This window comes from Dendrobates tinctorius, unplaced genomic scaffold (assembly GCF_039654945.1).
Source record: "Dendrobates tinctorius isolate UK_male_01 unplaced genomic scaffold, ASM3965494v1 ptg000232l, whole genome shotgun sequence".
NCBI lineage: Eukaryota > Metazoa > Chordata > Amphibia > Anura > Dendrobatidae > Dendrobates > Dendrobates tinctorius.
Genome location: NW_027361899.1, coordinates 5,326,211 through 5,398,299, shown reverse-complemented (window position 1 = coordinate 5,398,299; position 72,089 = coordinate 5,326,211).

Below are 72,089 nucleotides of genomic sequence, written 5' to 3'. Positions count from 1 at the left end.
GATCACAGCCTCTCCCTGACCTGACTGCTTCCCTCTGATCACAGCCTCTCCCTGACCTGACTGCTTCCCTCTGATCACAGCCTCTCCCTGACCTGACTGCTGCCCTCTGATCACAGCCTCTACCTGACCTGACTGCTGCCCTCTGATCACAGCCTCTCCCTGACCTGACTGCTGCCCTCTGATCACAGCCTCTCCCTGACCTGACTGCTGCCCTCTGATCACAGCCTCTCCCTGACCTGACTGCTGCCCTCTGATCACAGCCTCTCCCTGACCTGACTGCTGCCCTCTGATCACAGCCTCTCCCTGACCTGACTGCTGCCTCTGATCACAGCCTCTACCTGACCTGACTGCTGCCCTCTGATCACAGCCTCTCCCTGACCTGACTGCTGCCCTCTGATCACAGCCTCTCCCTGACCTGACTGCTGCCTCTGATCACAGCCTCTACCTGACCTGACTGCTGCCCTCTGATCACAGCCTCTCCCTGACCTGACTGCTGCCCTCTGATCACAGCCTCTCCCTGACCTGACTGCTTCCCTCTGATCACAGCCTCTCCCTGACCTGACTGCTGCCCTCTGATCACAGCCTCTACCTGACCTGACTGCTGCCCTCTGATCACAGATTCTCCCTGACCTGACTGCTGCCCTCTAATCACAGCCTCTCCCTGACCTGACTGCTTCCCTCTGATCACAGCCTCTCCCTGACCTGACTGCTGCCCTCTGATCACAGCCTCTCCCTGACCTGACTGCTGCCCTCTGATCACAGCCTCTCCCTGACCTGACTGCTGCCCTCTGATCACAGCCTCTACCTGACCTGACTGCTGCCCTCTGATCACAGCCTCTCCCTGACCTGACTGCTTCCCTCTGATCACAGCCTCTCCCTGACCTGACTGCTGCCCTCTGATCACAGCCTCTCCCTGACCTGACTGCTGCCCTCTGATCACAGCCTCTCCCTGACCTGACTGCTGCCCTCTGATCACAGCCTCTCCCTGACCTGACTGCTGCCTCTGATCACAGCCTCTACCTGACCTGACTGCTGCCCTCTGATCACAGCCTCTCCCTGACCTGACTGCTGCCTCTGATCACAGCCTCTACCTGACCTGACTGCTGCCTCTGATCACAGCCTCTCCCTGACCTGACTGCTGCCCTCTGATCACAGCCTCTCCCTGACCTGACTGCTACCCTCTGATCACAGCCTCTACCTGACCTGACTGCTGCCCTCTGATCACAGCCTCTACCTGACCTGACTGCTGCCCTCTGATCACAGCCTCTCCCTGACCTGACTGCTGCCTCTGATCACAGCCTCTACCTGACCTGACTGCTGCCTCTGATCACAGCCTCTCCCTGACCTGACTGCTGCCCTCTGATCACAGCCTCTCCCTGACCTGACTGCTACCCTCTGATCACAGCCTCTCCCTGACCTGACTGCTACCCTCTGATCACAGCCTCTCCCTGACCTGACTGCTACCCTCTGATCACAGCCTCTCCCTGACCTGACTGCTACCCTCTGATCACAGCCTCTCCCTGACCTGACTGCTGCCCTCTGATCACAGCCTCTACCTGACCTGACTGCTGCCCTCTGATCACAGCCTCTCCCTGACCTGACTGTTACCCTCTGATCACAGCCTCTCCCTGACCTGACTGCTGCCCTCTGATCACAGCCTCTCCCTGACCTGACTGCTGCCTCTGATCACAGCCTCTACCTGACCTGACTGCTGCCCTCTGATCACAGCCTCTCCCTGACCTGACTGCTGCCCTCTGATCACAGCCTCTACCTGACCTGACTGCTGCCCTCTGATCACAGCCTCTACCTGACCTGACTGCTTCCCTCTGATCACAGCCTCTACCTGACCTGACTGCTTCCCTCTGATCACAGCCTCTACCTGACCTGACTGCTTCCCTCTGATCACAGCCTCTCCCTGACCTGACTGCTTCCCTCTGATCACAGCCTCTCCCTGACCTGACTGCTTCCTTCTGATCACAGCCTCTCCCTGACCTGACTGCTGCCCTCTGATCACAGCCTCTACCTGACCTGACTGCTTCCCTCTGATCACAGCCTCTCCCTGACCTGACTGCTTCCTTCTGATCACAGCCTCTCCCTGACCTGACTGCTGCCCTCTGATCACAGCCTCTACCTGACCTGACTGCTTCCTTCTGATCACAGCCTCTCCCTGACCTGACTGCTTCCCTCTGATCACAGCCTCTACCTGACCTGACTGCTTCCCTCTGATCACAGCCTCTCCCTGACCTGACTGCTTCCTTCTGATCACAGCCTCTCCCTGACCTGACTGCTGCCCTCTGATCACAGCCTCTACCTGACCTGACTGCTGCCTCTGATCACAGCCTCTCCCTGACCTGACTGCTGCCCTCTGATCACAGCCTCTACCTGACCTGACTGCTGCCCTCTGATCACAGCCTCTACCTGACCTGACTGCTGCCCTCTGATCACAGTCTCTCCTTGACCTGACTGCTGCCCTCTGATCACAGCCTCTACCTGACCTGACTGCTGCCTCTGATCACAGCCTCTCCCTGACCTGACTGCTGCCCTCTGATCACAGCCTCTACCTGACCTGACTGCTTCCCTCTGATCACAGCCTCTCCCTGACCTGACTGCTGCCCTCTGATCACAGCCTCTCCCTGACCTGACTGCTGCCCTCTGATCACAGCCTCTACCTGACCTGACTGCTTCCCTCTGATCACAGCCTCTACCTGACCTGACTGCTTCCCTCTGATCACAGCCTCTCCCTGACCTGACTGCTGCCCTCTGATCACAGCCTCTACCTGACCTGACTGCTGCCCTCTGATCACAGCCTCTACCTGACCTGACTGCTGCCCTCTGATCACAGTCTCTCCTTGACCTGACTGCTGCCCTCTGATCACAGCCTCTACCTGACCTGACTGCTGCCTCTGATCACAGCCTCTCCCTGACCTGACTGCTGCCCTCTGATCACAGCCTCTACCTGACCTGACTGCTGCCCTCTGATCACAGCCTCTACCTGACCTGACTGCTGCCCTCTGATCACAGCCTCTACCTGACCTGACTGCTGCCCTCTGATCACAGCCTCTCCCTGACCTGACTGCTGCCCTCTGATCACAGCCTCTCCCTGACCTGACTGCTGCCCTCTGATCACAGCCTCTCCCTGACCTGACTGCTTCCCTCTGATCACAGTCTCTCCCTGACCTGACTGCTGCCCTCTGATCACAGCCTCTCCCTGACCTGACTGCTGCCCTCTGATCACAGCCTCTCCCTGACCTGACTGCTGCCCTCTGATCACAGCCTCTCCCTGACCTGACTGCTGCCCTCTGATCACAGCCTCTACCTGACCTGACTGCTGCCCTCTGATCACAGCCTCTCCCTGACCTGACTGCTGCCCTCTGATCACAGCCTCTCCCTGACCTGACTGCTTCCCTCTGATCACAGCCTCTCCCTGACCTGACTGCTGCCCTCTGATCACAGCCTCTCCCTGACCTGACTGCTGCCCTCTGATCACAGCCTCTCCCTGACCTGACTGCTGCCCTCTGATCACAGCCTCTCCCTGACCTGACTGCTGCCCTCTGATCACAGCCTCTCCCTGACCTGACTGCTGCCCTCTGATCACAGCCTCTCCCTGACCTGACTGCTGCCCTCTGATCACAGCCTCTCCCTGACCTGACTGCTGCCCTCTGATCACAGCCTCTCCCTGACCTGACTGCTGCCTCTGATCACAGCCTCTCCCTGACCTGACTGCTGCCCTCTGATCACAGCCTCTCCCTGACCTGACTGCTGCCCTCTGATCACAGCCTCTCCCTGACCTGACTGCTGCCCTCTGATCACAGCCTCTCCCTGACCTGACTGCTGCCCTCTGATCACAGCCTCTCCCTGACCTGACTGCTGCCCTCTGATCACAGCCTCTCCCTGACCTGACTGCTGCCCTCTGATCACAGCCTCTCCCTGACCTGACTGCTGCCTCTGATCACAGCCTCTCCCTGACCTGACTGCTGCCCTCTGATCACAGCCTCTCCCTGACCTGACTGCTGCCCTCTGATCACAGCCTCTACCTGACCTGACTGCTTCCCTCTGATCACAGCCTCTCCCTGACCTGACTGCTTCCCTCTGATCACAGCCTCTCCCTGACCTGACTGCTGCCCTCTGATCACAGCCTCTCCCTGACCTGACTGCTGCTCTCTGATCACAGCCTCTCCCTGACCTGACTGCTGCCTCTGATCACAGCCTCTCCCTGACCTGACTGCTGCCCTCTGATCACAACCTCTACCTGACCTGACTGCTGCCCTCTGATCACAGCCTCTCCCTGACCTGACTGCTTCCCTCTGATCACAGCCTCTCCCTGACCTGACTGCTGCCCTATGATCACAGCCTCTCCCTGACCTGACTGCTGCCCTCTGATCACAGCCTCTCCCTGACCTGACTGCTGCCCTATGATCACAGCCTCTCCCTGACCTGACTGCTGCCCTATGATCACAGCCTCTCCCTGACCTGACTGCTGCCTCTGATCACAACCTCTCCCTGACCTGACTGCTGCCCTCTGATCACAACCTCTACCTGACCTGACTGCTGCCCTCTGATCACAGCCTCTCCCTGACCTGACTGATTCCCTCTGATCACAGCCTCTCCCTGACCTGACTGCTGCCCTATGATCACAGCCTCTCCCTGACCTGACTGCTGCCCTCTGATCACAGCCTCTCCCTGACCTGACTGCTGCCTCTGATCACAGCCTCTCCCTGACCTGACTGCTGCTCTCTGATCACAGCCTCTCCCTGACCTGACTGCTGCCTCTGATCACAACCTCTCCCTGACCTGACTGCTGCCCTCTGATCACAGCCTCTACCTGACCTGACTGCTTCCCTCTGATCACATCCTCTCCCTGACCTGACTGCTGCCTCTGATCACAGCCTCTCCCTGACCTGACTGCTGCCCTCTGATCACAGCCTCTCCCTGACCTGACTGCTGCCCTCTGATCACAGCCTCTCCCTGACCTGACTGCTGCCTCTGATCACAACCTCTCCCTGACCTGACTGCTGCCCTCTGATCACAACCTCTCCCTGACCTGACTGCTTCCCTCTGATCACAGCCTCTTCCTGACCTGACTGCTGCCTCTGATCACAGCCTCTCCCTGACCTGACTGCTGCCCTCTGATCACAGCCTCTCCCTGACCTGACTGCTGCCCTCTGATCACAGCCTCTCCCTGACCTGACTGCTTCCCTCTGATCACAGCCTCTCCCTGACCTGACTGCTGCCCTCTGATCACAGCCTCTCCCTGACCTGACTGCTGCCCTCTGATCACAGCCTCTCCCTGACCTGACTGCTGCCCTCTGATCACAGCCTCTCCCTGACCTGACTGCTGCCCTCTGATCACAGCCTCTCCCTGACCTGACTGCTGCCCTCTGATCACAGCCTCTCCCTGACCTGACTGCTGCCCTCTGATCACAGCCTCTCCCTGACCTGACTGCTGCCCTCTGATCACAGCCTCTCCCTGACCTGACTGCTTCCCTCTGATCACAGCCTCTCCCTGACCTGACTGCTGCCCTCTGATCACAGCCTCTCCCTGACCTGACTGCTGCCCTCTGATCACAGCCTCTCCCTGACCTGACTGCTGCCCTCTGATCACAGCCTCTCCCTGACCTGACTGCTGCCCTCTGATCACAGCCTCTCCCTGACCTGACTGCTTCCCTCTGATCACAGCCTCTCCCTGACGTGACTGCTGCCCTCTGATCACAGCCTCTCCCTGACCTGACTGCTGCCCTCTGATCACAGCCTCTCCCTGACCTGACTGCTTCCCTCTGATCACAGCCTCTCCCTGACCTGAATGCTGCCCTCTGATCACAGCCTCTCCCTGACCTGACTGCTGCCCTCTGATCACAGCCTCTCCCTGACCTGAATGCTGCCCTCTGATCACAGCCTCTCCCTGACCTGACTGCTTCCCTCTGATCACAGCCTCTCCCTGACCTGACTGCTGCCCTCTGATCACAGCCTCTCCCTGACCTGAATGCTGCCCTCTGATCACAGCCTCTCCCTGACCTGACTGCTTCCCTCTGATCACAGCCTCTCCCTGACCTGACTGCTGCCCTCTGATCACAGCCTCTCCCTGACCTGACTGCTGCCCTCTGATCACAGCCTCTCCCTGACCTGACTGCTGCCCTCTGATCACAGCCTCTCCCTGACCTGACTGCTGCCCTCTGATCACAGCCTCTCCCTGACCTGACTGCTGCCCTCTGATCACAGCCTCTCCCTGACCTGACTGCTTCCCTCTGATCACAACCTCTCCCTGACCTGACTGCTGCCCTCTGATCACAGCCTCTACCTGACCTGACTGCTTCCCTCTGATCACAGCCTCTCCCTGACCTGACTGCTGCCTCTGATCCCAGCCTCTCCCTGACCTGACTGCTGCCCTCTGATCACAGCCTCTCCCTGACCTGACTGCTGCCTCTGATCACAGCCTCTCCCTGACCTGACTGCTGCCCTCTGATCACAGCCTCTCCCTGACCTGAATGCTGCCCTCTGATCACAGCCTCTCCCTGACCTGACTGCTGCCCTCTGATCACAGCCTCTCCCTGACCTGAATGCTGCCCTCTGATCACAGCCTCTCCCTGACCTGACTGCTTCCCTCTGATCACAGCCTCTCCCTGACCTGACTGCTGCCCTCTGATCACAGCCTCTACCTGACCTGACTGCTTCCCTCTGATCACAGCCTCTCCCTGACCTGACTGCTGCCTCTGATCCCAGCCTCTCCCTGACCTGACTGCTGCCCTCTGATCACAGCCTCTACCTGACCTGACTGCTGCCCTCTGATCACAGCCTCTCCCTGACCTGACTGCTGCCCTCTGATCACAGCCTCTCCCTGACCTGACTGCTGCCCTCTGATCACAGCCTCTCCCTGACCTGACTGCTTCCCTCTGATCACAGCCTCTCCCTGACCTGACTGCTGCCCTCTGATCCCAGCCTCTCCCTGACCTGACTGCTGCCCTCTGATCACAGCCTCTACCTGACCTGACTGCTGCCCTCTGATCACAGCCTCTCCCTGACCTGACTGCTGCCCTCTGATCACAGCCTCTCCCTGACCTGACTGCTTCCCTCTGATCACAGCCTCTCCCTGACCTGACTGCTGCCCTCTGATCACAGCCTCTCCATGACCTGACTGCTGCCCTCTGATCACAGCCTCTCCCTGACCTGACTGCTGCCCTCTGATCACAGTCTCTCCATGACCTGACTGCTGCCCTCTGATCACAGCCTCTCCCTGACCTGACTGCTTCCCTCTGATCACAGCCTCTCCCTGACCTGACTGCTGCCTCTGATCACAGCCTCTCCCTGACCTGACTGCTTCCCTCTGATCACAGCCTCTCCCTGACCTGACTGCTGCCTCTGATCACAGCCTCTCCCTGACCTGACTGCTGCCCTCTGATCACAGCCTCTCCCTGACCTGACTGCTGCCCTCTGATCACAGCCTCTCCCTGACCTGACTGCTGCCCTCTGATCACAGCCTCTCCATGACCTGACTGCTGCCCTCTGATCACAGCCTCTCCCTGACCTGACTGCTACCCTCTGATCACAGCCTCTCCCTGACCTGACTGCTGCCCTCTGATCACAGCCTCTCCCTGACCTGACTGCTTCCCTCTGATCACAGCCTCTCCCTGACCTGACTGCGTCCCTCTGATCACAGCCTCTCCCTGACCTGACTGCTGCCCTCTGATCACAGCCTCTCCCTGACCTGACTGCTGCCTCTGATCACAGCCTCTCCCTGACCTGACTGCTGCCCTCTGATCACAGCCTCTCCCTGACCTGACTGCTTCCCTCTGATCACAGCCTCTCCCTGACCTGACTGCTGCCTCTGATCACAGCCTCTTCCTGACCTGACTGCTTCCCTCTGATCACAGCCTCTTCCTGACCTGACTGCTGCCCTCTGATCACAGCCTCTCCCTGACCTGACTGCTGCCCTCTGATCACAGCCTCTCCCTGACCTGACTGCTTCCCTCTGATCACAGCCTCTCCCTGACCTGACTGCTGCCCTCTGATCCCAGCCTCTCCCTGACCTGACTGCTTCCCTCTGATCACAGCCTCTCCCTGACCTGACTGCTGCCCTCTGATCCCAGCCTCTACCTGACCTGACTGCTTCCCTCTGATCACAGCCTCTCCCTGACCTGACTGCTGCCCTCTGATCACAGCCTCTCCCTGACCTGACTTCTGCCTTCTGATCACAGCCTCTCCCTCACCTGACTGCTTCCCTCTGATCACAGCCTCTCCCTGACCTGACTGCTGCCCTCTGATCACAGCCTCTCCCTGACCTGACTGCTTCCCTCTGATCACAGCCTCTCCCTGACCTGACTGCTGCCCTCTGATCACAGCCTCTCCCTCACCTGACTGCTGCCCTCTGATCACAGCCTCTCCCTGACCTGACTGCTGCCCTCGGATCCCAGCCTCTCCCTGACCTGACTGCTGCCCTCTGATCCCAGCCTCTCCCTGACCTGACTGCTTCCCTCTGATCACAGCCTCTCCCTGACCTGACTGCTGCCCTCTGATCCCAGCCTCTACCTGACCTGACTGCTTCCCTCTGATCACAGCCTCTCCCTGACCTGACTGCTGCCTTCTGATCACAGCCTCTCCCTCACCTGACTGCTTCCCTCTGATCACAGCCTCTCCCTGACCTGACTGCTGCCCTCTGATCACAGCCTCTCCCTGACCTGACTGCTTCCCTCTGATCACAGCCTCTCCCTGACCTGACTGCTGCCTTCTGATCACATCCTCTCCCTGACCTGACTGCTGCCCTCTGATCACAGCCTCTCCCTGACCTGACTGCTGCCTTCTGATCACAGCCTCTCCCTGACCTGACTGCTGCCTTCTGATCACAGCCTCTCCCTGACCTGACTGCTGCCTTCTGATCACAGCCTCTCCCTGACCTGACTGCTGCCCTCTGATCACAGCCTCTCCCTGACCTGACTGCTGCCCTCTGATCACAGCCTCTCCGTGACCTGACTGCTGCCTTCTGATCACAGCCTCTCCCTGACCTGACTGCTGCCTTCTGATCACAGCCTCTCCCTGTCCTGACTGCTGCCCTCTGATCACAGCCTCTCCCTGACCTGACTGCTGCCTTCTGATCACAGCCTCTCCCTGACCTGACTGCTGCCCTCTGATCACAGCCTCTCCCTGACCTGACTGCTGCCTTCTGATCACAGCCTCTCCCTGACCTGACTGCTGCCCTCTGATCACAGCCTCTCCCTGACCTGACTGCTTCCCTCTGATCACAGCCTCTTCCTGACCTGACTGCTGCCCTCTGATCACAGCCTCTCCCTGACCTGACTGCTTCCCTCTGATCACAGCCTCTTCCTGACCTGACTGCTGCCCTCTGATCACAGCCTCTCCCTGACCTGACTGCTGCCCTCTGATCCCAGCCTCTCCCTGACCTGACTGCTTCCCTCTGATCACAGCCTCTCCCTGACCTGACTGCTGCCCTCTGATCCCAGCCTCTACCTGACCTGACTGCTTCCCTCTGATCACAGCCTCTCCCTGACCTGACTGCTGCCCTCTGATCACAGCCTCTCCCTGACCTGACTGCTGCCTTCTGATCACAGCCTCTCCCTCACCTGACTGCTTCCCTCTGATCACAGCCTCTCCCTCACCTGACTGCTTCCCTCTGATCACAGCCTCTCCCTGACCTGACTGCTTCCCTCTGATCACAGCCTCTTCCTGACCTGACTGCTGCCCTCTGATCACAGCCTCTCCCTCACCTGACTGCTGCCCTCTGATCACAGCCTCTCCCTGACCTGACTGCTGCCCTCTGATCCCAGCCTCTCCCTGACCTGACTGCTTCCCTCTGATCACAGCCTCTCCCTGACCTGACTGCTGCCCTCTGATCCCAGCCTCTACCTGACCTGACTGCTTCCCTCTGATCACAGCCTCTCCCTGACCTGACTGCTTCCCTCTGATCACAGCCTCTCCCTGACCTGACTGCTGCCTTCTGATCACAGCCTCTCCCTCACCTGACTGCTTCCCTCTGATCACAGCCTCTCCCTGACCTGACTGCTGCCCTCTGATCACAGCCTCTCCCTGACCTGACTGCTTCCCTCTGATCACAGCCTCTCCCTGACCTGACTGCTGCCTTCTGATCACATCCTCTCCCTGACTTGACTGCTGCCCTCTGATCACAGCCTCTCCCTGACCTGACTGCTGCCTTCTGATCACAGCCTCTCCCTAACCTGACTGCTGCCTTCTGATCACAGCCTCTCCCTGACCTGACTGCTGCCCTCTGATCACAGCCTCTCCCTGACCTGACTGCTTCCCTCTGATCACAGCCTCTCCCTGACCTGACTGCTTCCCTCTGATCACAGCCTCTCCCTGACCTGACTGCTGCCCTCTGATCACAGCCTCTCCCTGACCTGACTGCTGCCCTCTGATCACAGCCTCTCCCTGACCTGACTGCTGCCCTCTGATCACAGCCTCTCCCTGACCTGACTGCTTCCCTCTGATCACAGCCTCTCCCTGACCTGACTGCTTCCCTCTGATCACAGCCTCTCCCTGACCTGACTGCTTCCCTCTGATCACAGCCTCTCCCTGACCTGACTGCTGCCCTCTGATCACAGCCTCTACCTGACCTGACTGCTGCCCTCTGATCACAGCCTCTCCCTGACCTGACTGCTGCCTTCTGATCACAGCCTCTCCCTGACCTGACTGCTGCCCTCTGATCACAGCCTCTCCCTGACCTGACTGCTGCCCTCTGATCACAGCCTCTCCCTGACCTGACTGCTTCCCTCTGATCACAGCCTCTCCCTGACCTGACTGCTGCCCTCTGATCACAGCCTCTCTCTGACCTGACTGCTGCCCTCTGATCACAGCCTCTCCCTGACCTGACTGCTGCCCTCTGATCACAGCCTCTCCCTGACCTGACTGCTGCCCTCTGATCACAGCCTCTCCCTGACCTGACTGCTGCCTCTGATCACAACCTCTCCCTGACCTGACTGCTGCCCTCTGATCACAGCCTCTACCTGACCTGACTGCTTCCCTCTGATCACAGCCTCTCCCTGACCTGACTGCTGCCTCTGATCACAGCCTCTCCCTGACCTGACTGCTGCCCTCTGATCACAACCTCTCCCTGACCTGACTGCTGCCTCTGATCACAGCCTCTACCTGTCCTGACTGCTGCCCTCTGATCACAGCCTCTACCTGACCTGACTGCTGCCCTCTGATCACAGCCTCTACCTGACCTGACAGCTACCCTCTGATCACAGCCTCTCCCTGACCTGACTGCTGCCCTCTGATCACAGCCTTTCCCTGACCTGACTGCTGCCCTATGATCACAGCCTCTCCCTGACCTGACTGCTGCTCTATGATCACAGCCTCTCCCTGACCTGACTGCTGCCTCTGATCACAGCCTCTCCCTGACCTGACTGCTACCCTCTGATCACAGCCTCTCCCTGACCTGACTGCTGCCCTCTGATCACAGCCTCTCCCTGACCTGACTGCTGCCCTCTGATCACAGCCTCTCCCTGACCTGACTGCTGCCCTCTGATCACAGCCTCTCCCTGACCTGACTGCTGCCCTCTGATCACAGCCTCTCCCTGACCTGACTGCTGCCCTCTGATCACAGCCTCTCCCTGACCTGACTTATTCCCTCTGATCACAGCCTCTCCCTGACCTGACTGCTGCCCTCTGATCACAGCCTCTCCCTGACCTGACTGCTTCCCTCTGATCACAGCCTCTCCCTGACCTGACTGCTGCTCTCTGATCACAGCCTCTCCCTGACCTGACTGCTGCCTCTGATCACAGCCTCTCCCTGACCTGACTGCTGCCCTCTGATCACAGCCTCTCCCTGACCTGACTGCTGCCCTCTGATCACAGCCTCTCCCTGACCTGACTGCTGCCCTCTGATCACAGCCTCTCCCTGACCTGACTGCTGCCCTCTGATCACAGCCTCTCCCTGACCTGACTGCTGCCCTCTGATCACAGCCTCTCCCTGACCTGACTGCTGCCCTCTGATCACAGCCTCTCCCTGACCTGACTGCGTCCCTCTGATCACAGCCTCTCCCTGACCTGACTGCTGCCTCTGATCACAGCCTCTCCCTGACCTGACTGCTTCCCTCTGATCACAGCCTCTCCCTGACCTGACTGCTGCCTCTGATCACAGCCTCTTCCTGACCTGACTGCTTCCCTCTGATCACAGCCTCTCCCTGACCTGACTGCTGCCCTCTGATCACAGCCTCTCCCTGACCTGACTGCTGCCCTCTGATCACAGCCTCTCCCTGACCTGACTGCTTCCCTCTGATCACAGCCTCTCCCTGACCTGACTGCTACCCTCTGATCACAGCCTTTCCCTGACCTGACTGCTGCCCTCTGATCACAGCCTCTCCCTGACCTGACTGCTGCCCTCTGATCACAGCCTCTCCCTGACCTGACTGCTTCCCTCTGATCACAGCCTCTCCCTGACCTGACTGCTGCCCTCTGATCACAGCCTCTCCCTGACCTGACTGCTGCCCTCTGATCACAGCCTCTCCCTGACCTGACTGCTGCCCTCTGATCACAGCCTCTCCCTGACCTGACTGCTGCCCTCTGATCACAGCCTCTCCCTGACCTGACTGCTGCCCTCTGATCACAGCCTCTCCCTGACCTGACTGCTGCCCTCTGATCACAGCCTCTCCCTGACCTGACTGCTGCCCTCTGATCACAGCCTCTACCTGACCTGACTGCTTCCCTCTGATCACAGCCTCTACCTGACCTGACTGCTTCCCTCTGATCACAGCCTCTACCTGACCTGACTGCTGCCCTCTGATCACAGCCTCTACCTGACCTGACTGCTGCCCTCTGATCACAGCCTCTCCCTGACCTGACTGCTTCCCTCTGATCACAGCCTCTGTGATGTACAATGTCTGTGAGGTATGGGGTTTTGTCCACAAAATATGATGTTTTCTGTTGTAACTTTCCCGAAAGATCCGGCAGATATGACAATCCAGGCTGCTAGCTCTGCAGCTTCATCCCTCCTCCCTTCACTCACACACAGAGCAGTGCCACCCCCCCTCCTCTACAACCTGTGTTCGCACTAGTAATAGGAGACCCCCCTGCTGTTACAACCATTTGTTTCCTTCTCTCATCTTCAGAGCGGGAAAAACTTCTTTGTTTGAAACGAATAAAACTATGAGAGACTATACCATAATAACCAAATACCCTAGAGATATGAAAATCACATTTTTGTAATCCGGGCGGTCACAGCGTCGCTGCCGTGGTTCTGGCGAAGCGTAATCCTTTCAGAACCTGAGATATGTGTTCCAGCTAAACGGTGTATCAGAACTACTGCATATTTGGTCTTGAATTATTGTACTCAACAAATCACAACCAATGATGCCCTATATGTGTCTGTGCGGGCTGCCCCCACGGAGTTATGATTAGTATAAGTTTTCTAGTGTAATTCTACATCCAAAGGAGAGAGGTGGGATTAACCCAGCATGCATCTCTCCGTGATGTCACATAGCAAGTCTATAAAGCATTTCCTGGACAAAACCAGAGCAGAACAGCTCAAGTCGTCGTGCTAGAAAGACCCAGATGAGCGGAGAAGTGCAGCTCCGCCTCCACCCACCTTAGCCGCATGGTCTGCCTAAGGAACAATATGGAACTGTGAGTGTAATCTCTTTGTTTTCTCCACTTTTATTTTATACCTGTACTGTACATATTTTATGTCTCAATTTTATAGCAACTTTTATCTGTAATCACTGTCCTCTTTCGGAAAATAAATGAAATAATTATTTAGATCTGTCTCTATGCTCTAAGACTCGAACTATACGCCTTTGATAGATAATCGCTACTAATTCAAGGGGTTTGCCACGGACCCTCTTAATTTAACACTGTGAATTAAGTAACCGTGACTGGTGGCAGCGCGTTGTGCACGGCTATCGTGGCTTGCTGGCAGTCTAGAAGGGTCTTATATAGCTGAATGAGGGGCTGCGGCCACAGCATTAATAATTCCCTTACTGCAGAAGCCTGATTGCCGGTTCACAACAGGCAGCCCGTCCGGCGACCAATTATCCTAGGTGCAGTTCCCTGACTGACCTGAGGGTAAGGGGGGCGCTGGAGAGCTGCAAGTTCCAAAGTGGAACTGAGAAAGTGGGATATACATAAATCCCCGCAGTACTTGGAAGATTGATAGCAGTGGTGGGGCATCCAAATTAAACTCCCCCTGCGGCAAATTGTAGAGCGAGATTAGCTTGCTGGATATTTTTGGTCACATGGTGCCAGTGTTGGGATAACTAAGATAAGCCCCACTGCGCCTGTGATAGCCGTGTGCCGGCATTGTGTCACGCCCCTCCGTCCGCTGATACACTGGTGTCAGTGGTGGGATTGTGACATAGTGGTGACACAGGGTCCGCTGTCCGTCGCGTTTTGGTGGCAGCGGGACCCCCGTTAGTGTCGCCCGTAAGTGGACGAACGGCGGTGGGCTGTTCGTCACATATTGGTGGCAGCGCGGTGGGATAATCCTAGAGCATTAGTGATTTGGTTTGAGCAATCATTCCTCTCACTAAAAACCTGCAAGGTTCCTGCGGGAATCCTGCTTCATAGGTTTTGGAGAACAGACTCAGTGGTTACTAGTTCTGAGACATTTGTGTGTACGTACAAGTATTCCCTCCCATTTCTTCGTTTTTCTTTTTCTATCTTTTATTTGGCAACCATGGTGGCAAAAGGAGAACCTTGGTACAACCGGCAGACAAAGGAAGTTCTTGCTGGGTTATGCACGTACCAAGGCCTTGACGCCACGAACAAAAACAGAGCTCAAATGATCGCAGCTCTAGTGCAGCTGGACAACGACCAGAATCCAGCGAGCGCAGAAGTTGGCCCAAGTGACAATGGGGCTTCAGCAGAGGCTCCACTCATGAGCGCGGGGCCCACATTCAATCAGAGCACGCTGGACCCCTACCTGCAAGCGGCCTTGGACGCACTCCCTGCCGAAGACCGTGACGGACGTCTGCAGCTGATCCAGCAAGCTCGAGAGAGAGCAGAGCAGCGAGCCGAGCGGGAGGCGGAGAGACGCGAGCGCCAAGCTGAGGCTGAGAGAGCAGAGCAGCGAGCCGAGCGGGAGGCGCAGAGGGCCCATGAACTGGAGGTACTCCAGCTGGGTGGGAATGCCCCCACAGCCCGAAGCCGTGAGCCCAGCAGCGTCCAGACTCCTAAACCCCGGCCAGAGCATTTTCCCGTGATGGAAAAGGACGGGGACTTGGACACGTTCCTGCGAGCCTTTGAGAAAGCCTGCAGACAGTACCAGCTGCCTAGAGACCAATGGGCCAGGTACTTGACCCCAGGGCTAAAAGGCAAAGCTCTGGAGGCGTTTGCTTCTCTTCCGCAAGCGCATGATGATGACTATCGCGCCATAAAAGAGGCGCTGATCGCCAAATACCGGCTGACACCTGAGGTATACCGAAAGAAGTTCCGGCACCTCCAACGTGGCCCACATAATAGCTACAGTGATGTGGTGCAAGGACTCAGGACCCACTTTGACCAGTGGATCCATGGACTGTCCGTTGAAACCTTTGAGCAGCTACGGGACCTGATGATCAAAGACCAGTTTCTGCATCTCTGCCCAGCTGAGGTCCGACAGTTCATCCTGGACCGCGAACCAACGAACGCGGACAAAGCGGCGCAGATCGCCGACAACCACGAGGCCAACCGGAAGCCCGAGACGCGGAGGCCAGTCGCCACCAGCTGGAAAGGGGGTAAGCCAGCAACCAACCCCAATGCCCCAGCTAGCCGTCCCTCCGGAGGCCCTGTCCCTGTTGCCAACAACAGGCCGGCTACTGACAGTCGCCTGTGTCACCACTGCCAGCGGCCTGGTCACTTCTTTTACGCCTGTCCGAACAGGCCGAAGAACCCCCCAGCCAAGGCCCCCGGGCCCAACGCCTCTGTTCTTTTGGTGGGAGGTGTGGTTGGGAGGGCTGACGACAACGTTCAACCTGTTCAGGTGGGGCCCGTCTTGCTACAGGCCTCAAGGACACCGGGGCTGAACGAACCCTCATCCGTCCTGGACTGGCGGCCCCTGAAGAGTTTGTTGAGGGGAAAACCCTGACTGTCACCGGGATTGGAGGCACCCATTGTCCCTTGCCAGTGGCACGAGTTTTTCTTGACTGGGGTGCCGGGAGCGGGTTGAGGGAGGTGGGAGTGTCTGAAAACCTGCCCACTGATGTTTTATTGGGGACTGACTTGGGGCGGATGGTTGCATACTACGTCCCTGACACCCTTCCCCAAACTGATAATAAGGGTAACGTTAACCCTGATGATGATGATGATGACGGGAAACTGAATGTGTTACCTGCTAATGCCTTGATGAGTAATGATGCAACTAACAACCATTCTTTCCCCAGGTATGATGCTGATGTGAATGTGCCAAAGCAAACTGATAACCATTCTTCCCCTAGGAAGGATGATGATGAGGTTGATGTATCTGTGCCGACTGAACCCGTTAACCCTTTCTTTGAAGCGGTAGATGTGTCCACAGGTACCGAAGTGCTCAGCCCCGTCACTCTGCGGAGTGAGACGGCTGAGGAACCCCTGGCAGGAGTAAGCAACGGTGCTCAAGAGAATGGGGAGGTGCATGGGGACCATGAGGAAGGTAATGCCATGCAGCTGACCAGTGCCACCGAGGAAGGTAACTGGCCCATAAGTAGCCCTGCTCCTGAAGTGTTGGGGGTGGATGGGGAGGTAGAGCCCAAGCCAGCACCGGCTGGTGGGTCTGTAGAAATCCCCAGGGAGACAGCATACATAGCAGCTGTCACACGCAGTCAGAGTGCCCAGATCGCAGGTGGACCCTCTGCTGCTACAGGAGAGACTGAACCAGAGGTGAACCCAGAGCCGGTTCCAGAGGGTCCCAGTAAAGAGGGGACCCTGACGTCACTTCTGGCAGCCTCCAGCATGGAGTTCCAGGCTGCTCTGCACACAGATGCCAGCCTGGAGAAATTGAGAGGTCTCGCCGAGACGCCCACCTCCAAGTCTGATAAGGAGAGGGTGTTCTGGGAACGAGGAAGGTTGTACCGGGAGACAGTACCCGGAGATCCTAAAAAGGAGTGGTTGAGGGAAAGACAGCTGGTCGTCCCCTATCAGTTCAGAACTGAGTTGTTGCGGATTGCCCATGAGATTCCACTCGCTGGACACTTGGGGATCAGCAAAACAAAGGCACGGCTGTCTCAACACTTCTATTGGCCCAAGATGGGGACAGATGTAACACACTACTGCCGCTCCTGCGCCACCTGTCAAAAAGTGGGTAAGGCGGGGCCTGCTCTTAAGGCTCCCCTTATTCCTTTGCCGGTGATAGAGGAGCCTTTCCAGAGAATCGCGGTGGACATTGTAGGACCGCTGTCCGTCCCCAGCAGCTCCGGAAAGCGATACATTCTCACCGTGGTAGACTACGCAACCCGGTACCCAGAGGCAGTAGCTCTGTCTTCAACCAGGGCAGATAAGGTGGCGGACGCACTGGTGACCATCTTTTCAAGAGTAGGATTTCCCAGGGAGATGCTTACCGATCAAGGGCCCCAATTCATGTCTCGCCTAAAGGAGGCTCTCTGTGAGAAAATGCAGGTGACGCAGCTGGTATCGAGTCCGTATCACCCACAGAATAATGGTTTGTGTGAACGTTTCAACGGTACCCTCAAACAGATGCTCCGCATACTGGTTGAGACCCAAGGGCGCGACTGGGAGCGGTACCTCCCACACCTGCTGTTCGCTTACAGAGAAGTTCCGCAGGCCTCGACCGGGTTCTCCCCCTTCGAGCTCCTGTATGGCAGGCGAGTCCGGGGACCCCTTGGGTTGATAAGAGAATCCTGGGAAGATGAGCCAAACCCCACAGAAGTGTCCATCGTGGATTATGTCATGCGCTTCCGTGACAAGATGCAGACCTTGACGCAGTTGGTGCATGACAACATGACGCAGGCTCAGGCTGACCAGAAGCGCTGGTACGACCAGAACGCCCAGGAGCGGACCTACCAGGTGGGTCAAAAGGTCTGGGTGCTGGTCCCCGTACCAAAGGATAAGCTTCAGGCAGCCTGGGAAGGCCCATACGTCGTCCACCAACAGCTCAACCCGGTCACCTACGTGGTCACGCTTGACCATGCTCGGGGTAGGCGCAAGGCCTTTCACGTCAACATGCTGAAGGCGCACTACGAATGTGAAGCTTGCGTCCTACCGGTCTGCAATCTGCCAGAGGATGGGGAGGAAGATCCCCTCCTGGACATGCTGGCCCAGGCCAAGGCCAATGGGTCCATTGAGGACATGGAGATAAGTGGTTCGCTCACCGTGTCCCAGCGGTTGCAGTTGATGGCCACCCTGAAACTCTTCCGGCCCGTGTTCACCAAACAACCGGGGAGGACGGAGTTAGCGGTTCATGAGGTGGACACCGGGAATCACGCCCCATTACGGCGAACACCCTATCGTATCTCTGAAGCGGTGCAACAAGTCATGCGCCAAGAGATCGATGAGATGTTAAGGCTGGGGGTGATTCGACGGTCAAAAAGCGTGTGGGCTTCACCTGTAGTCCTCGTGCCTAAAAAGGATCGAACCACCAGGTTCTGCGTGGACTACAGGGGGCTCAACGCCATCACAACCTCTGATGCCCACCCAATGCCGCGCATCGAGGATCTGCTCGAGCGGTTGACAAACGCCAACTACATATCCATCATGGATTTGAGTCGGGGATACTGGCGGATTCCCCTGAGCCCTGAGGCGCAGGAGAAATCCGCCTTTATCACCCCCTTTGGACTGTACGAGTCCACGGTCATGCCCTTCGGCATGAAGAATACCCCTGCCACTTTCCAGCGGATGGTCAACCACCTGCTTCGGGGACTGGAGGAGTACGCGGTGGCGTACTTAGACGATATTGCCGTCTTCAGTTCCACCTGGGAGGAACACCTTCAGCACCTCCAGGAGGTGCTCAAGCGTCTTCACCAGGCAGGCCTGACCATCAAGCCGGGGAAGTGCCAGATAGGCATGCGTAAGGTCCACTACCTGGGGCACCGGGTAGGCGGGGGTTCCATGAGTCCGGAGCCAGAAAAAGTGGACGCAATCGTGTCCTGGCCCACCCCCAGGACCAAGAAACAGGTGAAGTCCTTCTTGGGCACTGCAGGGTACTATAGGCGGTTCGTACAGGACTATAGCGCCCTTGCCAAACCCTTGACTGACCTCACCAAGCAGAGGCTACCCCAAACAGTCAACTGGACAGATGACTGTGAGGCGGCTTTCCAAGCTTTGAAAGCAGCCCTGTGCAACTCTCCAGTGTTGAGAGCAGTCGACAGCAGTCGCCCGTTTCTGGTACAGACCGACGCCAGCGAGTTTGGCCTCGGTGCTGTGCTTAGCCAGGTCGACTCGGGGGACCAAGAGCGCCCCGTGTTGTACCTGAGCCGGAAACTTTTGCCGAGGGAAGTGGCATACTCGACCATCGAGAAGGAGTGTCTGGCCATGGTGTGGGCACTGCAGCGTTTGCAGCCCTACCTGTACGGGCGTGTCTTCAAGGTGGTAACTGACCACAACCCTCTGAGCTGGTTGCACACAGTGTCCGGAACCAATGGAAGGTTGCTCCGCTGGAGCCTTGCCCTTCAACAGTACGACTTCACTGTAAAACACAGGAAGGGCAGTGAAAATGGCAATGCCGATGGGTTGTCCCGCCGGGGCGAACCCGCTGAGGTGCGCATGGCCGATTACCGAGAGGTAATGCCTCCTTAGCGCCCTCTTAAGGGGGGAGGTGTGATGTACAATGTCTGTGAGGTATGGGGTTTTGTCCACAAAATATGATGTTTTCTGTTGTAACTTTCCAGAAAGATCCGGCAGATATGACAATCCAGGCTGCTAGCTCTGCAGCTTCATCCCTCCTCCCTTCACACACACACAGAGCAGTGCCACCCCCCCTCTACAGCCTGTGTTCGCACTAGTAATAGGAGACCCCCCTGCTGCTACAACCATTTGTTTCCTTCTCTCCTCTTCAGAGCGGGAAAAACTTCTTTGTTTGAAACGAATAAAACTATGAGAGACTATACCATAAGAACCAAATACCCTAGAGATATGAAAATCACATTTTTGTAATCCGGGCGGTCACAGCGTCTCTGCCGTGGTTCTGGCGACGCGTAATCCTTTCAGAACCTGAGATATGTGTTCCAGCTAAACGGTGTATCAGAACTACTACATATTTGGTCTTGAATTATTGTACTCAACAAATCACAACCAATGATGCCCTATATGTGTCTGTGCAGGCTGCCCCCACGGAGTTATGATTAGTATAAGTTTTCTAGTGTAATTCTACATCCAAAGGAGAGAGGTGGGATTAACCCAGCATGCATCTCTCCGTGATGTCACATAGCAAGTCTATAAAGCATTTCCTGGACAAAACCAGAGCAGAACAGCTCAAGTCGTCATGCTAGAAAGATCCCCAGATGAGCGGAGAAGTGCAGCTCCGCCTCCACCCACCTTAGCCGCATGGTCTGCCTAAGGAACAATATGGAACTGTGAGTGTACTCTCTTTGTTTTCTCCACTTTTATTTTATACCTGTACTGTACATATTTTATGTCTCAATTTTATAGCAACTTTTATCTGTAATCACTGTCCTCTTTCTGAAAATAAATGAAATAATTATTTAGATCTGTCTCTATGCTCTAAGACTCGAACTATACGCCTTTGATAGATAATCGCTACTAATTCAAGGGGTTTGCCACGGACCCTCTTAATTTAACACTGTGAATTAAGTAACCGTGACTGGTGGCAGCGCGTTGTGCACGGCTATCGCGGCTTGCTGGCAGTCTAGAAGGGTCTTATATAGCTGAATGAGGGGCTGCGGCCACAGCATTAATAATTCCCTTACTGCAGAAGCCTGATTGCCGGTTCACAACAGGCAGCCCGTCCGGCGACCAATTATCCTAGGTGCAGTTCCCTGACTGACCTGAGGGTAAGGGGGGCGCCGGAGAGCTGCGAGTTCCAAAGTGGAACTGAGAAAGTGGGATATACATAAATCCCCGCAGTACTTGGAAGATTGATAGCAGTGGTGGGGCATCCAAATTAAACTCCCCCTGCGGCAAATTGTAGAGCGAGATTAGCTTGCTGGATATTTTTGGTCACATGGTGCCAGTGTTGGGATAACTAAGATAAGCCCCACTGCGCCTGTGATAGCCGTGTGCCGGCATTGTGTCACGCCCCTCCGTCCGCTGATACACCGGTGTCAGTGGTGGGATTGTGACATAGTGGTGACACAGGGTCCGCTGTCGGTCACGTTTTGGTGGCAGCGGGACCCCCGTTAGTGTCGCACGTAAGTGGACGAACGGCGGTGGGCTGTTCGTCACAGCCTCTACCTGACCTGACTGCTGCCCTCTGATAACAGCCTCTACCTGACCTGACTGCTGCCCTCTGATCACAGCCTCTCCCTGACCTGACTGCTACCCTCTGATCACAGCCTCTACCTGACCTGACTGCTTCCCTCTGATCACAGCCTCTCCCTGACCTGACTGCTACCCTCTGATCACCGCCTCTACCTGACCTGACTGCTGCCCTCTGATCACAGCCTCTCCCTGACCTGACTGCTGCCCTCTGATCACAGCCTCTCCCTGACCTGACTGCTGCCCTCTGATCACAGTCTCTCCCTGACCTGACTGCTGCCCTCTGATAACAGCCGCTCCCTGACCTGACTGCTACCCTCTGATCCCAGCCTCTCCCTGACCTGACTGCTGCCCTCTGATCACAGCCTCTCCCTGACCTGACTGCTGCCCTCTGATCACAGCCTCTACCTGACCTGACTGCTACCCTCTGATCACAGCATCTCCCTGACCTGACTGCTTCCCTCTGATCACAGCCTCTCCCTGACCTGACTGCTGCCCTCTGATCACAGCCTCTCCCTGACCTGACTGCTGCCCTCTGATCACAGCCTCTCCCTGACCTGACTGCTGCCCTCTGATCACAGCCTCTCCCTGACCTGACTGCTGCCCTCTGATCACAGCCTCTCCCTGTCCTGACTGCTGCCCTCTGATCACAGCCTCTCCCTGACCTGACTGCTGCCCTCTGATCACAGCCTCTCCCTGACCTGACTGCTTCCCTCTGATCACAGCCGCTCCCTGACCTGACTGCTGCCCTCTGATCACAGCCTCTCCCTGACCTGACTGCTGCCCTCTGATCACAGCCTCTCCCTGTCCTGACTGCTGCCCTCTGATCACAGCCTCTCCCTGACCTGACTGCTGCCCTCTGATCACAGCCTCTCCCTGACCTGACTGCTTCCCTCTGATCACAGCCGCTCCCTGACCTGACTGCTGCCCTCTGATCACAGCCTCTCCCTGACCTGACTGCTGCCCTCTGATCACAGCCTCTCCCTGTCCTGACTGCTGCCCTCTGATCACAGCCTCTCCCTGACCTGACTGCTTCCCTCTGATCACAGCCTCTCCCTGACCTGACTGCTGCCCTCTGATCACAGCATCTCCCTGACCTGACTGCTGCCTCTGATCACAGCCTCTCCCTGACCTGACTGCTTCCCTCTGATCACAGCCGCTCCCTGACCTGACTGCTGCCCTCTGATCACAGCCTCTCCCTGACCTGACTGCTTCCCTCTGATCCCAGCCTCTCCCTGACCTGACTGCTTCCCTCTGATCCCAGCCTCTCCCTGACCTGACTGCTTCCCTCTGATCACAGCCTCTCCCTGACCTGACTGCTGCCCTCTGATCACAGCCTCTCCCTGACCTGACTGCTGCCTCTGATCCCAGCCTCTCCCTGACCTGACTGCTGCCCTCTGATCACAGCCTCTACCTGACCTGACTGCTTCCCTCTGATCACAGCCTCTCCCTGACCTGACAGCTTCCCTCTGATCACAGCCTCTCCCTGACCTGACTGCTGCCCTCTGATCACAGCCTCTCCCTGACCTGACTGCTGCCCTCTGATCACAGCCTCTCCCTGACCTGACTGCTGCCCTCTGATCACAGCATCTCCCTGACCTGACTGCTGCCTCTGATCACAGCCTCTCCCTGACCTGACTGCTTCCCTCTGATCACAGCCGCTCCCTGACCTGACTGCTGCCCTCTGATCACAGCCTCTCCCTGACCTGACTGCTGCCCTCTGATCACAGCCTCTCCCTGTCCTGACTGCTGCCCTCTGATCACAGCCTCTACCTGACCTGACTGCTGCCCTCTGATCACAGCCTCTCCCTGACCTGACTGCTGCCCTCTGATCACAGCCTCTCCCTGACCTGAGTGCTGCCCTCTGATCACAGCCTCTACCTGACCTGACTGCTGCCCTCTGATCACAGCCTCTCCCTGACCTGACTGCTGCCCTCTGATCACAGCCTCTCCCTGACCTGACTGCTTCCCTCTGATCACAGCCGCTCCCTGACCTGACTGCTGCCCTCTGATCACAGCCTCTCCCTGACCTGACTGCTGCCCTCTGATCACAGCCTCTCCCTGTCCTGACTGCTGCCCTCTGATCACAGCCTCTACCTGACCTGACTGCTACCCTCTGATCACAGCATCTCCCTGACCTGACTGCTGCCCTCTGATCACAGCCTCTCCCTGACCTGACTGCTGCCCTCTGATCACAGCCTCTCCCTGACCTGACTGCTTCCCTCTGATCACAGCCGCTCCCTGACCTGACTGCTGCCCTCTGATCACAGCCTCTCCCTGACCTGACTGCTGCCCTCTGATCACAGCCTCTCCCTGTCCTGACTGCTGCCCTCTGATCACAGCCTCTACCTGACCTGACTGCTGCCTCTGATCACAGCCTCTCCCTGACCTGACTGCTGCCCTCTGATCACAGCCTCTCCCTGACCTGACTGCTTCCCTCTGATCACAGCCTCTACCTGACCTGACTGCTTCCCTCTGATCACAGCATCTCCCTGACCTGACTGCTGCCCTCTGATCACAGCCTCTACCTGACCTGACTGCTGCCTCTGATCACAGCCTCTCCCTGACCTGACTGCTGCCCTCTGATCACAGCCTCTCCCTGACCTGACTGCTTCCCTCTGATCACAGCCTCTACCTGACCTGACTGCTTCCCTCTGATCACAGCCTCTCCCTGACCTGACTGCTGCCCTCTGATCACAGCCTCTACCTGACCTGACTGCTTCCCTCTGATCACAGCATCTCCCTGACCTGACTGCTGCCCTCTGATCACAGCCTCTCCCTGACCTGACTGCTGCCTCTGATCACAGCCTCTCCCTGACCTGACTGCTACCCTCTGATCACAGCCTCTCCCTGACCTGACTGCTGCCCTCTGATCACAGCCTCTCCCTGACCTGACTGCTTCCCTCTGATCCCAGCCTCTCCCTGACCTGACTGCTTCCCTCTGATCACAGCCTCTCCCTGACCTGACTGCTGCCTCTGATCACAGCCTCTCCCTGACCTGACTGCTACCCTCTGATCACAGCCTCTCCCTGACCTGACTGCTGCCCTCTGATCACAGCCTCTCCCTGACCTGACTGCTTCCCTCTGATCCCAGCCTCTCCCTGACCTGACTGCTTCCCTCTGATCCCAGCCTCTCCCTGACCTGACTGCTTCCCTCTGATCACAGCCTCTCCCTGACCTGACTGCTGCCCTCTGATCACAGCCTCTCCCTGACCTGACTGCTGCCTCTGATCCCAGCCTCTCCCTGACCTGACTGCTGCCCTCTGATCACAGCCTCTACCTGACCTGACTGCTTCCCTCTGATCACAGCCTCTCCCTGACCTGACTGCTTCCCTCTGATCACAGCCTCTCCCTGACCTGACTGCTGCCCTCTGATCACAGCCTCTCCCTGACCTGACTGCTGCCCTCTGATCACAGCCTCTCCCTGACCTGACTGCTGCCCTCTGATCACAGCATCTCCCTGACCTGACTGCTGCCTCTGATCACAGCCTCTCCCTGACCTGACTGCTTCCCTCTGATCACAGCCTCTCCCTGACCTGACTGCTGCCCTCTGATCACAGCCTCTCCCTGACCTGACTGCTGCCCTCTGATCACAGCCTCTCCCTGACCTGACTGCTGCCCTCTGATCACAGCCTCTCCCTGACCTGACTGCTGCCCTCTGATCACAGCCTCTCCCTGACCTGACTGCTGCCCTCTGATCACAGCCTCTACCTGACCTGACTGCTGCCCTCTGATCACAGCCTCTCCCTGACCTGACTGCTGCCCTCTGATCACAGCCTCTCCCTGACCTGACTGCAGCCTCTGATCACAGCCTCTCCCTGACCTGACTGCTGCCCTCTGATCACAGCCTCTCCCTGACCTGACTGCTTCCCTCTGATCACAGCCTCTCCCTGACCTGACTGCTGCCCTCTGATCACAGCCTCTACCTGTCCTGACTGCCGCTCTCTGATCACAGCCTCTACCTGACCTGACTGCCGCTCTCTGATCACAGCCTCTCCCTGACCTGACTGCTGCCCTCTGATCAAAGCCTCTCCCTGACCTGACTGCTGCCCTCTGATCACAGCCTCTACCTGTCCTGACTGCCGCTCTCTGATCACAGCCTCTACCTGACCTGACTGCCGCTCTCTGATCACAGCCTCTCCCTGACCTGACTGCTGCCCTCTGATCACAGCCTCTCCCTGACCTGACTGCTGCCCTCTGATCACAGCCTCTTCCTGACCTGACTGCTGCCCTCTGATCACAGCCTCTCCCTGACCTGACTGCGGCTCTCTGATCACAGCCTCTCCCTGACCTGACTGCTGCCCTCTGATCACAGCCTCTACCTGACCTGACTGCTACCCTCTGATCACAGCCTCTACCTGACCTGATTGCTGCCCTCTGATCACAGCCTCTACCTGACCTGACTGCTGCTCTCTGATCACAGCCTCTCCCTGACCTGACTGCTGCGCTCTGATCACAGCCTCTCCCTGACCTGACTGCTGCCTCTGATCCCAGCCTCTCCCTGACCTGACTGCTGCCCTCTGATCACAGCCTCTCCCTGACCTGACTGCTGCTCTCTGATCACAGCCTCTCCCTGACCTGACTGCTTCCCTCTGATCACAGCCTCTCCCTGACCTGACTGCTGCTCTCTGATCCCAGCCTCTACCTGACCTGACTGCTTCTCTCTGATCACAGCCTCTCCCTGACCTGACTGCTGCCCTCTGATCACAGCCTCTCCCTGACCTGACTGCTGCTCTCTGATCACAGCCTCTCCCTGACCTGACTGCTTCCCTCTGATCACAGCCTCTCCCTGACCTGACTGCTACCCTCTGATCACAGCCTCTACCTGACCTGACTGCTGCTCTCTGATCACAGCCTCTCCCTGACCTGACTGCTTCCCTCTGATCACAGCCTCTCCCTGACCTGACTGCTGCCCTCTGATCACAGCCTCTCCCTGACCTGACTGCTGCTCTCTGATCACAGCCTCTCCCTGACCTGACTGCTTCCCTCTGATCACAGCCTCTCCCTGACCTGACTGCTGCCCTCTGATCACAGCCTCTCCCTGACCTGACTGCTGCTCTCTGATCACAGCCTCTCCCTGACCTGACTGCTTCCCTCTGATCACAGCCTCTCCCTGACCTGACTGCTGACCTCTGATCACAGCCTCTCCCTGACCTGACTGCTGCTCTCTGATCACAGCCTCTCCCTGACCTGACTGCTGCCCTCTGATCACAGCCTCTCCCTGACCTGACTGCTTCCCTCTGATCACAGCCTCTCCCTGACCTGACTGCTGCCCTCTGATCACAGCCTCTCCATGACCTGACTGCTTCCCTCTGATCACAGCCTCTCCCTGACCTGACTGCTGCCCTCTGATCACAGCCTCTCCCTGACCTGACTGCTGCCCTCTGATCACAGCCTCTCCCTGACCTGACTGCTGCACTCTGATCACATCCTCTCCCTGACCTGACTGCTGCCCTCTGATCACAGCCTCTCCCTGACCTGACTGCTGCCCTCTGATCACAGCCTCTACCTGACCTGACTGCTGCCCTCTGATCACAGCCTCTACCTGACCTGACTGCTACCCTCTGATCACAGCCTCTCCCTGACCTGACTGCTGCCCTCTGATCACAGCCTCTCCCTGACCTGACTGCTGCCCTCTGATCACAGCCTCTCCCTGACCTGACTGCTGCCGTCTGATCTCAGCCTCTCCCTGACCTGACTGCTGCCTCTGATCACAGCCTCTACTTGACCTGACTGCTGCCTCTGATCACAGCCTCTACCTGACCTGACTGCTTCCCTCTGATCACAGCCTCTACTTGACCTGACTGCTGCCTCTGATCACAGCCTCTACCTGACCTGACTGCTGCCTCTGATCACAGCCTCTACTTGACCTGACTGCTGCCTCTGATCACAGCCTCTACCTGACCTGACTGCTTCCCTCTGATCACAGCCTCTACCTGACCTGACTGCTGCCCTCTGATCACAGCCTCTACCTGACCTGACTGCTTCCCTCTGATCACAGCCTCTACCTGACCTGACTGCTTCCCTCTGATCACAGCCTCTCCCTGACCTGACTGCTGCCCTCTGATCACAGCCTCTACCTGACCTGACTGCTTCCCTCTGATCACAGCCTCTACCTGACCTGACTGCTTCCCTCTGATCACAGCCTCTACCTGACCTGACTGCTTCCCTCTGATCACAGCCTCTCCCTGACCTGACTGCTTCCCTCTGATCACAGCCTCTACCTGACCTGACTGCTGCCCTCTGATCACAGCCTCTCCCTGACCTGACTGCTTCCCTCTGATCACAGCCTCTCCCTGACCTGACTGCTGCCCTATGATCACAGCCTCTCCCTGACCTGACTGCTGCCCTATGATCACAGCCTCTACCTGACCTGACTGCTGCCTCTGATCACAGCCTCTCCCTGACCTGACTGCTGCCCTCTGATCACAGCCTCTCCCTGACCTGACTGCTGCCCTCTGATCACAGCCTCTACCTGACCTGACTGCTGCCCTCTGATCACAGCCTCTCCCTGACCTGACTGCTGCCCTCTGATCACAGCCTCTCCCTGACCTGACTGCTGCCCTCTGATCACAGCCTCTCCCTGACCTGACTGCTGCCCTCTGATCACAGCCTCTCCCTGACCTGACTGCTTCCCTCTGATCACAGCCTCTCCCTGACCTGACTGCTTCCCTCTGATCACAGCCTCTCCCTGACCTGACTGCTTCCCTCTGATCACAGCCTCTCCCTGACCTGACTGCTGCCCTCTGATCACAGCCTTTCCCTGACCTGACTGCTGCCCTCTGATCACAGCCTCTCCCTGACCTGACTGCTTCCTTCTGATCACAGCCTCTCCCTGACCTGACTGCTTCCCTCTGATCACAGCCTCTCCCTGACCTGACTGCTGCCCTCTGATCACAGCCTCTCCCTGACCTGACTGCTGCCCTCTGATCACAGCCTCTCCCTGACCTGACTGCTGCCCTCTGATCACAGCCTCTCACTGACCTGACTGCTTCCCTCTGATCACAGCCTCTCCCTGACCTGACTGCTGCCCTCTGATCACAGCCTCTCCCTGACCTGACTGCTGCCCTCTGATCACAGCCTCTCCCTGACCTGACTGCTTCCCTCTGATCACAGCCTTTCCCTGACCTGACTGCTGCCCTCTGATCACAGCCTCTCCCTGACCTGACTGCTGCCCTCTGATCACAGCCTCTCCCTGACCTGACTGCTTCCCTCTGATCACAGCCTCTACCTGACCTGACTGCTGCCCTCTGATCACAGCCTCTCCCTGACCTGACTGCTTCCCTCTGATCACAGCCTCTACCTGACCTGACTGCTGCCCTCTGATCACAGCCTCTCCCTGACCTGACTGCTTCCCTCTGATCACAGCCTCTCCCTGACCTGACTGCTTCCCTCTGATCACAGCCTCTCCCTGACCTGACTGCTGCCCTCTGATCACAGCCTCTCCCTGACCTGACTGCTTCCCTCTGATCACAGCCTCTACCTGACCTGACTGCTTCCCTCTGATCACAGCCTCTACCTGACCTGACTGCTTCCCTCTGATCACAGCCTCTCCCTGACCTGACTGCTGCCCTCTGATCACAGCCTCTCCCTGACCTGACTGCTGCCCTCTGATCACAGCCTCTCCCTGACCTGACTGCTGCCCTCTGATCACAGCCTCTACCTGACCTGACTGCTGCCCTCTGATCACAGCCTCTCCCTGACCTGACTGCTGCCCTCTGATCACAGCCTCTCCCTGACCTGACTGCTGCCCTCTGATCACAGCCTCTCCCTGACCTGACTGCTTCCCTCTGATCACAGCCTTTCCCTGACCTGACTGCTTCCCTCTGATCACAGCCTCTCCCTGACCTGACTGCTGCCCTCTGATCACAGCCTCTCCCTGACCTGACTGCTTCCTTCTGATCACAGCCTCTCCCTGACCTGACTGCTTCCCTCTGATCACAGCCTCTCCCTGACCTGACTGCTTCCCTCTGATCACAGCCTCTACCTGACCTGACTGCTGCCCTCTGATCACAGCCTTTCCCTGACCTGACTGCTTCCCTCTGATCACAGCCTCTCCCTGACCTGACTGCTGCCCTCTGATCACAGCCTCTCCCTGACCTGACTTCTTCCCTCTGATCACAGCCTCTCCCTGACCTGACTGCTTCCCTCTGATCACAGCCTTTCCCTGACCTGACTGCTTCCCTCTGATCACAGCCTCTCCCTGACCTGACTGCTTCCCTCTGATCCCAGCCTCTCCCTGACCTGACTGCTTCCCTCTGATCCCAGCCTCTCCCTGACCTGACTTCTTCCCTCTGATCACAGCCTCTCCCTGACCTGACTGCTTCCCTCTGATCCCAGCCTCTCCCTGACCTGACTGCTTCCCTCTGATCCCAGCCTCTCCCTGACCTGACTTCTTCCCTCTGATCACAGCCTCTCCCTGACCTGACTGCTTCCTTCTGATCACAGCCTCTCCCTGACCTGACTGCTTCCCTCTGATCACAGCCTCTCCCTGACCTGACTGCTTCCCTCTGATCACAGCCTCTACCTGACCTGACTGCTTCCTTCTGATCACAGCCTCTCCCTGACCTGACTGCTTCCCTCTGATCACAGCCTTTCCCTGACCTGACTGCTTCCCTCTGATCACAGCCTCTCCCTGACCTGACTGCTTCCCTCTGATCCCAGCCTCTCCCTGACCTGACTGCTTCCCTCTGATCCCAGCCTCTCCCTGACCTGACTTCTTCCCTCTGATCACAGCCTCTCCCTGACCTGATTTCTTCCCTCTGATCACAGCCTCTCCCTGACCTGACTGCTTCCCACTGATCACAGCCTCTCCCTGACCTGACTGCTGCCTCTGATCACAGCCTCTCCCTGACCTGACTGCTGCCCTCTGATCACAGCCTCTCCCTGACCTGACTGCTGCCCTCTGATCACAGCCTCTCCCTGACCTGACTGCTGCCCTCTGATCACAGCCTCCACCTGACCTGACTGCTGCCTCTGATCACAGCCTCTCCCTGACCTGACTGCTGCCCTCTGATCACAGCCTCTCCCTGACCTGACTGCTGCCCTCTTATCACAGCCTCTCCCTGACCTGACTGCTGCCCTCTGATCACAGCCTCTACCTGACCTGACTGCTGCCTCTGATCACAGCCTCTCCCTGACCTGACTGCTGCCCTCTGATCACAGCCTCTCCCTGACCTGACTGCTGCCCTCTGATCACAGCCTCTCCCTGACCTGACTGCTTCCCTCTGATCACAGCCTCTCCCTGACCTGACTGCTGCCCTCTGATCACAGCCTCTCCCTGACCTGACTGCTTCCCTCTGATCACAGCCTCTCCCTGACCTGACTGCTTCCCTCTGATCACAGCCTCTCCCTGACCTGACTGCTGCCCTCTGATCACAGCCTCTCCCTGACCTGACTGCTGCCCTCTGATCACAGCCTCTCCCTGACCTGACTGCTGCCCTCTGATCACAGCCTCTACCTGACCGGACTGCTGCCCTCTGATCACAGCCTCTACCCGACCTGACTGCTTCCCTCTGATCACAGCCTCTACCTGACCTGACTGCTGCCCTCTGATCACAGCCTCTACCTGACCTGACTGCTGCCCTCTGATCACAGCCTCTCCCTGACCTGGCTGCTACCCTCTGATCACAGCCTCTCCCTGACCTGACTGCTACCCTCTGATCACGGCCTCTACCTGACCTGACTGCTGCCCTCTGATCACAGCCTCTACCTGACCTGACTGCTGCTCTCTGATCACAGCCTCTCCCTGACCTGACTGCTGCCCTCTGATCACAGCCTCTACCTGACCTGACTGCTGCCCTCTGATCACAGCCTCTCCCTGACCTGACTCTCTCTTCCATCCTCCCAGTGGATGGCCATGGAACAAGGAGGTGGAATAAGGTTCTGCAGGTGAACAACTGGCTACGTTGATGGAGCCATCAGCAACGATTTGGATTTCTGGATCACGGAGTGAATTACCTTTACGATGGACTACTTGCTAGAGATGGGGTGCACCTTACGAAGACTGGAAAACATGTATTTGGAAGTCGCCTTCCTACACTTATAAGCAGAGCTTTAAACTAGAACAACATGGGAAGGGAAGCAAAAGGCCAGAAAAAGCCATACACCTGACTTATGCTATTGAGAACTCTGCTATTAGAAGTGGAAAAGAAGAACAAAGACAAAAGAATCTAATTAATAAAAATATTGGAGAAAGAGAAACCAATCACAAACTAAAATGTTTCTATACTAATGCACAAAGCATGGGCAACAAACAAGGAGAATTGGAACTACTAACACAGGACAAGAAATATGATGTCATTGGAATCACTGAAACTTGGTGGGACAATACACATGATTGGAATACAAGACTAGAAGGATGCAACTTATTTCCTAGAAACAGACTTGATAAGCGAGGAGGGGGTGTCGCATTGTATGTTAGAAACGCGTATATCTGCACAGAGATCCAAGCTTCAGAGACTGGGAGTTCTGTGGAAACTGTTTGGGTAAGAATACAAGGACAGAACAATGGAAAGGACACCATTGTAGGCATTTACTACAGGCCGCCTGTGCAAGCTGAAGATATGGATGAACTCTTTATGCATCAAATGGCCAAGTTCTCCAAAAAATATGACATAGTTGTCATGGGAGATTTCAACTATCCAGACATTTGTTGGGAATCTCTCTCAGGCAAACTAACAGGTCAAGGAAATTCTTATCCTCTCTTGCTGACAACTTTATCTTCCAAAAGGTAGGGGAGAAAACAAGGGGAACTGCTACCTTGGATCTAATCCTTATAAACAGGGAGGAAATGGTTGAGGAGGTAAAAGTGGCTGGGACCCTAGGAGGTAGCGACCATGCTATTTTAGAATTTTGGATAACTAGAGGAGGAAGACCTGTGAAGACGCAGACGTCAAGGTTAGATTTCAGAAAGGCAGATTTTAAACGATTAAGAAAGAGAATTGGAGGGATCCCATGGCTGGATATCCTTAAAGACAAAAATGTCCAGGAAGGATGGGAAATCTTGAAAAATGAAATTCTCAAAGCACAATTGTTAACAATTCCGAAAAGAGGGAAGAATAGGAAGCATTTAAGGAAACCAGGATGGATGAACACAGAACTTAAGCACATGCTAAAAAGGAAGAAAAAAATGTTTGTAAAATGGAAAGAGGGAGGCATATCTAAAGAAGAATATAATGCTGTCTGCAGAACCTGCAGGGCACAAATCAGATTAGTAAAGCTGACAATGAATTGAGGCTTGCAAGAGATGTCAAAAGCAATAATAAAGGATTTTGGGGATATGTCAAAAGTAAAAGAAAAGTCAAAGATGCTATAGGATTTTTACAGGATGAAAATGATGAAATAGTAAGACAGGATGTTGAGAAGGCCGAACTTTTAAATTCCTATTTTGCATCTGTTTTCTCTCAGAAAGGAAATGTAACATCAACTGTTCTACACTGTCCTATTAAGGGAATAGAAGAATCCAGAATATCTATAAACAGAAAGATAGTGAGGAAACACTTAGCTAACCTAAATGAATTCAAGTCTCCAGGTCCAGATGAATTACACCCCAGAGTACTGAAGGAGATAGCAGAAGAAATTTTTGAACCCCTCTCCATAATCTTTGAAAATTCTTGGAGAACAGGAGAAGTCCCAGAAGACTGGACAAGAGCAAATGTTGTTCCTATCTTCAAAAAGGGGAAGAAGGTGGACCCAGGCAACTATAGGCCGGTGAGTCTGACTTCTATACCAGGAAAGATCTTTGAACAAATTATTAAACAACATGTATGTCGGTACCTGGATAAGAATGAAGTGATTAAACAGAGTCAGCATGGGTTTGTAACTAATAAGTCATGTCAGACTAACTTAATTTGCTTCTATGACGGAATCACTGATTGGGTGGATCAAGGAAATGCTGTAGATATAGTATATCTTGACTTCAGCAAAGCATTTGACAAAGTATCTCATACAATCCTTATTGAAAAAATGACTAGGTATGGAATGGACAAGGCATCTGTTAGGTGGATTCATAACTGGCTTAGTGATCGGACCCAAAGAGTGGTCGTAAATGGCTGCACATCCAGGTGGAAGAATGTCTCAAGTGGGGTACTACAGGGCTCTGTCCTGGGCCCTATATCGTTCAACATCTTTATCAACAATTTAGATGAAAGAATTGAGGGTAAACTGATTAAATTTGCTGATGACACAAAGCTAGGAGGGATAGCTAATACTAGAGAAGAGAGAGAGAGGATTCAAAAAGATATAAATAAACTGGAGAAGTGGGCAGCAACTAACAGAATGGTTTTTAACAGGGAAAAATGCAAAGTACTATATCTGGGCAATAAAAATGAAAAAAGCATATACAGAATGGGAGGAATAGGGCTAAGCAACAGCACATGTGAAAAAGACTTGGGTATACTAATAGATCACAGACTGAATATGAGTCAACGGTGTGATGCAGCAGCAAAAAAGGCAAATGCAATTCTAGGATGTATTAACAGAAGCATACAGTCTAGATCACGTGAAGTCATTATTTCCCTCTACTCCTCTTTGGTCAGACCTCATTTGGAATATTGTGTCCAGTTTTGGGCACCACATTTTAAAAAAGACATCCACAAACTGGAGCAAGTTCAGAAAAGAGCGACCAGAATGGTGACCGGTCTGCAAACCCTGTCTTATGAGGAAAGGTTGCAGGATTTGGGATTGTATAGTTTGCAAAAGAGAAGACTGAGAGGAGACTTAATAGCTGTCTACAAATATCTAAAGGGCTGTCACATTGTAGAAGGATCAACTTTATTCTCATTTGCACAAGGAAAGACTAGAAGCAATGGGATGAAACTGAATGGGAGGAGACACAGATTAGATATTAGAAAAAACTTTTTGACAGTTAGAGTGACCAATGAGTGGAACAAGCTGCCACGAGAAGTGGTGAGTTCTCCTTCAATGGAAGTCTTAAAACAGAGGCTGGACAGACATCTGACTGGGATGATTTAATGAATCCTGCTTTGGCCGAGGAGGTCGCTTCCAACTCTACGATTCTATGATTCTATGGTTCTATGACTGCTACCCTCTGATCACAGCCTCTCCCTGACCTGACTGCTACCCTCTGATCACAGCCTCTCCCTGACCTGACTGCTGCCCTCTGATCACAGCCTCTCCCTGACCTGACTTCTTCCCTCTGATCACAGCCTCTCCCTGACCTGACTGCTTCCCTCTGATCACAGCCTCTACCTGACCTGACTGCTGCCCTCTGATCACAGACTCTCCCTGACCGGACTGCTGCCCTCTGATCACAGCTTCTCCCTGACCTGACTGCTGCCCTCTGATCACAGCATCTCCCTGACCTGACTGCTGGCTCTGATTACAGCCTCTCCCTGACCTGACTGCTGCCTCTGATCATGGCCTCTCCCTGACCTGACCACTATGAGCTTCCTCCTACCTACTATCATCCGTGGTGCCTCTTGGAAAACAATGTCATGCAGGTGTCACACCGTTGATATCACTTAACCTACTAATCAGAAGAGGCGCCCCCGATGACAGTAGGTAACGTTAAGGAGAGCTGAGTGTGGTGGATCCCTGGCGCTGCCACTGACAAAGGTTAATCCAAGCGGTAAATGTAACAAACATCCAATTTATTGCAATGCGTTTCGGAGTAGAGCCTCCTCCTTCCTCAACATCCTAAGCATGCCTCTCTTGAGCTATAAGCCTACAATTTACATGAGCAAACATGCCTCTCTCGGGTTAGAGAGGCATGTTTAGGATGTTAGGATCCATCAGAGGGAGGTCAACTTGCCGTGGTTGATGGGCACACATGAATTGGCCAATTCATGCGCTAAGAGCCTTCGTTTTTTGTAAGTACTTTTTTTTCTTAGTACATGTTATTCAGCAACAATGTAGTTTAGGTCTTGTGTTTGCATATATCTTGGTCCTTACAGACTGCTGCTGTGTCCGCTTTTGTTGTATGCTGTGCAGTCATTGCAGCTTGCAACTGTTCACACTATATGGAGGTGCTGGTCAGGTTTTTTGCATTTTGCCATTGGAGGTTGTGACTGCCTCCTTTCTAACTCTGCACTCCTCCCATCAGCCCAAGCCAGCTTTTAACTAGTGCTGGTTCCTACCTGCCCATTTAATTTGTAAGGCTTATAGCCCGAGAGGCATGTTTAGATGATAGGACCCAGCAGAGGGAGGTCTACTTGTCATGGTTGATGGGCACACATGAATTGGCCAATTTCTGCGCTATGAACCTTCATTTTTTGTAACTACTTTGTTTTTCTTAGTACATTTTATTCAGCAGCAGTGTAGTTTAGATCTCATGTTTGCCCATTCTCCTGATGTCCGAGGACTCCTGAGATCTGTACACAAGAAACCAGGGGAAGAGTCTTGAGGAGATCATTTGCATATTCCCAGTGCCTTCTGGGATAAGTGAAGAGTCTCCGCGAGCTCAACGATCACTGGGTTTTGGCCGTTGCAGCTGAAAAGAGGAAATCGGAGAAACCGCGCGCCTGTCGGCGCGCAAATTTTGGCTCATCTTTCATCTTTTTAAGAAATCTCAAGATGGAAGAGGCCAGGAACCATTTGGTGAGCTGCATTTCTTGCTACATGTTCACAGATTTACCAGTGGAAAAGCCAAACTTCACATGCCACAAATGCAAGCTTGTGACCCTGTTGGAGGAAAAGTTGCAAAATCTCGAAGAGAGGTTAGCTACGTTGAAGACCATTAAGGAAGGTGAAGAGTTCTTGGACAGAGCAGAATTATCTCTTCATGTTACAGAAAGAGAAGAAATTCGAAGTGCACCTGAAGAAACAGAGGATTGGAGACATGTGACCCAGAGAAGCAGGAGGATCAGGAGGCAGTCAGCACCCATACTGCTCAGAAACCAGTACCAGGCTCTCACGCAGGAAAACGATGAAGAAATACATCAGGATAAGACTTTGCCAACAAACAGCAACCTTGTACGCCTTCAGAGTCCTCCTGGATGGAGAAAGAAAAATGTTGTGAAGAAGAAACGGAGAGTGGTGGTCATGGGGGATTCCCTGTTGAGAGGAACAGAGGCCGCTATCTGCAGACCGGATATAACTTCAAGAGAAATGTGCTGTCTTCCAGGTGCAAAAATTAAAGATGTGTCTGACAGGATATCAGGACTCTTCAGACCTACAGATGACTACCCATTCCTGCTACTACATGTGGGGACAAATGACACCGCAAGAAACGACCTGGAAACCATCTGCAGAGACTTTGAAGACTTAGGCAAGAAAGTGAAAGAACTGGGAGCGCAGGTGGTCTTCTCTTCCAACCTCCCAGTGGATGGCCATGGAACAAGGAGGTGGAATAAGATTCTGCAGGTGAACAACTGGCTACGTCGATGGTGCCGTCAGCAACGATTTGGATTTCTGGATCACGGAGTGAACTACTTATACGATGGACTACTTGCTAGAGATGGGGTGCACCTTACGAAGACTGGAAAGCAGGTATTTGGAAGTCGCCTTGCTACACTTGTAAGGAGAGCTTTAAACTAGAACAACATGGGAAGGGAAGCAAAAGACCAGAAAAAGCCATACACCTGACAAATGCTACTGAGAACTCTGCTATTAGAAGTGGAAAGGAAGAACAAAGACGAAAGAATCTAATTAAAAAAAATATTGGAGAAAGAGAAACCAATCACAAACTAAAATGTTTCTATACTAATGCACAAAGCATGGGCAACAAACAAGGAGAATTGGAACTACTAACACAGGAAAAGAAATATGATGTCATTGGAATCACTGAAACTTGGTGGGACAATACACATGATTGGAATACAAGACTAGAAGGATACAACTTATTTGCAAGAAACAGACTTGATAAACGAGGAGGGGGTGTCGCATTGTATGTTAGAAATGCGTATATCTGCACAGAGATTGAAGCTTCAGAGACTGGGAGTTCTGTGGAAACTGTTTGGGTAAGAATACAAGGACAGAACAATGGAAAGGACACCATTGTAGGCATTTACTACAGGCCGCCTGTGCAAGCTGAAGATATGGATGAACTCTTTATGCATCAAATGGCCAAGTTCTCCAAAAAATATGACATAGTTGTCATGGGAGATTTCAACTATCCAGACATTTGTTGGGAATCTCTCTCAGGCAAAACTAACAGGTCAAGGAAATTCTTATCCTCTCTTGCTGACAACTTTATCTTCCAAAAGGTAAAGGAGAAAACAAGGGGAACTGCTACCTTGGATCTAATCCTTATAAACAGGGAGGAAATGGTTGAGGAGGTAAAAGTGGCTGGGACCCTAGGAGGTAGCGACCATGCTATTTTAGAATTTTGGATAACTAGAGGCGGAAGACCTGTGAAGACTCAGACGTCAAGGTTAGATTTCAGAAAGGCAGATTTTAAGGGATTAAGAAAGAGAATTGGAGGGATCCCATGGCTGGATATCCTTAAAGACAAAAATGTCCAGGAAGGATGGGAAATCTTGAAAAATGAAATTCTCAAAGCACAGTTGTTAACAATTCCGAAAAGAGGGAAGAATAGGAAGCATTTAAGGAAACCAGGATGGATGAACACAGAACTTAAGCACATGCTAAAAAGGAAGCAAAAAATGTTTATAAAATGGAAAGAAGGAGGCATATCTAAAGAAGAATATAATGCTGTCTGCAGAACCTGCAAGGCACAAATCAGATTATCTAAAGCTGAAAATGAATTGAGGCTTGCAAGAGATGTCAAAAGCAATAATAAAGGATTTTGGGGATATGTCAAAAGTAAAAGAAAAGTCAAAGATGCTATAGGATTTTTACAGGATGAAAATGATGAAATGGTAAGACAGGATGTTGAGAAGGCTGAACTTTTAAATTCCTATTTTGCATCTGTTTTCTCTCAGAAAGGAAATGTAACATCAACTGTTATTCACTGTCCTATTAAGGGAATAGAAGAATCCAGGATATCTATAAACAGAAAGATAGTGAGGAAACACTTAGCTAATCTAAATGTATTCAAGTCTCCAGGTCCAGATGAATTACACCCCAGAGTACTGAAGGAGATAGCAGAAGAAATTTTTGAACCCCTCTCCATAATCTTTGAAAATTCTTGGAGAACAGGAGAAGTGCCAGAAGACTGGAGAAGAGCAAATGTTGTTCCTATCTTCAAAAAGGGGAAGAAGGTGGACCCAGGCAACTATAGGCCGGTGAGTCTGACTTCTATACCAGGAAAGATCTTTGAACAAATTATTAAACAACATGTATGTCAATACCTGGATAAGAATGAAGTGATTAAACAGAGTCAGCATGGGTTTGTAACTAATAAGTCATGTCAGACTAATTTAATTTCCTTCTATGATGGTATTACTGATTGGGTGGATCAAGGAAATGCTGTAGATATAGTATATCTTGACTTCAGCAAAGCATTTGACAAAGTCTCTCATACAATCCTTATTGAAAAAATGACTAAGTATGGAATGGACAAGGCAACTGTTAGGTGGATTCATAACTGGCTTAGTGATCGGACCCAAAGAGTGGTCGTAAATGGCTGCACATCCAGTTGGAAGAATGTCTCAAGTGGGGTACCACAGGGCTCTGTCCTGGGCCCTGTATTGTTCAACATCTTTATCAATGATTTAGATGAAGGAATTGAGGGTAAACTGATTAAATTTGCTGATGACACAAAGCTAGGAGGGATAGCTAATACTAGAGAAGAGAGAGAGAGGATTCAAAAAGATTTAAATAAACTGGAGAAGTGGGCAGCAACTAACAGAATGGTTTTTAACAGGGAGAAATGCAAAGTACTACATCTGGGCAATAAAAATGAAAAAAGCATATATAGAATGGGAGGAATAGGGCTAAGTGACAGCACATGTGAAAAAGACTTGGGTATACTAATAGATCACAGACTGAATATGAGTCAACAGTGTGATGCAGCAGCAAAAAAGGCAAATGCAATTCTAGGATGTATTAACAGAAGCATACAGTCTAGATCACGTGAAGTAATTATTTCCCTCTATTCCTCTTTGGTCAGACCTCATCTGGAATATTGTGTCCAATTTTGGGCACCACATTTTAAAAAAGACATCAACAAACTGGAGCAAGTTCAGAAAAGAGCGACCAGAATGGTGACCGGTCTGCAAACCCTGTCTTATAAGGAAAGGTTGCAGGATTTGGGAATGTTTAGTTTGCAAAAGAGAAGACTGAGAGGAGACTTAATAGCTGTCTACAAATATCTAAAGGGCTGTCACATTGTAGAAGGATCAACTTTATTCTCATTTGCACAAGGAAAGACTAGAAGCAATGGGATGAAGCTGAATGGGAGGAGACACAGATTAGATATTAGAAAAAACTTTTTGACAGTTAGAGTGATCAATGAGTGGAACAGGCTGCCACGAGAAGTGGTGAATTCTCCTTCAATGGAAGTCTTCAAACAGAGGCTGGACAGACATCTAACTGGGATGATTTAGCGAATCCTGCTTTGAGCAGGGGGTTGGACCAGATGGCCCAGGAGGTCCCTTCCAACTCTACGATTCTATGATTCTATGATTCTATGATTCTATGATTCTAAGTCACCATTAATAGCTGCCGGCTTCTGCTCCTTAGCTGCTGCCGCTGCTCTTCTGTGTGTGGCTGTCAGACAAGCATTTTTCTGTCCATGTGGTTGGAGGTCGAACAGAATGGCATCAAATACTGCATGTGTCCCCTGAGCCGCAGGTAGTGCACCCCTGCTGTATATGTAAGTGTATACGATGTAGGTAATGCCACCTTCTCATTTGCTCCCTTTTATTAGATGACGATGGCTTTAAGCAGCTTTACAATAGTTCCCTCTTAGATGTTTGTTGCCACTTCTAATCCTCCATCCTTATGTCGTAATGTGACTTTTTCCCCCCATTGATTTCGCTCCTTGGTGTAACTCCCATTTGGATTAGAGGTGATTCTGGATCCTGGGGCTGCTGAGTAATGCCGGTGATGACACTTATTGATATCTATGAATTTGAGCACTTTTTTTCCTGGATTTTAAGGTACTGTCACACTTAGCGATGCACCAGCGATCCAGATAACGATATGACGCGGTCAGGATCGCTGGTGCATCGCTAAGTGGTCGCTAGTGAGCTGCCACACAGGCAGATCTCACCAGCGACATCGCAGGGGTCGGGGGTCGCTACTTACCTGTCAGACGAGGCGATCCTGACATCTTCCCGCCAGCGTCCACGCGTCGCTCGTCGGCGCCACAGGAAGCCCAGCAGGAAGCGCCCGACGAGAAATGGTCCAGGACGTTCTCGCGTGATCAGCGATAACCAGCGGGGAGCAGTCGGAGGTATCAGACACAGCGATATCACTGCTGCGTCACAAAATCCAGTGAGGTTATAGCGACATCGCTTAGTGTGACGGGGGCTTTAGACTCCGCTTTCTTTCTATTGGTTTTCAGACTGCATTAACTTACTCGGGGTCTTGGGGCCGAGCTCTGAGTGTGACCTCTCGGGGTCTCATCTTATGTGGAGCAATCACCAATGTGTGAGATTTCATCAGATGCAGAAGTCGCTTTTCTTGTTAGACAACAGAGAGTAGATTCTTGGCGCCTCCTTCCATACATTTCGGCCCTTCTTTCGTCACTCTTGTCCCATCTTCCTCTGGACATGTCCACTTCTTCTGTTCTTTCCAAGTCTTTCCTGCCTCGTCTCTGTAAACCCCATCTTCTGAGTGCTAGACCCTACTTTGCCCAAGTGTTTCCCTTATTGTGGCCAGACCATCTTCCGCCCACTCTTCTGAAAGCCTGGTCTTGTTTCGCTATCCAGCCCTTCCATGTGTCAGACACCCCCATACCCAGTTCTTCTGTGGCCAGACCCCTCTTTATCCCCTTGTATAGGTCAGACTCCTCTTACCCAGCTTTTCAGAGTGTCGGACCGCTCCTTGCAGGCTCTTCTGCAGGTTGGACCACGCATTCTCTATCTTTCCTGGGGGGGGGGTTCCACTGGCTATCTTGGGACTAGACTTTTCTGGGGGGGGGCTTCTTCATTTTGATACATCTCTATCTTGGCCACCTGGTAAATGCAAAAATGAGTCCAAAGTTGCATCTTGGATGGTGGAACCATTGGGCGTGTGAAGGTGATGGTGGAGGAGACAATCTCTGGTGACCTCTTGTAGGAAGGTAGTGACTTAGAATGCACTCCTAAACTTTCTCATTGTGTGCATGAGCTCCAATAATCTGGCCTGTCTGCTGGTTCGGCGTCACATCAGATAGAGTACATGGCGGTGTAGAAGGCTGGCGCGGGAAGGGCCGTTCCTTACAGAACCTCGTTCTCTGATAATAATCTCCGCACAGCTGAGGGTTTTAGCCCGGCGGGAGGCGAGCTCGTTCCTCGCCTTGCTATTCTTCTATAACCTTGCGCCGGCATTGTGCTGCTGATATTAGCTGGTGATTTATGCGCCATTGTGCGACGTGCTGGTGATACGCACATATCCATTCTTTAGCAGATGGCGCATACTTTTATATTACGGCTCCGGGCGGGGGGTTATTACTTTTTATATTATTTTTTTATCAGGACAAGAGAAGGAACATTTGTAAATCTGAGCGAAGAAATATCATTACTGAGAGATCAAGTCCCGGGGAGAGATGCAGATAGAGGAGAATGGAAAGCTTTCCGCTGAGACTGCGAATGTCTTTATTGAGGGATGAAGGGTCTATAGAAAGGAATGACACCAGAATATCGTCCGTCATCGGAAGCCGCGACGGCATGAAAAACTGAGCGTTACACGGTGCAGAGAGGAGAGCGCAGCAAAAGGAGCACCAGACCCGGGCAGAGGCCGTCACAAGAGACCGAGCTGGAATAACCTGGGCATATTTACATATGGACAGCTGCTATAACATGGGTATGATTATATAGCTACCGCTGACGCTGGTATAACCCAGGATACTTACATATGTGCAACTGGTATAACCTGGGTAAGATTATATATCTACAGCTGCTATAACCTGGGTATCATTATATATCTACAGCTGCTATAACCTGGGTATCATTATATATCTACAGCTGGTATAACTTGGGCAAGATTATATATCTACAGCTGTTATAACCTGGGTATCATTATATTTCTACAGCTGGTATAACCCAGGATACTGACATATGTGCAACTGCTATAACCTGGGTAAGATTATATATCTACAGCTGCTATAACCTGGGTAAGATTATATATCTACAGATGCTATAACCTGGGTATCATTATATATCTACAACTGCTATAACCTGGGTAAGATTATATATCTACAGATGCTATAACCTGGGTAAGATTATATATCTACAGCTGCTATAACCTGGGTAAGATTATATATCTACAACTGCTATAACCTGGGTAAGATTATATATCTACAGATGCTATAACCTGGGTATCATTATATATCTACAGCTGCTATAACCTGGGTAAGATTATATGTCTACAGCTGCTACAGTAAGCATATTCCATGGGTTGTAATCTGGATGGGGATAAGTCGTATGCTCACTGTTTCTTTTCAGAGAACTAATTATTGTGAACAGCCTGCGACCTCCTCGGATGATCTGTCGCCCAATCGCGTCATTGTTTGGATGATAGGGGCCAGATGAGAGCTGTTTGCTACAAAGGTCACAACGCTTGTTTCTGTATGACGCGTGGCCTGTGATCTCTGTGATTATTGCATGGCCACTCCAATCTGTTGGCCACGGAAATGCAGCCTTTACGTCTTATGGATACAGACGGTTTCCGAAAGCTGATGGCCGTCGCAGTCCCCCAGTACGAGCTGCCCAGTCACCATTACTTCTGTAAGAAAGATGTGCCTGTGCAATAGCAACAAGTCACAGACAACATCACCTGTTCCCTGAAAAATTCTATGCCTGCCAGGGTGCATTTCACCACTGACACCTGGACGAGCAAGCATGGACAGGGGAATTACAGCTAGATAACTGGGCACTGGGTGACTCTGGTGGCTGTAGGGGCAGTCGGGGAAGAGGCTGCTACACAAGTTATGCAATCCCCAAGGCTTGCAGGGTGCTTGTGGATGGAAAACAAAATCACTACACACCATAAGATGATATCTAAACTACTAGATAACAGAAGTTGGAGAACTAAACTACTAAACATCTATGATTGCAGAATTAAACACATACACGCTAGAACATGGAGAACTAAACCGCTAGACTACAGGGGTTGTAGAACTAAACTACTAAACAGCTTGAGTTGTAGAACTAAACTACTACACACCAGGGGATGGAGACCTAAAGCACTAGACAACAAGGTGTCACTAGACACCAAATCTTGGAATCCCCAGGGTTTGCAGAACAAACCTCTGTGTCTCATACTTCCTCCAGTGCTTCTGCCTCCTCCACCTCCTTTAGGGCCTCCATCTGTGTCCTCAACCTCTGCCTTAATGAAACAGACGTTACAACATTGCAGAGGGAATCCCCCCAGCTCTGTACTGCGCAGTCATAGCAATTAGGCAGTGTTAAAATTAATATGCCTTTGAGATCGTAGTCATCAAAAGTTGTGGACAACTATCCATGCCGAGGTTGAGCAATTGCTGCCTACACTCAGCCTGGAGCCAGGGAAGGTCATGTGCGATAATGGTGCAAACCTGGTGCCAGCCCTAAGCAGGGCTAACATTACTTCTTGTAACGGAATAGAAGAATCCAGGATATCTATAAACAGAAAGATAGTGATGGAATACTTAGCTAACATAAATGAATTCAAGTCTCCAGGTCCAGATGAATTATACCCCAGAGTACTGAAGGAGATAGCAGAAAAAAATTTTGAACCACTCTCCATAATATTTGAAAATTCTTAGAGAACAGGAGAAGTCCCAGATGACTAGAGAAGAGCAAATGTTCTTTCCATCTTCAAAAAGGGGAAGAAGGTGGACCCAGGGAACCATTGACTGGTGAGTCTGACTTCTATACCAGGAAAGATCTTTAAACAACATGTATGTAAATACCTGGATAAGAATGAAGTGATTAACCAGAATAAGCATGGGTTTGTAACTAATAAGTCATGTCAGACTAACTTAATTTCCTTCTATGACAGAATCACTGACTGGGTGGATCAGGGAAATGCTGTAGATATAGTATATCTTGACTTCAGCAAAGCATTTGATAAAGTCTCTCATACAATCCTTATTGAAAAAATGACTAGGTATGGAATGGACAAGGCAACTGTTAGGCTGGTTTCACATTCGCGCTTTTTAAGCGCACGCACAGCCGGGGGTAGCTCCGCCCCCGAGCCGGCTCTCTGCCCGGCGTGCCCGCCCCTTCCTTGTAGCGCCGCCTCCTAGCGCACAGCGGCGCCTGCGATCGGCGCACCCTATCTTTAGCATAGGGTGCGCAGATCGTGCGCAGGCCGTGCGCTAGTTGCGCTTTGACCTGCGCTGCGCACTTTTGACGGTGCGCCGTGCGCGCCAAAATCCGAAAAGTTTGATTTTGGCGCGCACGGCGCACCGTCAAAAGTGCGCAGCGCAGGTCAAAGCGCAACTAGCGCACGGCCTGCGCACGATCTGCGCACCCTATGCTAAAGATAGGGTGCGCCGATCGCAGGCGCCGCTGTGCGCTAGGAGGCGGCGCTACAAGGAAGGGGCGGGCACGCCGGGCAGAGAGCCGGCTCGGGGGCGGAGCTACCCCCGGCCGTGCGTGCGCTTAAAAAGCGCGAATGTGAAACCAGCCTTAGGTGGATTCATAACTGGTTAAGTGATCTGATTCAAAGAGTGGTCGTAAATGGTTGCACATCCAGTTGGAAGAATGTCTCAAGTGGAGTACCACAGAGCTCTGTCCTGGGCCCTGTATTGTTCAGCATCTTTATCAATGATTTAGATGAAAGAATTGAGGGTAAACTGATTAAATTTGCTGATGACACAAAGCTAGGAGGGATAGCTAATACTAGAGAAGAGAGAGAGAGGATTCAAAAAGATATAAATAAACTGGAGCAGTGGGCAGCAACTAACAGAATGGTTTTTAACAGGGAAAAATGCAAAGTACTACATCTGGGCAATAAAAATGAAAAAAAGCATATACAGAATGGGAGGAATAGGGCTAAGCAACAGCACATGTGAAAAAGACTCGGGTATACTAATAGATCACAGACTGAATATGAGTGAACAGTGTGATGCAGCAGCAAAAAAGGCAAATGCATTTCTAGGATGTATTAACAGAAGCATACAGTCTAGATCACGTGAAGTCATTATTTCCCTCTACTCCTCTTTGGTCAGACCTCATCTGGAATATTGTGTAGTTTTGGGCACCACATTTTAAAAAAGACATCAACAAACTGCAGCAAGTTCAGAAAAGAGCGACCAGAATGGTGACCGGTCTGCAAACCCTGTCTTATGAGGAAAGGTTGCAGGATTTGGGAATGTTTAGCTTGCAGAAGAGAAGACTGAGAGGAGACTTAATAGCTGTCTACAAATATCTCAAGGGCTGTAACATTATAGAGGGATCATCTTTATTCTCATTTGCACAAGGAAAGACTAGAAGCAATGGGATGAAACTGAATGGGAGGAGACACAGATTAGATATTAGAAATTTTTTTTTTGACAGTTTGGGTGATTGATGAGTGGAACAGGCTGCCACGAGAGGTGGTGAGTTCTCCTTCAATGGAAGTTTTCACACAGAGGCTGGACAGACATCTGTCTGGGATGATTTAGCGAATCCTGCTTTGACCAGGGGGATGGACCAGAAGGCCCAGGAGGTCCCTTCCAACTCTACCATTCCATGATTCTAGGATACAGGTAGGTCCATATATATTTGGACAGAGACAATATTTTTCTAGTTTTGGTTCTAGACATTACCACAATAAATTTTAAACAAAACAATTCAGATGCAGTTGAAGGTCAGACTTTCAGCTTTCATTTGAGGGTATCCACATTAAAATTGGATGAAGGGTTCAGGAGTTTCAGCTCCTTAACATGTGCCACCCTATTTTTAAAGGGACCAAAAGTAATTGGACAGATTAAATAATTGTAAATAAAATGTTCATTTCTAGTTCTTGGTTGAAAACCCTTTGTTGGCAGTGACTGCCTGAAGTCTTGAACTCACGGACATCACCAGACGATGTGTCTCCTCCTTTTTGATGCTCGGCCAGGCCTTCACTGCGGTGGTTTTCAGTTGCTGTTTGTTTGTGGGCCTTTCTGGCTGAAGTTTAGTCTTTAACAAGTGAAATGCATGCTCAATTGGGCTGAGGTCAGGTGACTGACTTGGCCATTCAAGAATATTCCACTTCTTTGCTTTAATAAACTCCTGGGTTGCTTTGGCTTTATGTTTTGGGTCATTGTCCATCTGTAGTATGAAACGACGACCAATCACTTTGGCTGCATTTGGCTGGATCTGAGCACACAGTCTGGCTCTGAATACCTCAGAATTCATCCGGCTGCTTCTGTCCTGTGTCACATCATCAATAAACACTAGTGACCCAGTGCCACTGGCAGCCATGCATGCCCAAGCCATCACACTGCCTCCACCGTGCTTTACAGATGATGTGGTATGCTTTGGATCATGAGCTGTACCACGCCTTCGCCATACTTTTCTCTTTCCATCATTCTGGTAGAGGTTGATCTTGGTTTCATCTGTGCAAAGAATGTTCTTCCAGAACTGTGCTGGCTTTTTAGATGTTTTTTAGCAAAGTCCAGTCTAGCCTTTTGATTCCTGATGCTTATGAGTGGCTTGCACCGTGCAGTGAACCCTCTGTATTTACTTTCATGCAGTCTTCTCTTTATGGTAGATTTGGATATTGATACGCCTCCTGGAGAGTGTTGGTCACTTGGTTGGCTGTTGTGATTGGGTTTCTCTTCACCATGGAGACTGTTCTGCGATCATCCACCACTGTTGTCTTCCGTGGGCGCCCAGGTCTTTTTCCATTGATGAGTTCACCAGTGCTTGCTTTCTTTCTCAGCATGTACCAAACTGTAGATTTTGCCGCTCCTAATGTTGTAGCAATTTCTCGGATGGGTTTTTTCTGTTTTTGCAGCTTAAGGATGGCTTGTGTCACCTGCATGGAGAGCTCCTTTGACCGGATGTTTCCTTCACAGCAAAACCTTCCAAATGCAAGCACCACACCTCAAATCAACTCCAGGCCTTTTATCTGCTTAATTGAGAATGACATAGCGAAGGGATTGCCCACACCTGTCCATGAATAGCCTTGGAGTCAATTGTACAATTACTTTTGGTCCCTTTAAAAACAGGGTGGCACATGTTAAGGAGCTGAAACTCCTAAACTCTTCATCCAATGTTAATGTGGATACCCTCAAATGAAAGCTGAAAGTCTGAACTTCAACTGCATCTGAAGTGTTTTGTTTAAAATTCATTGCGGTAATGTCTAGAACCAAAATTAGAAAAATGTTGTCTCTGTCCAAATATATATGGACCTGTCTGTGGTGCGGTATATAGAACATGAGTGCAGGGTACTGGTATATGGTGTGGAATATGGTCAGTGCAGGGTACTGGTATATGGTGTGGAATATGGTCAGTGCAGGGTACTGGTATATGGTGTGGAAAATGGTCAGTGCAGGGTACTGGTATATGGTGTGGAATATGGTCAGTGCAGGGTACTGGTATATGGTGTGGAATATGGTCAGTGCAGGGTACTGGTATATGGTGTGGAATATGGTCAGTGCAGGGTACTGGTATATGGTGTGGAATATGGTCAGTGCAGGGTACTGGTATATGGTGTGGAATATGGTCAGTGCAGGGTACTGGTATATGGTGTGGAATATGGTCAGTGCAGTGTACTGGTATATGGTGTGGAATATGGTCAGTGCAGGGTACTGGTATATGGTGTGGAATATGGTCAGTGCAGGGTACTGGTATATGGTGTGGAATATGGTCAGTGCAGGGTACTGGTATATGGTGTGGAATATGGTCAGTGCAGGGTACTGGTATATGGTGTGGAATATGGTCAGTGCAGGGTACTGGTATACGGTGTGGAATATGGTCAGTGCAGGGTACTGGTATATGGTGTGGAATATGGTCAGTGCAGGGTACTGGTATACGGTGTGGAATATGGTCAGTGCAGGGTACTGGTATACGGTGTGGAATATGGTCAGTGCAGGGTACTGGTATACGGTGTGGAATATGGTCAGTGCAGGGTACTGGTATATGGTGTGGAATATGGTCAGTGCAGAGTACTGGTATATGGTGTGGAATATGGTCAGTGCAGGGTACTGGTATATGGTGTGGAATATGGTCAGTGCAGGGTACTGGTATATGGTGTGGAATATGGTCCGTGCAGGGTACTGGTATATGGTGTGGAATATGGTCAGTGCAGGGTACTGGTATATGGTGTGGAATATGGTCAGTGCAGGGTACTGGTATATGGTGTGGAATATGGTCCGTGCAGGGTACTGGTATACGGTGTGGAATATGGTCAGTGCAGGGTACTGGTATACGGTGTGGAATATGGTCAGTGCAGGGTACTGGTATACGGTGTGGAATATGGTCAGTGCAGGGTACTGGTATACGGTGTGGAATATGGTCAGTGCAGGGTACTGGTATACGGTGTGGAATATGGTCAGTGCAGGGTACTGGTATACGGTGTGGAATATGGTCAGTGCAGGGTACTGGTATACGGTGTGGAATATGGTCAGTGCAGGGTACTGGTATACGGTGTGGAATATGGTCAGTGCAGGGTACTGGTATATGGTGTGGAATATGGTCAGTGCAGGGTACTGGTATATGGTGTGGAATATGGTCAGTGCAGGGTACTGGTATATGGTGTGGAATATGGTCAGTGCAGGGTACTGGTATACGGTGTGGAATATGGTCAGTGCAGTGTACTGGTATACGGTGTGGAATATGGTCAGTGCAGGGTACTGGTATACGGTGTGGAATATGGTCAGTGCAGGGTACTGGTATACGGTGTGGAATATGGTCAGTGCAGGGTACTGGTATACGGTGTGGAATATGGTCAGTGCAGGGTACTGGTATATGGTGTGGAATATGGTCAGTGCAGGGTACTGGTATATGGTGTGGAATATGGTCAGTGCAGGGTACTGGTATATGGTGTGGAATATGGTCCGTGCAGGGTACTGGTATATGGTGTGGAATATGGTCAGTGCAGGGTACTGGTATATGGTGTGGAATATGGTCAGTGCAGGGTACTGGTATATGGTGTGGAATATGGTCCGTGCAGGGTACTGGTATATGGTGTGGAATATGGTCAGTGCAGGGTACTGGTATACGGTGTGGAATATGGTCAGTGCAGGGTACTGGTATATGGTGTGGAATATGGTCAGTGCAGGGTACTGGTATACGGTGTGGAATATGGTCAGTGCAGGGTACTGGTATACGGTGTGGAATATGGTCAGTGCAGGGTACTGGTATATGGTGTGGAATATGGTCAGTGCAGGGTACTGGTATATGGTGTGGAATATGGTCAGTGCAGGGTACTGGTATATGGTGTGGAATATGGTCAGTGCAGGGTACTGGTATACGGTGTGGAATATGGTCAGTGCAGTGTACTGGTATACGGTGTGGAATATGGTCAGTGCAGGGTACTGGTATACGGTGTGGAATATGGTCAGTGCAGGGTACTGGTATACGGTGTGGAATATGGTCAGTGCAGGGTACTGGTATACGGTGTGGAATATGGTCAGTGCAGGGTACTGGTATATGGTGTGGAATATGGTCAGTGCAGGGTACTGGTATATGGTGTGGAATATGGTCAGTGCAGGGTACTGGTATATGGTGTGGAATATGGTCCGTGCAGGGTACTGGTATATGGTGTGGAATATGGTCAGTGCAGGGTACTGGTATATGGTGTGGAATATGGTCAGTGCAGGGTACTGGTATATGGTGTGGAATATGGTCAGTGCAGGGTACTGGTATATGGTGTGGAATATGGTCAGTGCAGGGTACTGGTATACGGTGTGGAATATGGTCAGTGCAGGGTACTGGTATACGGTGTGGAATATGGTCAGTGCAGGGTACTGGTATACGGTGTGGAATATGGTCAGTGCAGGGTACTGGTATACGGTGTGGAATATGGTCAGTGCAGGGTACTGGTATATGGTGTGGAATATGGTCAGTGCAGGGTACTGGTATATGGTGTGGAATATGGTCAGTGCAGGGTACTGGTATATGGTGTGGAATATGGTCCGTGCAGGGTACTGGTATACGGTGTGGAATATGGTCAGTGCAGGGTACTGGTATACGGTGTGGAATATGGTCAGTGCAGGGTACTGGTATATAGTGTGGAATATGGTCAGTGCAGGGTACTGTACATATTCTTTGCTGTGAATATTGCAGATCGCGTACAGATTTCGCACGTGCGCAGTAAGCTGAAAATCAGTAGTGCGCATGAGCTGGCATACGCAGTTGTTTCTCATGTCCCGGAAGTATTTTGCGGCCATGCGCACTACTGATTTTCGGCTTTTCCCTCAGTTGGGCAAAGCATACTGCGCACGCACGAGGTCACATTTGAATGCGCACGCACGAAATCTGTACGTGATCTGTGATATTCACGGCGAAGAAAGCGTATAGCAAGCCGAGGAAGGGTGGAGAGACGGAACAGACGCAACGCCCCTCGGACCAGACCGAACAGATACAGCGTGGGACAAATAAATAAGGTTTTTATGGGTGATATATGGGGAGTCAGTGGGGTTCAGAACTAGTTGTGGAACGCAGAGCTGACACTCAATTAACTGATATTGTTAGCTGGTAGGCCAGAAAAGTGGTGACAGGTTCCCTTTAAGAAGGGCCAGCAGCTTCTAAATAGAAATGAATATAAAGTGTGACGCGGCGCGGTGAGAAGCTGTAATTTTGCTTTTGTGAAATGTTAATTCATCGTGAGAACAGCTTCTGCCCGCCGTACGCTGAAACCTCCCGAATTCTGGGAGCGAATGGCGAAGAACAATTTGTAGCGGATTATTTGGAATTAAACGTTACACGTTGTCGGGATTAGTCAAGGATTGTGTGGGATGGTTTCTCCTCGCAGTCAAGATTTCTGTGCGGACAGGAAGATTCATATAAATGGGATACCGCTGTGTACTGCGCCCGTCCAGCACCGCGGATCTCAGGCGGCACACGACGGTCCGGACGGTATATACAAGTCACACTACTGTATAGCGTATTCTGGAATCGTCACCACGGTTCTGGGGTGTAGCACCATAGTGGAGCTCAGCCACAAAAGGCTTCAGCTCCATGATCCTGCAGTTCACCACTGCAGTGCTGCTCCTGGAGGTCAGCACTGATTCTGGGGTACTGTGAGTCAGTAGCTCAGCACTGATTCTGGGGTACTGTGAGTCAGAAGCTCAGCACTGATTCTGGGGTACTGTGAGTCAGTAGCTCAGCACTGATTCTGGGGTACTGTGAGTCAGTAGCTCAGCACTCATTCTGGGGTACTGTGAGTCAGTAGCTCAGCACTGATTCTGGGGTACTGTGAGTCAGTAGCTCAGCACTGATTCTGTGGTATTGTGAGTCAGTAGCTCAGCACTGATTCTGGGGTACTGTGAGTCAGTAGCTCAGCACTGATTCTGGGGTACTGTGAGTCAGTAGGTCAGCACTGATTCTGGGGTACTGTGAGTCAGTAGCTCAGCACTGATTCTGGGATACTGTGAGTCAGTAGCTCAGCACTCATTCTGGGGTACTGTGAGTCAGTAGCTCAGCACTGATTCTGGGGTACTGTGAGTCAGTAGCTCAGCACTCATTCTGGGGTACTGTGAGTCAGTAGCTCAGCACTGATTCTGGGGTAGTGTGAGTCAGAAGCTCAGCACTGATTCTGGGATACTGTGAGTCAGTAGCTCAGCACTGATTCTGGGGTACTGTGAGTCAGTAGCTTAGCACTGATTCTGGGGTACTGTGAGTCAGTAGCTTAGCACTGATTCTGGGGTACTGTGAGTCAGTAGTTCAGCACTGATTCTGGGATACTGTGAGTCAGTAGCTCAGCACTGATTCTGGGGTACTGTGAGTAAGTAGCTCAGCACTGATTCTGGGGTAGTGTGAGTCAGTAGCTCAGCACTGATTCTGGGGTACTGTGAGTCAGTAGCTCAGCACTGATTCTGGGGTACTGTGAGTCAGTAGCTCAGCACTGATTCTGGGGTACTGTGATTCAGTAGCTCAGCACTGATTCTGGGATACTGTGATTCAGTAGCTCAGCACTGATTCTGGGGTACTGTGAGTCAGTAGCTCAGCACTGATTCTGGGGTACTGTGATTCAGTAGCTCAGCACTGATTCTGGGGTACTGTGAGTCAGTAGCTCAGCACTGATTCTGGGGTACTGTGATTCAGTAGCTCAGCACTAATTCTGGGGTACTGTGAGTCAGTAGCTCAGCACTGATTCTGGGGTACTGTGAGTCAGTAGCTCAGCACTGATTCTGGGTTAGTGTGATTCAGAAGCCAGCACTGATTCTGGGGTACTGTGAGTCAGTAGCTCAGCACTGATTCTGGGGTACTGTGAGTCAGTAGCTCAGCACTGATTCTGGGGTACTGTGAGTCAGTAGCTCAGCACTCATTCTGGGGTACTGTGAGTCAGTAGCTCAGCACTGATTCTGGGGTAGTGTGAGTCAGAAGCTCAGCACTGATTCTGGGATACTGTGAGTCAGTAGCTCAGCACTGATTCTGGGGTACTGTGAGTCAGTAGCTTAGCACTGATTCTGGGGTACTGTGAGTCAGTAGCTCAGCACTCATTCTGGGGTACTGTGATTCAGTAGCTCAGCACTGATTCTGGGATACTGTGAGTCAGTAGCTCAGCACTGATTCTGGGGTACTGTGAGTCAGTAGCTCAGCACTGATTCTGGGGTAGTGTGAGTCAGAAGCTCAGCACTGATTCTGGGGTAGTGTGAGTCAGTAGCTCAGCACTGATTCTGGGGTACTGTGAGTCAGTAGCTCAGCACTGATTCTGGGGTAGTGTGAGTCAGAAGCTCAGCACTGATTCTGGGATACTGTGAGTCAGTAGCTCAGCACTGATTCTGGGGTACTGTGAGTCAGTAGCTTAGCACTGATTCTGGGGTACTGTGAGTCAGTAGCTCAGCACTCATTCTGGGGTACTGTGATTCAGTAGCTCAGCACTGATTCTGGGGTACTGTGAGTCAGTAGCTCAGCACTGATTCTGGGGTACTGTGAGTCAGTAGCTTAGCACTGATTCTGGGATACTGCGAGTCAGTAGCTCAGCACTCATTCTGGGGTACTGTGATTCAGTAGCTCAGCACTGATTCTGGGATACTGTGATTCAGTAGCTCAGCACTGATTCTGGGGTATTGTGAGTCAGTAGCTCAGCACTGATTCTGGGGTACTGTGATTCAGTAGCTCAGCACTAATTCTGGGGTACTGTGAGTCAGTAGCTCAGCACTGATTCTGGGGTACTGTGAGTCAGTAGCTCAGCACTGATTCTGGGGTTGTGTGATTCAAAAGCCAGCACTGATTCTGGGGTACTGTGAGTCAGTAGCTCAGCACTGATTCTGGGGTACTGTGAGTCAGTAGCTCAGCACTGATTCTGGGGTAGTGTGATTCAGAAGCCAGCACTGATTCTGAGGTACTGTGAGTCAGTAGCTCAACACTGATTCTGGGGTACTGTGAGTCAGTAGCTCAGCACTGATTCTGGGGTACTGTGATTCAGTAGCCAGCACTGATTCTGGGGTACTGTGAGTCAGTAGCTCAGCACTGATTCTGGGATACTGTGAGTCAGAAGCTCAGCACTGATTCTGGGGTACTGTGTGTCAGTAGCTCAGCACTGATTCTGGGGTACTGTGAGTCAGTAGCTCAGCACTGATTCTGGGGTACTGTGAGTCAGTAGTTCAGCACTGATTCTGGGATACTGTGAGTCAGTAGCTCAGCACTGATTCTGGGGTACTGTGATTCAGTAGTCAGCACTGATTCTGGGGTACTGTGATTCAGTAGCTCAGCACTGATTCTGGGATACTGTGATTCAGTAGCTCAGCACTGATTCTGGGGTACTGTGAGTCAGTAGCTCAGCACTGATTCTGGGGTACTGTGAGTCAGTAGCTCAGCACTGATTCTGGGGTACTGTGAGTCAGTAGCTCAGCACTGATTCTGGGGTACTGTGAGTCAGTAGCTCAGCACTGATTCTGGGGTACTGTGAGTCAGTAGCTCAGCACTGATTCTGGGGTACTGTGAGTCAGTAGCTCAGCACTGATTCTGGGGTACTGTGATTCAGCAGCCAGCACTGATTCTGGGGTACTGTGAGTCAGCAGCTCAGCACTGATTCTGGGGTACTGTGAGTCAGTAGCTCAGCACTGATTCTGGGGTACTGTGATTCAGCAGCCAGCACTGATTCTGGGGTACTGTGAGTCAGTAGCTCAGCACTGATTCTGGGGTACTGTGAGTCAGTAGCACAGCACTGATTCTGGGGTAGTGTGATTCAGAAGCCAGCACTGATTCTGGGGTACTGTGAGTCAGTAGCTCAGCACTGATTCTGGGATACTGTGATTCGGTAGCCAGCACTGATTCTGGGGTACTGTGAGTCAGTAGCTCAGCACTGATTCTGGGGTACTGTGAGTCAGTAGCTCAGCACTGATTCTGGGGTAGTGTGAGTCAGTAGCTCAGCACTGATTCTGGGGTACTGTGAGTCAGTAGCTCAGCACTGATTCTGGGGTACTGTGAGTCAGTAGCTCAGCACTGATTCTGGGGTAGTGTGATTCAGAAGCCAGCACTGATTCTGGGGTACTGTGAGTCAGTAGCTCAGCACTGATTCTGGGATACTGTGATTCGGTAGCCAGCACTGATTCTGGGGTACTGTGAGTCAGTAGCTCAGCACTGATTCTGGGGTACTGTGAGTCAGTAGCTCAGCACTGATTCTGGGGTAGTGTGAGTCAGTAGCTCAGCACTGATTCTGGGATACTGTGAGTCAGTAGCTCAGCACTGATTCTGGGATACTGTGAGTCAGTAGCTCAGCACTGATTCTGGGGTACTGTGAGTCAGTAGCTCAGCACTGATTCTGGGGTAGTGTGATTCAGAAGCCAGCACTGATTCTGGGGTACTGTGAGTCAGTAGCTCAGCACTGATTCTGGGATACTGTGAGTCAGTAGCTCAGCACTGATTCTGGGGTACTGTGAGTCAGTAGCTCAGCACTGATTCTGGGGTACTGTGAGTCAGTAGCTCAGCACTGATTCTGGGGTACTGTGATTCAGTAGCTGAGCACTGATTCTGGGATACTGTGATTCAATAGCTCAGCACTGATTCTGGGGCACTGTGATTCAATTGCTCAGCACTGATTCTAGGGTACTGTGAGTCAGTAGCTCAGCACTGATGCTGGGGTACTGTGAGTCAGTAGCTCAGCACTGATTCTGGGGTACTGTGAGTCAGTAGCTCAGCACTGATTCTGGGATACTGTGAGTCAGTAGCTCAGCACTCATTCTGGGGTACTGTGAGTCAGTAGCTCAGCAGTGATTCTGGGGTACTGTGATTCAGTAGCTCAGCACTGATTCTGGGGTAGTGTGATTCAGTAGCTCAGCACTGATTCTGGGGCACTGTTCTTCAGTAGCTCAGCACTGATTCTGGGGTACTGTGAGTCAGTAGCTCAGCACTGATTCTGGGGTACTGTGATTCAGTAGCTCTGCTCCATGATTTCGGAGTTTAGTACTGTTATACTATACAGTGACACTTTTCTTTAGAGCAGCTCTGCGATTCTAGAGCTCAATGACACAAATCTGGATCTCATCTTCATGGTTCTGAAGTCCAGGACTGTGTGATTATCGCACCTAGCACCAAGATTCTGAGGTTAATGATTTTTGTACAGGACTTTAATACTGTTATTCTGGAGTCAGTAGTAATCTGTGTTGCATCATGCAGAGCTAATCTAAACCATGCAGCAGTTCAGCAGCAGGTTCTGGGGCTCAGCAGCTGTTTCTGGGGCTCAGCAGGTGGTTCTGGGGCTCAGCAGCTGGTTCTGTGGCTCAGCAGCTGGTTCTGGGGCTCAGCAGCTGGTTCTGAGGCTCAGCAGGTGGTTCTGGGGCTCAGCAGCTGGTTCTGGGGCTCAGCAGGTGGTTCTGGGGCTCAGCAGCTGGTTCAGTGGCTCAACAGCTGGTTCTGGGGTTCAGCAGCTGGTTCTGGGGCTCAGCAGTATGATTCTGGGGCTCAGCAGCTGTTCTGGGGCTCAGCAGCTGGTTCTGGGGCTCAGCAGCTGCTTCTGGGGCTCAGGAGCTGCTTCTGGGGCTCAGGAGCTGCATCTGGGGCTCAGCAGCATGGTTATGGGGCTCAGTCTCTGGTTCTGGGGCTCAGCAGCTGCTTCTGGGGCTGGGCAGCTGGTTCTGGGGCTCAGCAGCTGCTTCTGGGGCTAAGCAGCATGGTTCTGAGGCTCAGCAGCTGGTTCTGGGGCTCAGCAGCATAGTTCTGAGGCTCAGCAGGTGGTTCTGGGCTCAGCAACATGGTTCTGTGGCTCAGCAGGGGGTTCTGGGGCTCAGCAGGAGGTTCTGGGGCTTAGCAGCTGTTCTGAGGCTCAGCAGCTGGTTCTGAGGCTCAACAGCATGGTTCTGGGGCTCAGCAGTATGGTTCTGGGGCTCAGCAGTATGGTTCTGGGGCTCAGCAGTATGGTTCTGAGGCTCAGCAGCTGGTTATGGGGCTCAGCAGCTGGTTCTGGGGCTCAGCAGTATGGTTCTGAGGCTCAGCAGCTGGTTCTGGGGCTCAGCAGCATGGTTCTGAGTCTCAGCAGGTGGTTCTGAGGCTCAGCAGGTGGTTTTGGGGCTCAGCAGGTGGTTTGGGAGCTTAGCAGCTGTTCTGGGGCTCAGCAGCTGGTTCTGGGGCTCAGCAGCTGGTTCTGGGGCTCAGCAGCATGGTTCTGAGGCTCAGCAGGTGGTTCTGGGGCTCAGCAGCATGATTCTGGGGCTCAGCAGCATGGTTCTGAGGCTCAGCAGATTGTTCTGGGGCTCTGCAGGTGGTTCTGGGGCTCAGCAGCTGGTTCTGGGGCTCAGCAGCTGGTTCTGGGGCTCAGCAGCTGGTTCTGGGGCTCAGCAGGTGGTTCTGGGGCTCAGCAGCATGGTTCTGAGGCTCAGCAGGTGGTTCTGGGGCTCAGCAGCTGGTTCTGGGGCTCAGCAGCTGGTTCTGAGGCTCAGCAGGTGGTTCTGGGGCTCAGCAGCTGGTTCTGAGGCTCAGCAGGTGGTTCTGGGGCTCAGCAGCTGGTTCTGGGGCTCAGCAGCTGGTTCTGAGGCTCAGCAGCTGGTTCTGGGGCTCAGCAGCTGGTTCTGAGGCTCAGCAGGTGGTTCTGGGGCTCAGCAGCTGGTTCTGAGGCTCAGCAGGTGGTTCTGGGGCTCAGCAGCTTGTTCTGGGGCTCAGCACCCGATTAATGGATGTCAGCATCATGATTCTAGACCTCAGCACTGTTTCTAGAGTTCATTTACACAATTCTGGAGTTTTCAGCTGTATTTCTGGAGTCCCCCCCCCCCCCCCCCCCCGCTGTATTTCTGGAGTTTCCCCCGCTGTATTTCTGGAGTTTTCTGCTGTATTTCTGGAGTTTAGTGTTAGGTATTGGAGAAGGATCTGCAGTGATTTCCCGGCGCCTACAAGGATTTCACAGATATCAAAGAAACAAATGTATTAAAAACACCTGGAGTTCCTCATCTCCTTCCTCCGGTCCCTGTGATATCCTGGTCAGCGCCCGATGTCTCCGCCGGTCCGTCTCCGGTATTCCCTCCTTCCAGGCTTTGCTTTTGATCGGATATCAGAGTTGTTCCCCGGGTGAGAGCGTCACCTCGATCACTTCCCCAATTATCCTACGATTTTAGACATTTTCTGTTTTTATTTTGGAATTTAGAGCTCTGGTTCTGGAGCTTATTTGCGTAATTGTGGAGTTTATCCGCATCTTTCTGGAGTCCTCCCCCCCCCTGTGTTTCTGGAGTTCATTTGCACAATTCTGGAGTTCAGCACCATGGACAGTGACTGCAATGTATGCTGGGACTGCACTGTGCGCTGGGACTGCGCTGTACGCTGGGACTGCGCTGCACGCTGGGACTACATTGTACGCTGGGACTGCAATGTATGATGGGACTGCACTGTGCGCTGGGACTCTACTCTGCGCTGGGACTGCAATGTATGCTGGGAGTGCACTGTGCGCTGGAAGTGCAATGTATGATGGGACTGCACTGTGCGCTGGGACTGCAATGTATGCTGGGGCTGCACTGTATGCTGGGACTGCGCTGTGCGCTGGGACTGCGCTGTACGCTGGGACTGCACTGTACGCTGGGACCACGCTGTACGCTGGGACTGCACTGTGCGCTGGGACTGCACTGTACGCTGGGACCACGCTGTACGCTGGGACTGCGCTGTACGCTGGGACTGCACTGTACGCTGGGACTGCACTGTGCGCTGGGACTGTACTGTGCGCTGGGACTGTATTGTATGCTGGGACTGCGCTGTACGCTGGGACTGCACTGTACGCTGGGACTGCACTGTGCGCTGGGACTGTACTGTGCGCTGGGACTGTATTGTATGCTGGGACAGTACTGTGCACTGGGACTGTATTGTATGCTGGGGCTGCACTGTATGCTGGGACTGTATTGTATGCTGGGACTGCGCTGTACGCTGGGACTGTACTGTGCGCTGGGACTGTATTGTATGCTGGGACAGTACTGTGCACTGGGACTGTATTGTATGCTGGAGCTGTACTGTATGCTGGGACTGTACTGTGCGCTGGAACTGTATTGTATGCTGGGACTGTACTGTGCGCTGGGACTGTATTGTATGCTGGGACAGTACTGTGCACTGGGACTGTATTGTATGCTGGAGCTGTACTGTATGCTGGGACTGCACTGTGCACTGGGACTGTATTGTATGCTGGGACTGCACTGTGCGCTGGAACTGTATTGTATGCTGGGACAGTACTGTGCACTGGGACTGTATTGTATGCTGGGACTGCACTGTGCGCTGGAACTGTATTGTATGCTGGGACAGTACTGTGCACTGGGACTGTATTGTATGCTGGGGCTGCACTGTGCGCTGGGACTGTATTGTACGCTGGGGCTGCACTGTATGCTGGGACTGTACTGTGCGCTGGGACTGTATTGTATGCTGGGACAGTACTGTGCACTGGGACTGTATTGTATGCTGGAGCTGTACTGTATGCTGGGACTGCACTGTGCACTGGGACTGTATTGTATGCTGGAGCTGTACTGTATGCTGGGACAGTACTGTGCACTGGGACTGTATTGTATGCTGGAGCTGTACTGTATGCTGGGACTGCACTGTGCGCTGGAACTGTATTGTATGCTGGGACAGTACTGTGCACTGGGACTGTATTGTATGCTGGGACTGCACTGTGCGCTGGAACTGTATTGTATGCTGGGACAGTACTGTGCACTGGGACTGTATTGTATGCTGGGGCTGCACTGTGCGCTGGGACTGTATTGTATGCTGGGGCTGCACTGTGCGCTGGGACTGTATTGTATGCTGGGGCTGCACTGTATGCTGGGACTGTATTGTATGCTGGGACTGCGCTGTACGCTGGGACTGTACTGTGCGCTGGGACTGTATTGTATGCTGGGACAGTACTGTGCACTGGGACTGTATTGTATGCTGGAGCTGTACTGTATGCTGGGACTGCACTGTGCGCTGGGACTGTATTGTATGCTGGGACAGTACTGTGCACTGGGACTGTATTGTATACTGGGGCTGCACTGTATGCTGGGACTGTATTGTATGCTGGGACTGCGCTGTACGCTGGGACTGTACTGTGCGCTGGGACTGTATTGTATGCTGGAGCTGTACTGTATGCTGGGACTGCACTGTGCGCTGGGACTGTATTGTATGCTGGGACTGCGCTGTACGCTGGGACTGCACTGTGCGCTGGGACTGTACTGTGCGCTGGGACTGTATTGTATGCTGGGACAGTACTGTGCACTGGGACTGTATTGTATGCTGGGGCTGCACTGTATGCTGGGACTGTATTGTATGCTGGGACTGCACTGTGCGCTGGGACTGTATTGTATGCTGGGACAGTACTGTGCACTGGGACTGTATTGTATGCTGGAGCTGTACTGTATGCTGGGACTGCACTGTGCGCTGGAACTGTACTGTATGCTGGTGGGTCGCCCCTCACACCCAGGGCAGCGGGATACTTGGTACCGGGTCGGTGTCAGGGGGAATGTGTCACAGCAGCGGTGACCCGGTCCGTGGCCCTGGGCGCCCAATATCAATGGCGGTGATGTTAATGGTGTTAAAGTTTATTGGAATAGTTTGTGACACCACCTGTGGTGCTCGGCAAGTGTGATGTCAGGCCGACGCTGCATGCAGATCCTCAGGGACTGATGGTATGGTGCAGCAGAGATGGTATAGCTCCCCACAGGTGGAACTGTAGTCCCTGGGCAGTGTAGGTGCAATGGATGAGGAGAGGCGCAGAATGGTATGGAGGCTGGTACCCAGGTGTAGTGGTGCGGGAATAACTGGAGGACACTAGGGTGTGCGGTTCCAAAGCTTTACTCACTGTTTGCAGTTCACACAACTGCCTGCCTCCGCACTGTGTTCTTCAGGTCAGGGCTCCAGCCAACCTCCAGGCAGGATAGGATTCTCCCTTCCACACTCCGCCAACATGTACCTTACTGAACGACTCCTCCAATGCGCCTTTAGGTGCGAAGCACTCCAGTACTTAGTTACCCTGGAATGCCTCTCTCTAGGTGTTCCTAGTCTCTACTTGTATGACAGACAGCTGTAGCCTGCTTCGGGGACTCCTCACTGCGTCCCGGCTCTCTATTCAGTTGCTGTTGTGTCCCAAGTCTATGATGGGAGCAAGGCGTTAGTGGCTCACTACTCCTCCGGTGTCTGTTGCCGGACATAAAGATCCAATCAACCTCGGGGACTGGGCCCCGGCCTTTGCGCTCTGGACTGGAAGGGTTCTCTATCTTTCTTCAACCTGCTTCCCACCGTCCTTCTATTCTCCTTCGTTCCGATCTGTTCTATCTCTCTTATGGAATCTGTAGTCTTCAGTCTCCGTCTCTTTCTCCTTCTTTTCCTTTCCCGTGCCAGCTGGCCCAGATCACTGAGGCAGCTGCAGCACTCCTTCCTCCATCCTTTCTTCCTGGGATCCCCACTCCTCACCGAGTGGCTCACTGACCGACTGACTGACCTCAAATCCTACACCTTCCCTCTCTTTTATATCTAACTCCACCCGCCTCCCCAGCACCTCTCGTGTTATGAAGCCAGGGACCACAAAAGGCACCCTATGACCTTTCCAGCATAAAGCATGGATGGGTCTCTGCTGAACTATCCTGTGTGTCGGGTGCAGGTGTGGAATGCGGAAAGGAGTTCCCAGCCTACCTGGATGGTGGGGTACCACACCTTAGGAGAAGGTGCAGTACCTCTGTGGCGACTGAAGCCTCAGGGGCGCCACATAGGGACTGCACCATGTGCTGGGACTGTACTGTACGCTGGGACTGCATTGTGTGCTGGACTGCGCTGTACGCTGGGACTGCATTGTGTGCTGGACTGCGCTGTACGCTGGGACTGCACTGTGCGCTGGGACTGCATTGTACGCTGGGACTGCAGTGTCCTGGGACTGTGCTGTACGCTGGGACTGCACAGTACGCTGGGACTGCACGGAGAGGCTTCTTCTGATGCCGTTCCTCCTTTCTAATTGGACTCATTGATCGCCTATGATCCCGTCCGCACCGCGGCCTCCGCTCTATTAATACCGATCCTCAGCGGTTTCTGGAGAGAACCTGGAAGTCGCTGCATCCGCAAAATGCGGCATTTTTGATCAATAGAAGATAGTAAATCATCCCGGACGTCTCGGCCGCGTCTTCATTTACCTAGAAAGTCAATGTCACTGTTTAATTGGGCCTCTTCCCTCTTCAGGCGGATAATCTGCCAAGTGGTGCGGAGGCTGCGGCTTCATCCGTCTTCATTAGAGGCCGCTCGCTGCCATATTGGAGCCAAGCAGCGTTAGTTACATGATCGCTTGCGATACCTTTTATGATCCATCTTATCAGACTTTGTTTTGCATACGCTTCTGCGATCGCCGAGGTCTCTTCATCATGAAAATAGCTGAGGGGGGACAAATGCAACATACAAATCTTCCACGTGACGCGCGTAATGCCGCCATATCACCGGCCAGAGAGCCGAGTAAATCACACGCCGATGTAGCGAGAGCCGCGCTTTCATGGGCGCTTATGATCTTGGCAGCAGGAAAATGCCGGGAGACGGAGATTAGTGTTGGGTTTTGTCACAAAGCGTAAAATTTAAGGATCATTTTCACGGAAGTGGAAAGATTCATATCCACAGTACTGGGGAATGGCACAGTCTTACAGAGTGGCGGCACAAAGCTCCGTATTGGGGGCCCCCACCCCAAGAGTTTGGGAAAGAGAAGGCTCGCACCCTCCGAGCCACCCATGACATCACAACCACCCATATATGATGACGTCATGGTTCATGCACGCCCGCGCATCCTCCGGAGGGTGGTAGAAGTGGGCACTATGTCAGCCCTGTACGGTTTGGTGGTTTTGCCGGGCACAGGCTGACACTTTTATGCAGATATATATGGTACTATTATACAGACAATCCAATCTGGGCACTGTATAGCACTATTATGTGGGCACTGTGAGGCGCTATTAGGAGCACACTGTATAGCACTATTATGTGGGCACTGCAAGGCGCTATTAGGAGCACACTGTATAGCACTATTATGTGGGCACTGCGAGGCGCTATTAGGAGCACACTGTATAGCACTATTATGTGGGCACTGCGAGGCGCTATTAGGAGCACACTGTATAGCACTATTATGTGGGCACTGTGAGGCGCTATTAGGAGCACACTGTATAGCACTATTATGTGGGCACTGCGAGGCGCTATTAGGAGCACACTGTATAGCACTATTATGTGGGCACTGCGAGGCGCTATTAGGAGCACACTGTATAGCACTATTATGTGGGCACTGCGAGGCGCTATTAGGAGCACACTGTATAGCACTATTATGTGGGCACTGTGAGGCGCTATTAGGAGCACACTGTATAGCACTATTATGTGGGCACTGCGAGGTGCTATTAGGAGCACACTGTATAGCACTATTATGTGGGCACTGTGAGGCGCTATTAGGAGCACACTGTATAGCACTATTATGTGGGCACTGTGAGGCGCTATTAGGAGCACACTGTATAGCACTATTATGTGGGCACTGCGAGGTGCTATTAGGAGCACACTGTATAGCACTATTATGTGGGCACTGCGAGGCGCTATTAGGAGCACACTGTATAGCACTATTATGTGGGCACTGCGAGGCGCTATTAGGAGCACACTGTATAGCACTATTATGTGGGCACTGCGAGGCGCTATTAGGAGCACACTGTATAGCACTATTATGTGGGCACTGCAAGGCGCTATTAGGAGCACACTGTATAGCACTATTATGTGGGCACTGCGAGGCGCTATTAGGAGCACACTGTATAGCACTATTATGTGGGCACTGCGAGGCGCTATTAGGAGCACACTGTATAGCACTATTATGTGGGCACTGTGAGGCGCTATTAGGAGCACACTGTATAGCACTATTATGTGGGCACTGTGAGGCGCTATTAGGAGTACACTGTATAGCACTATTATGTGGGCACTGCGAGGCGCTATTAGGAGCACACTGTATAGCACTATTATGTGGGCACTGTGAGGCGCTATTAGGAGTACACTGTATAGCACTATTATGTGGGCACTGCGAGGCGCTATTAGGAGCACACTGTATAGCACTATTATGTGGGCACTGCGAGGCGCTATTAGGAGCACACTGTATAGCACTATTATGTGGGCACTGTGAGGCGCTATTAGGAGCACACTGTATAGCACTATTATGTGGGCACTGCGAGGTGCTATTAGGAGCACACTGTATAGCACTATTATGTGGGCACTGCGAGGCGCTATTAGGAGCACACTGTATAGCACTATTATGTGGGCACTGTGAGGCGCTATTAGGAGCACAGTGTATAGCACTATTATGTGGGCACTGCGAGGCGCTATTAGGAGCACACTGTATAGCACTATTATGTGGGCACTGCGAGGCGCTATTAGGAGCACACTGTATAGCACTATTATGTGGGCACTGCGAGGCGCTATTAGGAGCACACTGTATAGCACTATTATGTGGGCACTGCGAGGCGCTATTAGGAGCACACTGTATAGCACTATTATGTGGGCACTGCGAGGTGCTATTAGGAGCACACTGTATAGCACTATTATGTGGGCACTGCGAGGCGCTATTAGGAGCACACTGTATAGCACTATTATGTGGGCACTGTGAGGCGCTATTAGGAGCACAGTGTATAGCACTATTATGTGGGCACTGCGAGGCGCTATTAGGAGCACACTGTATAGCACTATTATGTGGGCACTGCGAGGCGCTATTAGGAGCACACTGTATAGCACTATTATGTGGGCACTGTGAGGCGCTATTAGGAGTACACTGTATAGCACTATTATGTGGGCACTGCGAGGCGCTATTAGGAGCACACTGTATAGCACTATTATGTGGGCACTGCGAGGCGCTATTAGGAGCACACTGTATAGCACTATTATGTGGGCACTGTGAGGCGCTATTAGGAGCACACTGTATAGCACTATTATGTGGGCACTGCGAGGTGCTATTAGGAGCACACTGTATAGCACTATTATGTGGGCACTGCGAGGCGCTATTAGGAGCACACTGTATAGCACTATTATGTGGGCACTGTGAGGCGCTATTAGGAGCACAGTGTATAGCACTATTATGTGGGCACTGCGAGGCGCTATTAGGAGCACACTGTATAGCACTATTATGTGGGCACTGGGAGGCGCTATTAGGAGCACACTGTATAGCACTATTATGTGGGCACTGCGAGGCGCTATTAGGAGCACACTGTATAGCACTATTATGTGGGCACTATGAGGCGCTATTAGGAGCACACTGTATAGCACTATTATGTGGGCACTGCGAGGCGCTATTAGGAGCACACTGTATAGCACTATTATGTGGGCACTGCGAGGCGCTATTAGGAGCACACTGTATAGCACTATTATGTGGGCACTGCGAGGCGCTATTAGGAGCACACTGTATAGCACTATTATGTGGGCACTGTGAGGCGCTATTAGGAGTACACTGTATAGCACTATTATGTGGGCACTGCGAGGCGCTATTAGGAGCACACTGTATAGCACTATTATGTGGGCACTGCGAGGCGCTATTAGGAGCACACTGTATAGCACTATTATGTGGGCACTGTGAGGCGCTATTAGGAGCACACTGTATAGCACTATTATGTGGGCACTGCGAGGTGCTATTAGGAGCACACTGTATAGCACTATTATGTGGGCACTGCGAGGCGCTATTAGGAGCACACTGTATAGCACTATTATGTGGGCACTGTGAGGCGCTATTAGGAGCACAGTGTATAGCACTATTATGTGGGCACTGCGAGGCGCTATTAGGAGCACACTGTATAGCACTATTATGTGGGCACTGGGAGGCGCTATTAGGAGCACACTGTATAGCACTATTATGTGGGCACTGCGAGGCGCTATTAGGAGCACACTGTATAGCACTATTATGTGGGCACTATGAGGCGCTATTAGGAGCACACTGTATAGCACTATTATGTGGGCACTGCGAGGCGCTATTAGGAGCACACTGTATAGCACTATTATGTGGGCACTGCGAGGCGCTATTAGGAGCACACTGTATAGCACTATTATGTGGGCACTGCGAGGCGCTATTAGGAGTACACTGTATAGCACTATTATGTGGGAACTGCGAGGCGCTATTAGGAGCACACTGTATAGCACTATTATGTTGGCACTGTGAGGCGCTATTAGGAGCACACTGTATAGCACTATTATGTGGGCACTGTGAGGCGCTATTAGGAGCACACTGTATAGCACTATTATGTGGGCACTGTGAGGCGCTATTAGGAGCACACTGTATAGCACTATTATGTGGGCACTGAGAGGTGCTATTAGGAGCACACTGTATAGCACTATTATGTGGGCACTGAGAGGTGCTATTAGGAGCACACTGTATAGCACTATTATGTGGGCACTGCGAGGCGCTATTAGGAGCACACTGTATAGCACTATTATGTGGGCACTGCGAGGTGCTATTAGGAGCACACTGTATAGCACTATTATGTGGGCACTGAGAGGTGCTATTAGGAGCACACTGTATAGCACTATTATGTGGGCACTGTGAGGCGCTATTAGGAGCACACTGTATAGCACTATTATGTGGGCACTGCGAGGTGCTATTAGGAGCACACTGTATAGCACTATTATGTGGGCACTGCGAGGCGCTATTAGGAGCACACTGTATAGCACTATTATGTGGGCACTGCGAGGCGCTATTAGGAGCACACTGTATAGCACTATTATGTGGGCACTGCGAGGCGCTATTAGGAGCACACTGTATAGCACTATTATGTGGGCACTATGAGGCGCTATTAGGAGCACACTGTATAGCACTATTATGTGGGCACTGCGAGGCGCTATTAGGAGCACACTGTATAGCACTATTATGTGGGCACTGTGAGGCGCTATTAGGAGCACACTGTATAGCACTATTATGTGGGCACTGCGAGGCGCTATTAGGAGTACACTGTATAGCACTATTATGTGGGAACTGCGAGGCGCTATTAGGAGCACACTGTATAGCACTATTATGTGGGCACTGCGAGGCGCTATTAGGAGCACACTGTATAGCACTATTATGTGGGCACTGTGAGGCGCTATTAGGAGCACACTGTATAGCACTATTATGTGGGCACTGCGAGGCGCTATTAGGAGCACACTGTATAGCACTATTATGTGGGCACTATGAGGCGCTATTAGGAGCACACTGTATAGCACTATTATGTGGGCACTGCGAGGCGCTATTAGGAGCACACTGTATAGCACTATTATGTGGGCACTGTGAGGCGCTATTAGGAGCACACTGTATAGCACTATTATGTGGGCACTGCGAGGCGCTATTAGGAGCACACTGTATAGCACTATTATGTGGGCACTATGAGGCGCTATTAGGAGCACACTGTATAGCACTATTATGTGGGCACTGCGAGGCGCTATTAGGAGCACACTGTATAGCACTATTATGTAGGCACTGCGAGGCGCTATTAGGAGCACACTGTATAGCACTATTATGTGGGCACTGCGAGGCGCTATTAGGAGTACACTGTATAGCACTATTATGTGGGAACTGCGAGGCGCTATTAGGAGCACACTGTATAGCACTATTATGTTGGCACTGTGAGGCGCTATTAGGAGCACACTGTATAGCACTATTATGTGGGCACTGTGAGGCGCTATTAGGAGCACACTGTATAGCACTATTATGTGGGCACTGTGAGGCGCTATTAGGAGCACACTGTATAGCACTATTATGTGGGCACTGAGAGGTGCTATTAGGAGCACACTGTATAGCACTATTATGTGGGCACTGCGAGGCGCTATTAGGAGCACACTGTATAGCACTATTATGTGGGCACTGCGAGGTGCTATTAGGAGCACACTGTATAGCACTATTATGTGGGCACTGAGAGGTGCTATTAGGAGCACACTGTATAGCACTATTATGTGGGCACTGTGAGGTGCTATTAGGAGCACACTGTATAGCACTATTATGTGGGCACTTTGAGGCGCTATTAGGAGCACACTGTATAGCACTATTATGTGGGCACTGCGAGGCGCTATTAGGAGCACACTGTATAGCACTATTATGTGGGCACTGTGAGGCGCTATTAGGAGCACACTGTATAGCACTATTATGTGGGCACTGTGAGGCGCTATTAGGAGTACACTGTATAGCACTATTATGTGGGCACTGCGAGGCGCTATTAGGAGCACACTGTATAGCACTATTATTTGGGCACTGGGGGCGCTATTAGGAGCACACTGTATAGCACTATTATGCGGGCACTGTGAGGAGCTATTAGGAGCACACTGTATAGCACTATTATGTGGGCACTGTGAGGTGCTATTAGGAGCACACTGTATAGCACTATTATGTGGGCACTGTGAGGCGCTATTAGAAGCACACTGTATAGCACTATTATGTGGGCACTGCGAGGCGCTATTAGGAGCACACTGTATAGCACTATTATGTGGGCACTGTGAGGCGCTAGTAGGAGCACACTGTATAGCACTATTATTTGGGCACTGGGGGCGCTATTAGGAGCACACTGTATAGCACTATTATTTGGGCACTGGGGGCGCTATTAGGAGCACACTGTATAGCACTATTATGTGGGCACTGTGAGGCGCTATTAGAAGCACACTGTATAGCACTATTATGTGGGCACTGCGAGGCGCTATTAGAAGCACACTGTATAGCACTATTATGTGGGCACTGCGAGGCGCTATTAGGAGCACACTGTATAGCACTATTATTTGGGCACTGGGGGCGCTATTAGGAGCACACTGTATAGCACTATTATGTGGGCACTGCGAGGCGCTATTAGGAGCACACTGTATAGCACTATTATGTGGGCACTGCGAGGCGCTATTAGGAGCACACTGTATAGCACTATTATGTGGGCACTGCGAGGCGCTATTAGGAGCACACTGTATAGCACTATTATGTGGGCACTGTGAGGCGCTAGTAGGAGCACACTGTATTGCACTATTACAGTGGGGCAAAAAAGTATTTAGTCAGTCAGCAATAGTGCAAGTTCCACCACTTAAAAAGATGAGAGTCGTCTGTAATTTACATCATAGGTAGACCTCAACTATGGGAGACAAACTGAGAAAAAAAAATCCAGAAAATCACATTGTCTGTTTTTTTTTCATTTTATTTGCATATTATGGTGGAAAATAAGTATTTGGTCAGAAACAAGCAATCAAGATTTCTGGCTCTCACAGACCTGTAACTTCTTCTTTAAGAGTCTCCTCTTTCCTCCACTCATTACCTGTAGTAATGGCACCTGTTTAAACTTGTTATCAGTATAAAAAGACACCTGTGCACACCCTCAAACAGTCTGACTCCAAACTCCACTATGGTGAAGACCAAAGAGCTGTCAAAGGACACCAGAAACAAAATTGTAGCCCTGCACCAGGCTGGGAAGACTGAATCTTCAATAGCCAACCAGCTTGGAGTGAAGAAATCAACTGTGGGAGCAATAATTAGAAAATGGAAGACATACAAGACCACTGATAATCTCCCTCGATCTGGTGCTCCACGCAAAATCCCACCCCGTGGGGTCAGAATGATCACAAGAACGGTGAGCAAAAATCCCAGAACCACGCGGGGGGACCTAGTGAATGAACTGCAGAGAGCTGGGACCAATGTAACAAAGCCTACCATAAGTAACACACTACGCCACCATGGACTCAGATCCTGCAGTGCCAGACGTGTCCCACTGCTTAAGCCTGTACATGTCCGGGCCCGTCTGAAGTTTGCTAGAGAGCATTTGGATGATCCAGAGGAGTTTTGGGAGAATGTCCTATGGTCTGATGAAACCAAACTGGAACTGTTTGGTAGAAACACAACTTGTCGTGTTTGGAGGAAAAAGAATACTGAGTTGCATCCATCAAACACCATACCTACTGTAAAGCATGGTGGTGGAAACATCATGCTTTGGGGCTGTTTCTCTGCAAAGGGGCCAGGACGACTGATCCGGGTACACAAAAGAATGAATGGGGCCATGTATCGTGAGATTTTGAGTGCAAACCTCCTTCCATCAGCAAGGGCATTGAAGATGAAACGTGGCTGGGTCTTTCAACATGACAATGATCCAAAGCACACCGCCAGGGCAACGAAGGAGTGGCTTCGTAAGAAGCATTTCAAGGTCCTGGAGTGGCCTAGCCAGTCTCCAGATCTCAACCCTATAGAAAACCTTTGGAGGGAGTTGAAAGTCCGTGTTGCCAAGCGAAAAGCCAAAAACATCACTGCTCTAGAGGAGATCTGCATGGAGGAATGGGCCAACATACCAACAACAGTGTGTGGCAACCTTGTGAAGACTTACAGAAAACGTTTGACCTCTGTCATTGCCAACAAAGGATATATCACAAAGTATTGAGATGAAATTTTGTTTCTGACCAAATACTTATTTTCCACCATAATATGCAAATAAAATGAAAAAAAAAACAGACAATGTGATTTTCTGGATTTTTTTTTCTCAGTTTGTCTCCCATAGTTGAGGTCTACCTATGATGTAAATTACAGACGCCTCTCATCTTTTTAAGTGGTGGAACTTGCACTATTGCTGACTGACTAAATACTTTTTTGCCCCACTGTATGTGGGCACTGTGAGGCGCTATTAGGAGCACACTGTATAGCACTATTATGTAGGCACTGTGAGGCGCTATTAGGAGCACACTGTATAGCACTATTATGTGGGCACTGCGAGGCGCTATTAAGAGCACACTGTATAGCACTATTATGTGGGCACTGCGAGGCACTATTAGGAGCACACTGTATAGCACTATTATGTGGGCACTGTGAGGCGCTATTAGGAGCACACTGTATAGCACTATTATGTGGGCACTGTGAGGCACTATTAGGAGTACACTGTATAGCACTATTATGTGGGCACTGTGAGGCGCTACTAGGAGTACACTGTATTGCACTTATGTGGGCACTGTGAGGCGCTACTAGGAGCACACTGTATAGCACTATTATGTGGGCACTGTGAGGCGCTACTAGGAGCACACTGTATGGTGCTATAATGTGGGCACTGTATGACACTATTGTGTGTATTGTATAGTACTATTCAGAGACTGTGTGGCGATATCATCTGCACACTGTATAGCACTATTATGTGGGTACTATGAAGCGCTATTCCGAATATACTGTAGAGTGCTATTATGTGTGTACCATGTGACACTATTATATGAGCACTGAATGACAGAGTTGTGTGGATACTTAACACTTATAGTACTATTTCTCAGACACTACGGTGACATTATGTGGGCACTTTACAGCACTATTAGGTAATCACTGTATGGCACTAATATTCAGACACTTTATGGTATAAATACCTGGGCACTGTGTCAGGAAAATATGAATATTTTCCATGGTTTTGATTACACATACAGGGCTATCAGCTGCAGCTCCTTGGTTTTTGAATTACAAGCTGCACAAACAATGCTTCCTGGCAGGCTCAGCTCCCAGACATCCCCCCTCACATCCTTGCAGCATCCAACCCCCTTCTTTTTCCTCCCCTGATGGGATGTCCACTCACCCCTTTCTCCTGCTATACAAGCTGGTGTAATGTGAGACCATGGTATGCCCGGCAACCCAGGATTCATTTATGAACCTAACTGGTTAACGGCAGTTCTGTAGCACATGGATTTGAAAGTTCCTTTGTTCATTCAGGATCAAATGTAATACCATAGAATATTCATAGAGGCAGGACACTTATATTTTTTGGAAACTGCATGGTTAGAGCTATATACAGGTAGGTTTTGAAGCTTCGACACCCACCAGAAATCAAATAAAGGGTAAAGTAGAGCCCTATTATGTGTGTACCATGTGACACTATTATATGAGCACTGAATGACAGAGTTGTGTGGATACTTAACACTTATAGTACTATTTCTCAGACACTACGGTGACATTATGTGGGCACTTTATAGCACTATTAGGTAATCACTGTATGGCACTAATATTCAGACACTTTATGGTATAAATACCTGGGCACTGTGTCAGGAAAATATGAATATTTTCCATGGTTTTGATTACACATACAGGGCTATCAGCTGCAGCTCCTTGGTTTTTGAAGCTTCGACACCCACCAGAAATCAAATAAAGGGTAAATGCTTCCCAGTACCACATAGATGTATGATGTTTGGTATCAAAGGGAAGGTAATTTTGTAATAAGAAAAATGATACTCCTGTCAACACTCGCTGCCAGAGTTATGGCACTTATAAGTTTGTTAGTAACTTTCAAAAGGGGAGTACATTCCCTAGCTCTGCCCACCCAGTGAGGTCAGCGAAGGAAAGCTATAAAACTCAGA